The sequence below is a fragment of the Vicia villosa genome, unplaced genomic scaffold (genome assembly GCF_029867415.1).
Source record: "Vicia villosa cultivar HV-30 ecotype Madison, WI unplaced genomic scaffold, Vvil1.0 ctg.002729F_1_1, whole genome shotgun sequence".
Taxonomy (NCBI): domain Eukaryota; kingdom Viridiplantae; phylum Streptophyta; class Magnoliopsida; order Fabales; family Fabaceae; genus Vicia; species Vicia villosa.
This window is the reverse complement of record NW_026706014.1, coordinates 202801-274889: the sequence shown is the minus strand read 5'-3', so window position 1 is coordinate 274889 and position 72089 is coordinate 202801. Positions and strand designations below refer to the sequence as shown.

The 72089-nt window shown below is 35.8% G+C and overlaps 2 protein-coding genes across 2 annotated transcripts; one reads left to right on the top strand and one right to left on the bottom strand.

Annotated features, from left to right (window-relative positions):
• Positions 1 to 23768: 23768 nt before the first annotated feature.
• Positions 23769 to 32203, bottom strand: LOC131639667 (disease resistance protein RPM1-like). The gene is made up of 3 exons (XM_058910146.1): positions 30451 to 32203; positions 24381 to 25535; positions 23769 to 24090 (listed from the first exon to the last, which is right to left on the bottom strand). The coding sequence occupies exons 1-2, from the start codon at positions 32141 to 32143 to the stop codon at positions 24388 to 24390; spliced, it is 2841 nt and encodes a 946-aa protein (XP_058766129.1). The 5' UTR covers positions 32144 to 32203; the 3' UTR covers positions 23769 to 24090; positions 24381 to 24387.
• Positions 32204 to 47428: 15225 nt separating this feature from the next.
• On the top strand, positions 47429 to 51335 carry LOC131639660 (protein POOR HOMOLOGOUS SYNAPSIS 1-like). Its single transcript, XM_058910140.1, has 8 exons — positions 47429 to 47767; positions 48020 to 48136; positions 49048 to 49113; positions 49231 to 49358; positions 49781 to 49980; positions 50069 to 50115; positions 50294 to 50321; positions 50715 to 51335. The coding sequence occupies exons 1-8, from the start codon at positions 47501 to 47503 to the stop codon at positions 50771 to 50773; spliced, it is 912 nt and encodes a 303-aa protein (XP_058766123.1). The 5' UTR covers positions 47429 to 47500; the 3' UTR covers positions 50774 to 51335.
• Positions 51336 to 72089: the final 20754 nt, after the last annotated feature.

The following is a 72089-nucleotide window of genomic DNA, read 5'->3' as shown; positions in this document are numbered from 1 at the left end:
TCATACATAACACACAAGTTTCTCATTTATTTTGAGAAACTCATCATACATACATCATAACATTGCATAAAAATTAACCTTACCTTTTTCAGAATACAGGTACAGACAAATGAATGAAATTCCCAACTTTCTAAGATCTAATTCATTTACCACGAACGGTAATGACACGATCATTTTCAAGATCTAATTCAGTTACTACGAACGGTACTGACACGATCAACGCTCAGAGATCTAATTCTATCATCACGAACGGTGTAGACACGATCAATGACCAACCAAGTCTAATTCAGTTACTACGAACGGTGCTGACACGACAGAAGATCTAATTCGGTTACTACGAACAGTACTGACACGATCAAATCTCAGAGATCTAATTCCATCATCACGAACGGTGTGGACACGATCAATTAATTCTATAGTCTAATTCAGTTACTACGAACGGTGCTGACACGACAAGAGAATCTAATTCTATCATCACGAACGATGTAGACACGATTATCTCTCCAAGATCCAATTCAGATACTACGAACGGTACTGACACGATCAAATCTCAGAGATCTAATTCCATCATCACGAACGGTGTGGACACGATCAATTGCTTCTACAGTCTAATTCAGTTACTACGAACGGTGCTGAAACGACAAGAGAATCTAATTCTATCATCACGAACGAGGTAGACACGATTATCTCTCCAAAGATCTAATTCATTTACTACGAACAGTAATGACACGATCAACACTCAAACAATTACTTCTCAAACACTTCAGTCTCGACATCTGGATGGCATCTTCAAGCCCATCTCCAAACACCTGGATGGCATCTTCAAGCCCATCTCCGACAAAAGTCCCCGCTTTAACTAGGGCAAATTTCTTGGTATTCTAGTGTTCAATCATCTTCCACCTTCAGATACCGACTGGCATACAAACCACTCTACATCTTCAGGTTTAAGATAACTGAACAGGGGCAGCTGTCATACCCCAAAATTTGCCCATCATATTTCAAAATATTTTGACTCATATGATCTTCAAATGCCTAAAGATATACAAGAAGAAAGCACGCAGTCTTTCCTCCTAAACAATGAGGACCAAAACTATGGTTTCATTCTTTCCAAGAAAAATCAAATTCTGATACCTCAAGTGGACTTCATGGTCTCTCATATGCCTCATAGTATCCTCAGGCCAAGATACAAGCTCTGATTGCTCAATCAACAGCTCAAATGGTCAATAATCGACTAGTTGACCTAAAAGTCAAAACATGGTCAAACCACAGTCAAAACTTCTGATTTTTGGTCGACATCCTCATTATGAAGTATCATTCATCATTTGATCATGATTCATCAAGGAAATTTCAAAAATCCACAAAAGGAAAAAGTTTCTAAATTAGGGTTTTTTGGACTAAAAGTCAACTAAACTTTGACCAGCCATAACTTTCACATGGAACATCAGAAATTTCCCATCCAAATCTCAATTTGAAGGAAATTGAATTCTCTACAACTTTGTCTCTCACATGCCAAGGCTAAAAATGCTTCATTTAAGAGAAATAAGCCAATGCATTACAGGTCCTCCGAAAAGGTCAACGAAAACACCTTTTGGGTCAAAGCTCATAACTTGAGCATGGAATATTTAATCGAGATGAAACCAAAAGCATCATTTAGAGGACATTCTAAGCCTTCTAAAAATCTCAAAAAAACCTTCCATACAATAAAAAAACGAATGAGTTATGGTTTTCACAAGTTGGTCAATTTTGAGGAAATGCACTTAATGCAAAATGGAGAATTTTGATATTTTTGGGCCCAATTATTTGACTCCAAACTTAATCCATGGACCATCCACGACCCATAGGCCATTTAGATTATTTTTAGTATTTATCATTTATTTTATTTTGAATTTAATCATTTAAATTCAATTTAAAATTGAATAAAATACTAGAAATAGTCAAAGATTTTATTTGGTTCCAAAATTGATGCAATATACCATAAAAAGTCAAGGCCAATCAAGGGAATTTCGTTCAAGGGATAATTGGAAACATTTGATACCAACTTAGAAAATTTCCATACAAAACTCAATCAAAAAATATCTCATACAAAGCCCAAAAATTTGAAGAGATAATAACCCTAATAATATCTCTATATATAGGCGAAGAGACTCAGCATAAGGGTTGGTCGCTGGTTGCCTCAAGGATTCCTCTCCAAGTCACCAAAAATTCAAGAAAAGCTAAGGATCGTGTTTGGAGTTCCAGCTAATATCACGACTTCTCAATCATCCAAATTCGTTTATCAGGTATTAAAGGGCGAATATAGGTCATTAACAAAGCCCTACCTCATTTGAAACGCGCACAGCATGTTCATACACTTCCATGTGCTTTTAATTTTCGTTCACTATGTTTTAACGATTTTTGATTGAACTTAACTGCACATATGAGTTCCTGGCATTATTTAGATGGCATCTGGACCATTAAAAAGAATCTTTAGCGCAGGAATAAGGATCCACCATGATTAGGGCAACCGAGGTTTTGCCCTTCGAAACGCATGATGCAACGTTTATTTGCCAAAAATAACACTTGATTTGGATTCAGAAGGGTCAAATTAGGGGGGTAGGGTCATTCTATGCTGTTTATTTGCCTTGCTTCGCAGGTTCCAAGATCATAGGATCGACAATGGAGAATTGCAATTAAATCCGCAGGAAAATCCATGGAGGATTCCGCAGCCAAATCCGCAGGGGCGGATGAAGAAGATGATGAATAGAAGCTTGGACTCCTTGACCACGCGTGGGAGAATGTGATTCGCCAGTCAACTAACCCAGCCACTCTCTCCTTTGTTCATTGGTTCGCGCATACTCATGTGGGCCCAGCGCTGGTTTGGTCTGACTTTTCCTTTTTAATTATTGCATATTATTTACATTGGGTGTATATATTACAAGATGACAAAGCAGTTGAGATGGCTAGTGCAAGAAGCATGGGTGCGTGCAAACCTGGGTTCGAACCCAGATGATGGCAATTATTTTCTTTGCATTTTCTTACTCGTTGATTCGGTGTTGCACGCTCCACTATGACCACCGTACACCTTCATTCCCAACCATCCATATCAAAGGCATCAAAGATCCAACGCCCAGAGATTGCAAGCTCATCATAGTCCTTCAGGGAGCAACCACACCAGATTACCAGCTAAGTTCTTTATTGATTTTTAATGCTTCTTTTATTTAGGTTTGGTTTATTTTCTTTTAATCTCTTTTTATCATTTTATTTGTTGAAACAAATTATTTTTACCTAATAATTTTTATAATGACTTATTTTATCAAAATTGATTTTAATTATAATATTAAAAATAATTGTTTTTTGACTAATGATTATTTTAGGGTAACTGAATTTATTTTATGTTTTAAACCCTAATTTTGTCGGGATCACTATGGTAGGTGTTATCCATTAATGTATTTTTTAACTCTTACGAACTCTTTAGGTCACAATAAGTTTTCTTAAATAAACTTTTAGGTTCAGGGTTTGTCAACCTTTTATGGTTCATAGATCATCCATACACTGAAAAACATTTTTCTATACTTACTTTTCAGGGTTAATCTTCAGATACCTTCCGACCACGCGCCCACCATCAAAAAAGCTAAGTTCCGACTCCTTTTCTTAAATTTAATTTTTATTAATTATTACATTTGCCTTATAGGTTCAACTAGGTTTTACTTTCAAATGTTAGAGAATTTCACCTACACTCACCCCTATTATTTTCATTTTAAATGGTCAGGGTCAATGCTTCTTAAAAACTTCAAGGCAAACCTCTGCCCATCAACCTTCATCAATCGAAGCTAAAGGTTTGTCGAGTCGCCAAAGCCACGAGTCTGGTAACTCTAAACCTTACTTTTTATTACTTGTGTCAAACCCCATTGGGGATCCGCTGATTTCATTGTCCCCTTCCCTTTTATTACTTTATAACTGCGTGGTTAGTAATTTAGGGAGTGCAACTCTGAATCAATTAGAATCACTAATTACAAGATAAATATTATCTGAACATAACCACGTGAATGTTGCACACACGCACCCTTTTGGGGTAACCTCTCTGTTGCCTTGTTGCCTGTTGCCTTTGTGTTTTTGCAGAATAAGCCATGTCCCTCGAATTTGAGGATACCTCAGCCATGCTGCCTCGATAAAAGGTCATGAGACCCTAAAATGATGCTGCCTTCGATACACAAATATGACCTCGACCCTCGAAAGTTGCCTACGGAAAAAGGCTGGGGTATCTTCTGGCTGCCTACGAAAAGGCTTATTCTGATCCTTACCTTAGACTACCTGCCCTTCTATGGCATGGGACAGTCTTATGGCAAAGGATATTTCGATGACCCTTCAATCTCCAAACGAAAGGCTTCCTGCCCTCTTATGGCAAGGATAGACCCTTTCATTCTGAAAGGCTAAAAAGAGACCTATCATCTGAGTTTAAGGTAATTGCCCCTAATTGCCTTGCAATGCTTATCTTTAATATTCTTTCTCACAATTCTTCGAAAACTGGCTACGCTCATTTACGAGCTAAAGTCCACTTTTTTCTTTCACCTACTTTTTTCTAAAAACAAACGAGCAAGCAAAGCAATTAAGAGCCCATGGAAAACCATAGATGCAAAGGGTGCCTTACACCTTCCCTTTGCATAAATTACCCCCCGAACTTAGATTTCTTTAAAAAGGTTTTTTTCTGTTTCTTTTAGCCTTTCTAAATTTGTTTGGATAAAATAAAAGTCGGTGGCGACTCTTGCTTAACCGCGACATTTCGATCGATAAAAAGTCAGTTCACCGTATTACAGAAGGCTTTCTACTGATGACTAAAAAAGAAGTAGACGCGAATAATGATAATATGTGGTATCTTGACTCAGGGGCAAGTAACCATATGTGTGGTCACAAACAACTATTTAAAGAAATGCAAAAGATTGAAGATGGTCATGTGTCTTTCGGAGATGCATCAAAAGTGAAGGTCGAAGGCAAAGGTACAATTTGTTACTTGCAGAAGGATGACTTCACTGGGTCAATCCAAGATGTGTACTATGTACCAGATCTCAAGACAAATATTTTGAGTTTGGGGAAACTCACGGAAAAGGGTTATTCAATATTCATGAAAGATCAGATATTACACTTGAAGGACAAGCTAGGGCATCTGGTTGCTCAAGTCGAAAAGGGGAAAAATCGAATGTACAAACTGAACTTGAGAAGCGTTCGAGGAAAATGTTTGTTAGTCAATGTCGAAGACAAAGCGTCGCTGTGGCATCTACGTTTTGGTCATCTACATCATGCTGGTCTGAGAAGGTTAGCAAAGAGGAACATGGTGCACGGGATACCAGACATGGACTATGAAGGAAATTTTTGTGAAGAGTGTGTGCTTAGCAAACAAACGAGAACCTCATTTCAAAAGAAGGCAGAATATCAATCTAAACATATTCTCGAACTAATTCATACCGACATATGTGGGCCAATCACTCCGGAATCTTTCAGTGGCAAAAGGTATTTCATTTCATTTAACGACGATTTCTCACGAAAGACCTGGGTTTATTTCTTGAAAGAAAAATCTGAAGCATCGAGGTGTTCAAAAAGTTTAAAGTAATGGTGGAGAAGGCAACTGACACACACATCAAAGATGTTCGATCTGATAGAGGTGGTGAGTATACTTCGACAGCCTTTATGAAGTACTGTGAAGAGCAGGGCGTAAGGAGATTTCTAACTGCACCATATTCACCTCAACAAAACGGTGTGGCTGAAAGGAAGAATCGAACAGTTCTCGACATGGTTCGATCAATGCTTAAGAGCAAGAACATGTCAAAGGAATTTTGGGCAGAAGCTGTACAATGTGCCATTTATGTTCAGAATCGATGTCCACATTTGAAGTTAGAAGATCAAACACCACAAGAAGCATGGAGAGGACAAAAGCCAACAGTTTCTCATTTCAAAGTATTTGGTAGTGTGGCTTATGCACACGTACCGGATCAACGAAGAACAAAGCTTGAAGACAAAAGTCATAAATACATATTCATTGGATATGATGAGAAGAAAAAATGGTACAGGCTGTTTGATCCCATAAGCAAGAAGGTGATAGTGAGTAGAGATGTTTGAGTAAACGAAATGAGCAAGTGGGACTGGAATAATTCGATAGAAGTTATCGTCGAAGTTGGAGAAACATCAGTCGCTGTACCAATAAGCAATTCAACAGAACTTGAAGATTCTGACAATGAAGATGAACCTCTACAATCTAAAATGCGAAGTCTTCAAGATTTGTATGATATGACAGAAGAAGTACACCTTGTATGTCTTTTGGCAGATACTGAAAACATTAGCCTCGAAGAGGCGATGCGAGACGAAAAAAGGAAAACTGCCATGAACGAAGAGATCAAGACCATTGAACGCAAAAACACATGGGAACTAGAAGAATCACCAAAAGGAAGTCAACCCATCAGTGTGAAGTGGGTGTTCAAGAAAAAGATGAATGCTCAAGGCAAAATAGAACGGTATAAAGCGCAGCTTGTTGCGAAGGGATACAAACAGAAAGCTGGAATTGATTATGACAAAGTATTTGCTCCTGTTGCAAGAATGGAGACAATTCGATTACTTATCTCACAAGCTGCTCAATTCAAATGGCCGATATTTCAAATGGATGTCAAGACAACATTTCTAAATGGTGTGCTCGAAGAAGAAGTTTACATCGAACAACCACCCGAATACATGAAAGTTGGAAAAGAAGAAAAAGTGCTAAAGTTGAAAAAGGCGCTTTATGGGTTAAAGCAAGCACCACGAGCATGGAATACACGCATCGACACATACTTCAAAGAGAACAGTTTCAAGCAATGTCCTTACGAACATGCTCTGTATGTAAAGAAGAATGGAGGTAACTTGTTACTCGTTGCTCTCTATGTTGATGATTTAATTTTCTTGAGTAACAACAGTCAGATGATAGAAGAATTCAAGGGCACAATGACACGTGAATTCGAGATGACAGACTTAGGTCTGATGAGATTCTTTCTTGGTCTGGAGGTTCGACAAGAAGAAACAGGAATTTTCATTTCACAGGAGAAATATGCAAAAGAAATCTTGAAAAAATATAAGATGGAAAACTGTAATCCGATTTCGACGCCAATGGAACCAGGTGCAAAGTTATCGAAATTTGATGGAGGAGAACGCATCGAAGCAAGCAAATATCGAAGTTTGGTAGGAAGTCTTCGATATCTCACATGTACAAGGCCAGATCTTTCGCTTAGTGTCGGAATTGTAAGTCGTTTCATGGAGGAACCAGTATATACACATTGGAAGGCATTGAAAAGAATCCTTCGATACATCTAAGGCACTGTGTCACTTGGAATGTTTTATTCAAGAGCAGAAGATTACAAGTTGATTGGTTATTCCGACAACGATTGGTGCGGAGATGTAGACGATCGAAAAAGCACCTCAGGATATGTGTTCTTTATGGGAAATACCGCTTTTACATGGATTTCAAAAAAACAACCGATTGTAACACTCTCGACATGTGAAGCTGAATACATAGCAGCATCTTGGTGCGTTTGTCATACAATATGGCTTAGAAGATTGTTGAGCAAAATGGAGCTAAAGCAGGTAGGTGCAACAATAATTCAAGTGGATAACAAGTCAGCAATTAAGTTAGCAAAGAATCCAGTGAATCATGAAAGGAGCAAACACATCGACGTTCGCTTCCACTTCATTCGAGAACATGTGAAGGAAGGAAGTGTCAAATTGAGGCATGTAGCAAGCAAGGATCAAGCAGCAGATATTTTTACAAAACCATTATCGAAAGAAATTTTCGACAGAGGCAAGAAGTTGATAGGTATGATGGATAGAAGAAACATTTAAGTTTACAGGGGAGTTTTGTTGAATAAACTTTAATGTTATTAAGTGTGTTTTTATTGATAAGTTAGTGGAAAAATAAAGAGTCTCTTGTACTTGAAAGGCTAAGAGTTCTTGTAGTGGAAAAGCCAAGAGATAGTGGCATATTAAGAGTATTTATTTGCTTTAATTTCCTAGTATAGCAGAAGTCTTTTAGGTCTGTATAAAGACTTGTTTGTATTTTTATTTTCAAAAAGAAAGTAAAAAGTGCAGTTTTAAAGTAAGATATCCACCAGTGGAAGTATAGTGTAAAAAGTGTTCTGTGCAGTTTTAAAGCAAGTCTTCCACCAGTGGAAGTATAGTGTTAAAAGTGTCCAAAATTGTTACAACTGCAGAATAGAAGTAGCAGTCAGTTTTTTACACAATACTCATCGAAATTGAAAAATGTGCTTCATGTTTTCAAACTTTCCAATAACTTAACTCCGAAGCTTATTCAGGACTAGTACTCTAATCTTTTTTCCTTCACATTGTGGTTCAGAACCCAGCCATAGAGAGAACATGGAAAATGGAGGGTTGCACTACATATTCAAGTCACTCGATGAATTGAATCCATATTTTCCTTGACAGCATCCTTTGTATTGCCGTTAAACGTAAAGGTTTTGTTGTTTTGTGGAATCCTTCTATTAGAAAATTCAAGGAATCTCCTCCTTTTGAACGCTGTGAAATCCTTAACAAGGTTTATGACACCTACGGCTTCGGCTATGATCGAGTTTCTCATAATTACAAGGTGGTTGTTCTTTACTACTCCGAAACTAACTTGCTTAACACAACTAAGGTAAAAGTTTATACTTGGAAAACCATTCAGACATTTCCTTTTGGTGCTGTCTTTGATGAGCCATCCAGAGCACATGTAAGAGGTACACTTAATTGGATTGCCTATACTGAAGGGCGTCACAAAGGTCCCCTCTTCATTCTTTCTTTTGATTTGGGAAACGACTCTTATCAGAAGCTTTTGCCTCCTCATTATGCAGAGATCTGTCAGCTTTACTTGAGATTGTCTGTCTTGAGAGATCTGTCAGCTTTACTTGACATTGTCTGTCTTGGACTAAATTGTTCTCCGTTTCATACATGCAACATCCTACTAAGTGTTATATCTTTTCCAGGGTATTGTATATTTTTGAGGATGATCGACTGCTGCTCGAAACTCTAGAGGATTGGAAAAGGAAGTTGGTTGTTTATGATCCAAACAATGATTCATTGCAATAGGTAGCTTGGGCAGCAACACATCCTTTCAATTTTAGTGACCTAGTCAGGAAGCTAATTGAAACTGAAGCATCTATGATTCGCAAACAAATGATAGACATTTGAAGTTGGATTCAGGTGAAGATGACAATGTGGTGATAGGATTTTTTGTGAATATTTTGCTTCTGAGTCTAATGTGTTTCAAGTGTGTCTAAGGAGGATTCTCGAGGTTGAGTCACAAAAAATTGTTGTGGGTTCTACGGTTTCTCGAGAGTCAGGCGTGTTTTCTAATCTCGGTAATTATGTTTATGGAGATTTTGAAGTTATATCTTTTACATCTTTCCATGATTCCATGAATTGACTGAAGGATAGAAAAACACTTAGAAAGGGGGGGGGGGGTTTGAATAAGTGTAGCTTTAAAAACTTGACCGATAAAAATAAATTGCACAGTTATTTTTATCCTGGTTCGTTGTTAACTAAACTACTCCAGTCCACCCCCGCAGAGATGATTTACCTCAACTGAGGATTTAATCCACTAATCGCACGGATTACAATGGTTCTCCACTTAGTCAGCAACTAAGTCTTCCAGAGTCTTCTGATCACACACTGATCACTCCAGGAACAACTGCTTAGATACCCTCTAAGACTTTCTAGAGTCTTCTGATCCACACGATCACTCTAGTTACAACCTGCTTAGATAACCTCTAAGACTTCCTAGAGTATTCTGATCCACACGATCACTCTAATTCCTTACAACTTAATGTAATCAATTCTAAGAGTATTACAATTGCTTCTTAAAAGCTATAATCACAAACTGTGATATTTCTCTTAACGTTTAAGCTTAATCTCACTAATATATTACAACAGCAATGTAGTGAGCTTTGATGAAGATGAAGATTCTGAGCTTTGAATAGAACAGAGTTTCAGCAAGTTAATATGAGTTGTTTTGTTCAGAATCGTTAACCTTGCTTCTCATCAGAACTTCATATTTATAGGCGTTGGAGAAGATGACCGTTGAGTGCATTTAATGCTTTGCGTGTTCCGTACAGCATCGCATTTAATGTTATACGCTTTTGTCAACTACCTCGAGCCTTGTTCACGCTGTGTCTACTGACGTTGCCTTTAATAGCTTTTAACGTTCCTTTTTACAGTCAGCGTAGCCTGCCACATGTACTTCCTTCTGATCTGATGTTTGTGAATACAACGTTTGAATATCATCAGAGTCAAACAGCTTGGTGCAAAGCATCTTCTGATCTTCTGACCTTGAAGTGCTTCTGAGCGTGATACCATCAGAACTTCAGTGCTTCTGATCTCATGTTCTTCTGATGCTTCCATAGACCCATGTTCTGATTCTGCTTCGACCATCTTCTGATGTCTTGCCAGACCATGTTCTGATGTTGCATGCTGAACCCTTTGAGACAAAGCTTCTGAGCGCTGAATTATGCATACTCTTTATATATTTCCTGAAAAGGAAATTGCATTGGATTAGAGTACCATATTATCTTAAGCAAAATTCATATTATTGTTATCATCAAAACTAAGATAATTGATCAGAACAAATCTTGTTCTAACAATCTCCCCCTTTTTGATGATGACAAAAACATATATAAATGATATGAATTTGCGATCAGAAAGAGCAGACGGCAAAAGACAAATTACACAGCTATAGCATAAGCATGTGAATATGTCTCCCCCTGAGATTAACAATCTCCCCCTGAGATAAATAATCTCCCCCTGAAATAAATACTCGAAGAACTTTAATAAAAGACTTCCCTGATTATTTCGGTAGAGACGATCACATAAGCTTTTGTCTTCAGAGAATTCATAGCTTCTGACTTCTGCTTCCATTGGACGGCTTCAGAACTTGAATTTCTTTAGATCCCTAGAACACTCATAGCTTCTGATTCCTGCTTCCATTTAGGACAGCTTCAGAACTTGAATTTCTTTGATCATCAGAACACTCATAGCTTCTGATTCCTGCTTCCATTTAGGACAGCTTCAGAACTTGAATTTCTTTGATCATCAGAACACTCATAGCTTCTGATTCCTGCTTCCATTTAGGACAGCTTCAGAACTTGAATTTCTTTGATCATCAGAACATTCACAACTTCTGATTTCTGCTTCCATCTAGGACAGCTTCAGAACTTGAGTTTTCTGGATCTTTAGAACATTTACAGCTTCTGATTTCTGCTTCCCTCGGATAGCTTCAGAGCTTTGAATTTCTACCAACATCACTTCATGCTAGATTTGTATCAGAACATTGTTGAATGTACCAGAGCATCATCAGAGCATCTCTACATCCTGAAATGTTACAGAACAAAACTAAACGACAAAAGTCAGCATGAACGAGTCAGAACATAAAATGTATATTAGAACACATGATATGTATCAGAGCCATATAGGCTAAAATAATGTATCAGAGCAAATAGAATTTTGTCAGAGCAAATAGACAAATATGGATCAAATTCTATTATCAGTGCTTCTGATTCTGAAGCTTGACAGCACTCAGCTTGCTTCAGTTTCCATAAGCTTATTCTTTTTACAGAATAACGCTTCTTATGGTTTTGCTTCTTGTGTGCTTTGAAGATTCTCTTCATTTCTTTATACCTGCAAAACACTTAAACCATATAGAACTTGCAGTTCTTGTTAGTGAATGTGTGGGAGCTTTACCCAGCAACTGATAGATTAATCAAATCATTTATCATTTATCTTCTCCCCCTTTTTGTCATAACATCAAAAAGAATATTTCAAAAGATTTTGACAAAAGATAAGATACGCACAGTTACCTATGGTCGGCGTCCCTTCAACTGCACGCGCGCTTATTCATGAACAGTAAAGACAGGTTTACCATCCGAGATAAAATGTTACAGCTGTTTTGCTTTAAAAGAGGTTCTGAATCAACTTAGACAATGAAACGTTAGTAATAACCGAATCATAATTTCTAAAAGATTTCAATCAGAACTTCTGATTAAAAAATAATCCACTTTCATTTCAGAAGATACTTATACATAAGAACTTCTCATCTTCTCATTCTGGGCATAAATCCATACTGATGTTCTTCAGAATGAACTTAAACCTATCTTCAGCCAGGGGTTTTGTAAAGATATCAGCCCATTGATGGTCTGTATCCACAAAGTTTAAAGATAGAACACCCTTCTGAACATAGTCCCTTATGAAATGATGTTTAATCTCAATATGTTTAGCTTTTGAATGAAGAATAGGATTCTTAGATAAACATATAGCAGAAGTATTATCACAGAATATAGGAATGTTACTCTCATATATCTGATAATCTTCTAGCTGACTCTTCATCCAGAGCATCTGTGTACTGCAACCAGCAGCAGCGACATATTCTGCTTCTGTTGTTGATAGAGCAATAGTTGCTTGCTTCTTGCTATACCAGGAGATCAAATGACTTCCAAGAAATTGGCAACTTCCTGAAGTACTCTTTCTTTCAATTCTGTCTCCAGCATAGTCAGCATCGCAGAATCCTACTAAGTTGTATTCTTTAGATTTTCTGTAAACTAAGCCAACATTAGTAGTACCTTTCAGATACCTTAGAATTCTCTTAACAGCAGTTAAATGAGATTCTCTAGGATCTGATTGGAATCTAGCACACAAACAAACACTGAACAGAATGTCAGGTCTAGAAGCAGTCAAATATAGAAGAGATCCAATCATACCTCTGTATAACTTCTGATCTACCTTCTTACTTACCTCATCCTTACCTAGGATGCATGTTGGATGCATAGGAGTTTTGGCTTCTTTGCAGTCTAGAAGATTAAACTTCTTCAGAAGTTCCTTCACATACTTGGTTTGGTGAACATACGTTCCTTCTGATGTTTGATTTATTTGTATTCCAAGGAAATACTTGAGTTCTCCCATCATGCTCATTTCAAACTCAGCCTGCATAGACTCAGCGAACTCCTTTCCAAGTGTAGCATTAGATGTTCCAAAAATAATATCATCTACATATATTTGACAAATTAAAATATCCCTTTTAAAGGTTTTACAGAAGAGAGTAGTGTCCACTTTTCCTCTAGTGAAACCATTATCCAGAAGGAAAGAACTTAAGCGTTCATACCAAGCTCTGGGAGCTTGTTTCAATCCGTACAACGATTTCTTTAGTTTAAAAACATGATTAGGAGACATAGAGTCTTCAAAACCAGGAGGTTGATGGACATAAACTTCTTCATCTATATAACCATTTAAGAAGGCACTCTTAACATCCATCTGATAGAGAGTGATGTTATGTTGAGTGGCAAATGAAATTAATAGACGAATAGATTCTAACCTGGCCACTGGTGCAAAGGTTTCTGTATAGTCAATCCCTTCTTGCTGACTGTAACCCTGAGCCACCAGTCTGGCTTTGTTCCTTACCACTTCACCTTTCTCACTGAGCTTGTTTCTGAAGACCCATTTTGTACCGATTATATTGAATCCATCTGGTCTAGGAACAAGATCCCAAACATCATTCCTTGTAAACTGATTCAGTTCTTCTTGCATAGCAATTATCCAGTCTGGATCTTCTAGAGCATGATCAACAGAAGTTGGCTCGATCAAAGATACAAGACCTAATTGACAGTCTGCATTGTTCTTAAGGAATGCTCTTGTTCTGATTGGATCATCCTTCTTTCCAAGAATGACATCTTCTGAATGACCAGAGATGAGTCTGGATGATCTTCTGACAGATGGTTCTTCAGAAATGCTTAGATTCTCCAGAGAAGCTGATACTTGATCTTCAGATTCTTTGCTTCTGAGAAGCTCTGCTTCTGATGCGTTGCTTCTTGGCTCAACAACTTCTGATACATCAATATCACAATCTGCAAAATTATCAAACTGCTTTGGTTTTTCAGAACCAAGCTTATCATCAAACCTGATATTGATTGATTCTTCTACAATCAATGTTTCAGTATTGTATACTCTGTAGCCTTTTGAGCGTTCAGAATATCCAAGAAGGAAACATTTTTGTGCTTTGGAATCAAACTTACCAAGATGATCTTTAGTGTTCAGAATAAAGCATACACATCCAAAAGGATGGAAATATGAAATGTTGGGCTTTATATTCTTCCACAATTCATAAGGAGTCTTATTTAGAATAGGTCTGATAGAGATTCTATTCTGAATATAACATGCAGTGTTTATTGCTTCTGCCCAGAAATGCTTAGCCATATTGGTTTCATTGATCATGGTTCTGGCCATTTCTTGCAGAGTCCTATTGTTTCGTTCTACAACTCCATTTTGCTGTGGAGTTCTAGGACAAGAGAAATCATGGGCAATACCATTTTCTTTGAAGAACTCTTCAAAGAATCTGTTCTCAAATTCACCACCATGATCACTTCTAACCTTTATGATTTTACACTCTTTTTCAGATTGAATCTGAATGCAGAAATCAAAGAACACTGAATGAGACTCATCCTTGTGTTTCAAGAATTTTACCCATGTCCAGCGGCTATAATCATCTACGATGACTAATCCATATTTCTTCCCTCTGACAGATGCTGTTTTGACTGGGCCAAACAGATCAATGTGCAAGAGTTCTAATGGCCTTGAGGTAGAAACAACATTCTTGGACTTGAATGCAGGTTTGGAGAACTTGCCCTTCTGAAATGCTTCACAAAGAGCATCTGATTTGAATTTCAGATTAGGGAGTCCTCTGACAAGATCCAGTTTGTTAATCTGAGAAATCTTTCTCAAACTAGCATGACCTAATCTTCTGTGCCAGACCCACTGCTCTTCAGAAACAGACATAAGACAAGTCACCTTCTGACTCATAAGATCTTGCAGATCTGTCTTATAAATGTTGTTCTTCCTCTTGCCTGTAAATAGGATTGAGCCATCCTTCTGATTTACAGCCTTGCAAGACTTTTGATTAAAGATTATATCATAACCATTGTCACTCAATTGACTGATAGATAAGAGGTTATGTGTTAATCCTTCTACAAGAAGTACATTAGAAATGGAAGGAGAGTTACCAGACTTTATAGTTCCAGAGCCAATTATCTTGCCCTTCTGATCTCCTCCAAACTTGACTTCTCCTCCAGACTTAAGCACCAGGTCTTGGAACATAGACCTTCTTCCTGTCATGTGTCGTGAGCATCCAGAGTCCAGGTACCACGACATGTTGTGCTTTGTCCTTTTTGCAGCCAAGGATATCTGCAATAGGAATAATCTTATCCTTAGGTACCCACATTTTCTTGGGTCCTTTCTTGTTAGATTTTCTCAAGTTCTGATTGAACTTGGATTTAACATTGTAAGCAATAGGAGGAACAGCATGATAATTCTTAATGTGAGTTTCATGATATTTCCTAGGTTGTGTCACATGCTTCTTAGTGTGTGTAATGTGAAAACTTTGAGCATGTGAAGTGTGCCTAATATCATGGGAGTGGCCATACTTGAACTGATCATACAATGGCTTCTATGTGATTTTCATTTCATCAACAGGTTCAAGTTTGTATGGGGTTTCACCCTCAAAACCAATGCCGACTCTTTTGTTTCCAGACACAGCATATATCATAGAAGCTAGCTGACTTCTGCCAATACTTCTAGATAAGAACTTCCTGAAACTTAAATCATATTCTTTCAGAATATGGTTTAGACTAGGAGTGGATTTTTCTGAATTGGAAGGAGATCCAACATTATTGGATAATTTTAAAACTTTTTCTTTTAATTCAGAATTTTCCAACTCAAGCTTCTTCGTTTCAAATTCAAATAGCTTTTTCAGCTTTTTGTATTTGAGACTAATCTGAGACTTGAATTCCAGAAGTTCTGTTAGACTGGAAACTAACTCATCTCTAGTAAGTTCAGAAAATACCTCTTCAGAATCTGATTCTGATGTAGATTCTGATCCGTCATCTTCTGTCGCCATCAGCGCACAGTTAGCCTGCTCATCTTCAGAGTCTGAATCATCTTCTGACTCATCCCAGGTTGCCATAAGACCTTTCTTCTTATGAAACTTCTTCTTGGGATTTTCCTTCTGAAGTTTTGGACATTCATTCTTGAAGTGTCCAGGCTCATTGCATTCATAGCACATGACCTTCTTCTTGTCAAATCTTCTGTCATCAGAAGATTCTCCACGTTCAAATTTCTTTGAACTTCTGACGCCTCTGAACTTCCTTTGCTTGTTCTTCCAGAGTTGATTTAGCCTTCTGGAGATCAAGGACAGTTCATCTTCTTCTTTAGATTCTGATTCTTCAGGATCTTCTTCTCTAGCCTGAAAAGCGTTAGTGCATTTCTTGATATTGGATTTTAATGCAATAGACTTACCTTTCTTTTGAGGCTCGTTTGCATCCAGTTCAATTTCATGACTCCTCAGGGCACTGATTAGCTCTTCCAAAGAGACTTCATTTAGATTCTTCGCAATCTTAAATGCAGTCACCATAGGACCCCATCTTCTGGGTAAGCTTCTGATGATCTTCTTTACGTGATCAGCCTTGGTGTATCCCTTGTCAAGAACTCTCAATCCAGCAGTAAGAGTTTGAAATCTTGAAAACATCTTTTCAATGTCTTCATCATCCTCCATCTTGAAGGCTTCATACTTCTGGATTAAAGCGAGAGCTTTAGTCTCCTTGACTTGAGCATTTCCTTCATGAGTCATTTTCAAGGACTCATATATGTCATAGGCCGTTTCCCTGTTAGATATCTTCTCATACTCAGCATGAGAGATAGCATTCAGCAAAACAGTTCTGCATTTATGATGATTCCTGAAAAGCTTCTTCTGATCATCGCTCATTTCTTGCCTTGTCAGCTTTACGCCACTGGCATTTACCGGATGTTTGTAACCATCCATCAGAAGATCCCATAGATCACCATCTAGACCAAGAAAGTAACTTTCCAGTTTATCTTTCCAGTATTCAAAGTTTTCACCATCAAATACCGGCGGTCTAGTATAACCATTGTTACCGTTGTGTTGCTCAGCAGAGCCAGATGTAGATGTAGACTTTGCAGTTTCATCAACCATCTTTTACTGAAGCGTTTTTCTCTTCCTGAATCTTTTCTAAACACGGTTAAGTGCTTGCACCTTAGAACCGGCGCTCTGATGCCAATTGAAGGATAGAAAAACACTTAGAAAGGGGGGGTTTGAATAAGTGTAGCTTTAAAAACTTGACCGATAAAAATAAATTGCACAGTTATTTTTATCCTGGTTCGTTGTTAACTAAACTACTCCAGTCCACCCCCGCAGAGATGATTTACCTCAACTGAGGATTTAATCCACTAATCGCACGGATTACAATGGTTCTCCACTTAGTCAGCAACTAAGTCTTCCAGAGTCTTCTGATCACACACTGATCACTCCAGGAACAACTGCTTAGATACCCTCTAAGACTTTCTAGAGTCTTCTGATCCACACGATCACTCTAGTTACAACCTGCTTAGATAACCTCTAAGACTTCCTAGAGTATTCTGATCCACACGATCACTCTAGTTCCTTACAACTTAATGTAATCAATTCTAAGAGTATTACAATTGCTTCTTAAAAGCTATAATCACAAACTGTGATATTTCTCTTAACGTTTAAGCTTAATCTCACTAATATATTACAACAGCAATGTAGTGAGCTTTGATGAAGATGAAGATTCTGAGCTTTGAATAGAACAGAGTTTCAGCAAGTTAATATGAGTTGTTTTGTTCAGAATCGTTAACCTTGCTTCTCATCAGAACTTCATATTTATAGGCGTTGGAGAAGATGACCGTTGAGTGCATTTAATGCTTTGCGTGTTCCGTACAGCATCGCATTTAATGTTATACGCTTTTGTCAACTACCTCGAGCCTTGTTCACGCTGTGTCTACTGACGTTGCCTTTAATAGCTTTTAACGTTCCTTTTGTCAGTCAGCGTAGCCTGCCACATGTACTTCCTTCTGATCTGATGTTTGTGAATACAACGTTTGAATATCATCAGAGTCAAACAGCTTGGTGCAAAGCATCATCTGATCTTCTGACCTTGAAGTGCTTCTGAGCGTGATACCATCAGAACTTCAGTGCTTCTGATCTCATGTTCTTCTGATGCTTCCATAGACCCATGTTCTGATTCTGCTTCGACCATCTTCTGATGTCTTGCCAGACCATGTTCTGATGTTGCATGCTGAACCCTTTGAGACAAAGCTTCTGAGCGCTGAATTATGCATACTCTTTATATATTTCCTGAAAAGGAAATTGCATTGGATTAGAGTACCATATTATCTTAAGCAAAATTCATATTATTGTTATCATCAAAACTAAGATAATTGATCAGAACAAATCTTGTTCTAACATTGACAACTTAATATTCTGAATCTCAGATGCTATCTGATGACGGGGAATCACAGTTTTGATTAGACTTGCAATATTGCAGACTAAAGATCCGCATCGAGGAGTATTATCCTTATGGATCAGCCAAAGATACTCATCAATGACATCTTCAATTCGAAATGACGCTTCTCTCAAATGCTTTACTCATGTTCTTATTCCATCATTAACGCCTGCTTCATCGGCATCCCTTCAGTCTGCATCTTTGAGGAAGACTTGAATGCTTTCGAGTTCATCTTTGATGTCTGAAAAATCTGTGTGTACACCTCTCAGAAGATTTGTTTCTTCTTAAAGGAATTGGAAAACTTCCCCCTAGGCAAACAGTACCGCAGTTTCTGCCATTTAACTCATCTCATATTGCTAGCATGAGAGTCTGGTGTCAGCATGAGAGTCTTGGACATCCCCCCGTTTAGCTGGTGAGATATGGTGTGGACCTCCGTTTTTTATCCCGGGCCATACCTCTGTTCTGGAGAGATACGTGAACTGACTCTTTTTTATCGCTTAATGCTTTCGCATTTTTGAAAATTCACAGAGTCGCCACCGACCTTTTATTTTATCCAATTAAGGAAAGGTTTATAAAAGAAACAGAAAAAAGACCTTTAAGAAATTCTGGGTAAGGGGGTAGGTTATACAAAGGGAAGGTGTTAGCACCCTTTGTATCCATGGTTATCCATGGGCTCTTAAGTTTGCTTAGCTCACTTGTTTTTCGATCACTTTTCAATTGCTTTAGAATGCTCATATGTGGTTTTAAATACTTTTGTAAATTGAATTTTGTAATGATCCGTGTGTGGATGTATACAAAATGCTTGTTTATCTTTCGAAAGATGTTTTGAAAAGAACGTTAACTTTGTAATAATCCGTGTTTGGATGTATACAAAGTATTGTCTTTTTTGAAAGTTTTGTTTTGAAAAACAACAGTGTATGAGAATTTTGTTTGTTTTAATTTGAGCAAGCAAACTAGGAGGTCTACCTTGAGTTGTAAGGTCTTTATCCTATTTCCTTTAAAAATCTATCCTTTCACCGGATATAAACAAAAGGTTCGATTTTGTACTCGAAACAGTAGAATTTTGACTTTGATTTTGAAAAGAATGAGAAGGGATTACCTTAAAAGGTGCAAGTGTGATTGTGATTGGATTCAGATATTTTATCTTTGAAGTTAGTGATCTAACGGTTCAATTTTATCTTTGACATACACGCAGTTTATATTTGCTGGAAATTAAAATGCGGAAATGTAAAGTGCGGAAAGTAAATCTACGCTATTACATCGATTGTGCAGGAAATGTAAACTAGCCTATTTACATGAATTTGACATCCTATACATTTATCTAGGAATTTAAATTGCAAGAAAACTAAAAGGCATGTTTTTTGGATTTTTTATGATTGATTTTAATTATAATTAATGCATGATTAATTAAATTAAAATGAAGAAAAAAGATGAAAATAGATTTAAACCTAGAAATTGAGTTTAAAATATGTACAAAATATTTGTCAATTAATTTTAAAACAAAACTAATTTTTTTGGGATTTTTGAAATTGATATGAAATTGATTAAGCTAATTAATACATAATTATACAAATAATTATACAAATAACTAAAACTTAAAGAGAAAATTATTCAAAATATGTAAAAAATTAGTTTATAATATATAAACAATATTTAACATGAAGAACAATTTTTTTTATGATTTTTTGATTGGTTAGAATAATTAAAAAGCAAATATATAAATATATACTAATTAATTATGCAAAATATTGAAATTTTGAAGAAAAATAAAATATTTTTATTTCAGAAAATAATATATTATTTTAGAAGTCTAAAAATATTTTTTGTGCATTTTTTGGATTTTTGAAACTATTTTTAATTAATTTTGCAAAGAAAATTAAAATAAAATAGAAAATAAAAGGATACTAATCAGATGTGGTTGATTGGAGAGTCCATGGTATGGACTGGCGTGTCAGGTGCGTTGGATGAGCTGGCTAGTGGATCTTGTGGCTCAGATTGGAAGTCACATGGTAGTCTTGCATTGACTGGTCACATGGGATCATAAAGACTTTCAATGAGTTAGTCTGGTCCCACCATGTATGCGTGGACGAATAGAAACAAGGGAGAGAGCGCTGAAGATTGACCAGCCAACCAGGGATGCACGCGTGGAAGTCAACAGGTCTCAATCACTGTTCATCATCTTCTTCACAGCTATGGCAACGGTTTTTTTCAAGGCTTTGGCAACGCTTTTGGTTCCAGATTTCCTTCTTCATTAAACCTGCATAAACACGAAAATAAATGGTTGCAAACAACCCAGATAGCCTAATTAAGACCCTCTGAATTCATTAGTGGCATTAGTTTTTGCTAAAAGTCCATGGAAGATGTAACTCGAAGCTTCTCAAGTTTAAACACCCAACAATGGTGGAAGGTGTTAGAGGCGTGAAACCTTGCATGATCTACATTGAATCTACTCTAAATGATGTCAGGAACTTAAATCAAAGATTAGATTAAGTTGTTTCATGTGAAAATTTGGAAAACGAAAGTTATGAAGTTATGAGCATGAAGATTATGATACACGTGTTTAGAGTATTAAGGGACTTGTTTAGTGCACCAATCTTACTCTATATGACCTCAAAGGATGATTTGAATGATTGTTTTGTATTGATATTGATTGGAAATATGAAAATGAAAATTACAAAGTTTGGAAATTTTTGTGAGAATTATGATGTTTCTATGCTATGCTTGGGCTATGATTTCGTTGCTCCTTGATTGTTGGAGTATGCTAGCCTATTTATAAGCCATGGAGTGCTTAAAAACTAAGCTAAGAAGCCTTAATTGTCTTTGTTGGAATCTTGACTTTTCAAGCTTAAAATTTAAGCCACCATTGCTTGATCTCCACACCTCTTGCCTTAGGCTTTTCTTGCTGCATAATTAAGTCACATGTGGAGGCTTTAGCTTAGAAAATAAGCTATGCTTTATCCTTCCCTTTTTTCCTTTTTAATTTAATCTTAAATGATAAAATTAAATCAAAAAATGGAGAAAAATGTTATGGGCTTGGTCTTGGTCGTGGGAGGCCCATAATAACATGGAAATGATGTTTGAACCATGAAAACTTGGCCCCATTTGGAAAAAATACATTTTTGAGCAATGTTGGTTTTATGCATTTTCCAAAATTTAGCCAACTTCAACAAGGTGTAAATCCCTCAATTTTTGTCATATGAAGGAGATCTTGCACTTTTTGGAAACCTCAAAGAGTCCTATAACCAATGCCTTTGGTCTCATGTCAAAATGATTTTTGATGCTCCTTGTGTGTCCTTTTGAAAAAAGTGTCTTTTTGTTGACTTTGAAAATGACCTGTAATGTCTTTGATCATATTTTTCAAATGGTGAATGCAATGACCATGGGATTAATTGCATTTGAAAGATAATTGAATTTCCTTCAAAATGAGCTTTGGTTTGAATTTTTTGGATGAAGGATGAGAGAGTTATGACCAGTCAAAGTTGAGTTGACTTTTCAGGTAAAAACCCTAATTTTGAATCTTAGGGTTTTGTTGATTTTTGATCTTTCCTTGATGAATTATGATCATCCAATGATCAAATGATGAATCCTTTGACAAAATATGGACTTTGACAAAAAATTTCATTTTTGACTGTCTGTTGACTTTTTTGGTCAAACGGGTCGTCTGTTGACTGTTTGAGCTGCTGACGGTGCGTCTGAGTGAATTGAAGTTTGAAAATTTGTATGATGGTACTTTGAGATATATGGATGTGCATGAAATCCATTTGAGGTCTCAAAAGCTTGTTTCTCCTGTAAAAACAAGAAAACCCTAGTCAGGGACTGTTTGTGTAGGAGACAGTTAAGCGTACCTGATTTTTGTGCAGTGTTGAGTCTCTGCTAATCGCGTGATATTCAGAAGACTTCTAGAACAAAAATCTTGGAATTTTGAATTGTGAAAGATTGATTTGATTGATGGTACAAAACACTGAGAATTGTACTGCCAGCAGTTTGGCTGTCAACTGACTGTCCAGGTATTGATGTAGCAGTTAGAGTGAAAAATCAACAGTCAAAGTTAATTTTCTTTTTTTTTGTTGTTTTTGCTTTTGTTTTATGTGAAAAATGAAAGTTTATTTACATGACTTGTTAAAAAAACACAGACATAATAAATAACTAATATTTACTGTATGCGGGCAAAATTACCGATGATAACCCTGAAAATCATTTAATGCACAGAAAAATGCATATTTGACTGGCAGAAAACACATAAAATATTATCTGAGTAATTAAGCAATATTATGACAAATAGTACAATATTTAATACTGACAGTACAAATATTACATACTATATTGAACAGTACGACGAATAAACGGTACATTTAAGAAATAAGAAATACGGCAAATTTTAAGAATGACGATTGATAACCCATGCTACAAATAGTAACATGTAGATGATTGGGAGCATAAGCATCCCAGGTCCACAGTGTTCCGGGCTATGTAGACAGAAGAAAGACATGATCACCGTAGCAATGGTGATGACCATAAGAAAACACGTTTCCCACCGCTTCGCCATTTTGTCGGGAAAGAAGAAAGGATGGATTATGAAGTAGAAATTTGACAGATGAATTAGAATTTGATGTGAGATTTTTATGAAAAAATGAGAGGTATTTATAGAGTGGAAAGAAGGATAGAGACGTTGGGGAATGATGTGATTCCGTACAAAAGGAAATTTTGAGTGGAAGTAAGATTTGAAAGAAAGTGGAGATAGTGTTGGGAAAAAGAGAGATTTGATTTTTGAAAAAGAGATTTGAAAAGATTTTTGAAAATAATGGAATATAGTACAAAAATTAGTGGGAAACAAAAGATAATAATAATCTACTTGTTACCAGTACAGTCTGAGTTTCCTGATTCTGCGCCTGCAAAAAGATTTAACTCTGTACCAATTGTGTCAGTACTATTTATCTGTAAATAAATAAATAGCATGTGTGAAGTAATAAACAGCATTTGGCGTTTGCGTAAGAATAAATTCAACTGCAAGCCAAATTACTGTATAAGAAAAATTCTAAAAACTAAGTATTTCATATATCAGGATCTTTGTTGAAATAAAAATCCATGATTATATGAGACTTTTAATTTTCAGATTGGAGTTTTCTTGAAAAATGATGCGGGCAAATTTTGGGGTATAACATATGGTAAAATGTTTATGCAAAAATTTAAACTATTTATGCATATATTAAAATTTGTGTTTCTAGTATAATTCACATATCTTTGCACACAACCACGAGGAGTTGAGGACTAATCCCTCGAGTCAAGGGCGACAAAACTGTCATCTCAATCTGTCTTACTTTTACAACTAGATAATGATATAGCAAAACTGTCTTCTCAACGTGTCTTACTTTCACAACTAGATAATGATATAGCATCGATCTTGATTAGCCAAATAGTTGCATTCATTAAAACGAAGTAGTTTGATTATTACAATGATTGAAGAAAAGCTCCCACCAATCTTAAACACCACATATCAATCTTGATTACAAGCTTTTGAATCAAAGCTTTCCACAACCAAATCATACAACACAACAAATAACATAATTTAAAAAGAAAGCTCTCACCAATTTTAGACACTACATATTTAAGTCACTCGATGAACTAAATCCATATTTTCCTTGACAGTTGCAGGATGAGAAGGAAATATTTTTTTTTAGTTTAAGCACCACAGATGGAATGCTGAACAAAGTACGCCATCTTTGAGCTTTATCATGGAGAATCCGAATTTCTGTTCACATTGGCATAGGAAACAATCGGGTTAGGTACCTCAAAGAGTTGCCAAATTAATTAAACAAATTCAGTGAAGCATCACTGTAAAATTGAATGCTAGTGAGAATGCTTTTGAATGGCATCAAATGAAAAAATTCAAAATTATAATCAACTGAATTTTTGAAAAATTTTCATGTGTTAATTGTAAAAAGTGTGTAAAAAAATGTATACGAGAAATAATAGCGAAGAGGTCAGGAATTGTAAATATAAATAACAGAAGCATTATTTATATGATCAGAGGAAAGATACCTTCTTCTCAGGCCTCCTTGGAAGACGAGTTTATAGTGTGAATCTCATAATCATAGTATTTTGGGCCAAACCATTGACGAATGAATACAAGAGGAACATGACTGATAATCCAGTGGTCGTGTCCTTCGTCTGGATCAATGCTCTTAACAAATTCATTTGGCATATCAACTAAGTCAATGACTTTGAGTTTATCCAAGAGTATGATACCCGATGGTACCTCCTTCAATTGGGGGATCTTTTCCATTTTAAGATGTTCAAGAGAGAGCAAAGCTCCTTTCTCTATAAGTATAGAATTTACTCTATTCAAGTGACTTAGAATCAGTTCTCTCAATTTTTGAAATCCTCCAGATGAAAAATGCAAAATTTCACCATCATAGGCATTCTCCCACAAAGAGAGCTTCAGCAGATTTGGCAAGTTCTTCAGTGACTGCATTGGATCATCTTTCAAATTGGATAAACCAAGCCTTATCTTAACAAGACACTCAAGTTTCGGAATCCAATCAGGCAACTTCTCCAGTCTAGCTTTCAAATGAAGCCGCCGAAGTTTGGGAGGGGATGACACAAAGTTCAAGTCAATAATTTCATCCTCTGCTATTGCTGTGATATTAAGTGATTCAAGGCGTTGCATCTCTACTACGGCAGCACTTAAGGCATTCCCATGTTCTCTTTTTACACGCCTTAAACCCAACTTTCTTAACTGTCTTAACATTTTCATCTCTTCAATGAGATCTACTCCCCCTTGATCTACCTCCACATAACAAATATTTTGTAGGGAAGTCAAGTTCTTAATACCTTTTTTCATCAGCACGCCAGTTGTAAAGCCCAAAACAGAATATTTCTTTTCATAGTTACGATGAAAAACAAGAAGATGCCGTAACTTTTTCAGCTTGTTTATTTCACTTGGCAATTCGCGCACAAGTGTTTCTCTTAAATCCAATGTCTCCAAGTTCTGTAGCTCACCAACAGATTTAGGGAGAACCTGTACTTTTGTATTCTTTAGGTTTATGTATTTCAAGTGAAAAATATTCCCCAAATTTTTAGGAATATGATTCAATGATGTACCTTGCATGTCAAGTACCTTCAAAATCCTAGACCTTGAACACAATTTACCCATGAAAGGCTCCCACACTCCATCTTTTTCGAAAACATGTATAGTGTTAAAATTAATGTGTTGTAACCACCACTATGAGTAAGCATTATGAAAGAAGTGCAAAAGAGTTGTAACCATCATAATATAATTACTGTCTTTATTTAGAGTTATGTTAGAATTGTATCATTAAGATTGAGAGAACCAAAGAGTCCTCATCTTAATTATCATCTTATTATCTTCTAAAGTCAGTTTTGATTCAAGCCTATATAAAGGCTTTGTAATGTTAAGAAATATACATCAGTTGGTGGTGAATTCAGTAAAATAGCATATTTAAAGCATATCTTCCACCAGTGGAAGTATAGTGCAAAAAGTGTCAAAAACCAGTTTTCCTCTGCAGAATTCTGTAACACTATAATTTATAACATACCACCTCTAGAATACCACCAACAGAGTGGTATCAGAGCTGCAGATCCTTGCAGCCCCAACAAAAACAACAAAAGTTATGGCTTTTACAAACAACCCTTCCGCAACTTACAGCAATGTCAAAGTTCCTCTATTTGAAGGAGAGAACTATGATTTTTGGGCTGTTAAAATGGAGACTCTATTCACATCTTTGGATATTCTAGAGTATGTCAAAAACGGATATGAAGAACCGGCACCAACGGAGGCTGAAAAATCAAAAGAAAAAGCTGAAGAATCAAGCCAACGGCTTGAAGAGTTGAAGAAGAAGAAGATCACAGATGCTGGAGTTCTCGGAATGATTCAAAGAGGAGTCTCTCTATCCATTTTCCCAAGGATTATGAGAGCTAACACATCGAAAGAAGCCTGGAGTATCCTACAACAAGAGTTCGAAGGAGACTCAAAGGTGCGAACGGTGAAGCTTCAATCTCTTAAGAGAGATTACGAAAATGAAAGGATGAAGGAGAACGAGAGCCTGAATGAGTACTTCAACAGACTCTCCGAGTTGGTGAATCAGATGAAGTCGCATGGTGATACGATAGAAGATCGGAGAATTGTTGACAAAATTCTGATTAGTTTGACAGCAAGATTTGACCCAATGGTGGGTGTGATAGAAGAAACCAAGGATCTATCAACCTTAACTGTTCAAGGGTTGATGGGGTCTTTGAGATCCTACGAGCAAAGGATGTTACGACATTCTGAAAAATCAATTGAGAGTGCCTTTCAATCTAAACTCAACATTCAGTCCAACAATGGTGAAAATAAGCCCCAAATACAAACTAGAGGTGAGTCTTCTAGAGGTGGCAGATTTGGAAGAGGCAGAGGCAGAGGTCGAAACCAACGTGGCAGATCTGGAAGAGGCGCAAATGGCGGAAGATGGAATGAAGCATCAAACAAATGGTGCAGAATTTGTAACAACGACACTCATAACGAGAAGGACTGTTGGAACAAAGGCAAACCGCAATGTCACAATTGCAAGAGATTCGGGCACCTTCAAAAGGATTGTCGTCTTACAAATCAGCAACATGCTTCGTACGCAGAAGGAGAATCTGATGAAGGAAATTTGTTTTTTGCGTGTCAAAAAGCATTGCATGAAGAAGGTAAAAATGTTTGGTATTTGGACAGCGGCTGTAGCAACCATATGACCGGACAGAAGGAAGCATTTATAAACATTGATTCTTCATTTGCCTCAAAAGTTAAATTGGGCAATGGAGAACATGTCGAAGTGAAAGGGAAAGGAAGCATTGGAGTCACCACAAAGCAAGGAAGCAAAGTCATGCATGACACGCTTTATGTGCCAGAATTAGACGAAAATTTGCTTAGCATTGGACAACTTTTGGAGCACGGCTATTCTCTAAACTTTGAGAATAGAGAGTGCAGAATTTTTGACTCAGAAAGAAGAAGTGTTGCCGTTGTGAAGATGACTAGCAACAGGAGCTTTCCACTATCTTTCAACTATGAGAAAAATGTAAGCTTGATGGCCAGAGAAGAGAATGACTCGTGTTTATGGCACAGGAGACTTGGGCATTTAAATTACGAAAGTCTCAAGTTACTCTATCAAAAGAAGATGGTGTATGGGCTACCAAGAATCGAAGAAAAATCTGGTGTGTGTGAAGGATGTGTCCTAGGCAAACACCACCGGCAACCATTCCCAAAAGAAAGTGCATGGAGAGCCAAACAAGTGTTGGAACTTGTACACACAGATGTGTGTGGTCCTATGAATACTTTGTCTCATGGCAAAAACAGGTACTTTATCTTGTTTATTGACGACTTTACCCGCATGACTTGGGTATATTTCATGAGACAAAAATCTGAAGCGTTTGTAATCTTTAAGAAGTTTAAAGCATTAGTTGAAAAACAAAGTGGCCGATTTATAAAAATGCTGAGAAGTGATCGAGGGAAGGAGTACACCTCAAATGAATTTCACAAATTTTGTGAAGATGAAGGTGTTGAAAGACAGCTCACTGTTGGCTATACACCTCAGCAAAATGGTGTATCTGAAAGAAAGAACCAAACTGTGATGGAGATGGCGAAATCTATGCTACTTGAGAAAGGTTTACCTAAAACCTTTTGGCCCGAGGCCGTTAACACTGCTGTGTATTTGATGAACAGGTGTCCAACAAAGGCAGTGTGGAAAAAGACTCCATTTGAAGCTTGGAGTGGAAGAACACCGTCGGTGAACCATCTTAAAATTTTTGGATGTGTTTGTTATGCTCAAATTCCAAAACAAAAGAGGACAAAGCTGGAAGAAACAAGTGAAAGATGTGTTTTTATTGGCTATAGTTCCATGTCAAAGGGCTATAGACTTTACAACTTGAAGACAAACAAGGTGATCATTAGCCGGGATGTTGTATTTGATGAGAATGCTTCTTGGAATTGGGAAGAAGACAGAATGAAGGAGAAAACAGTCCCTGCAATCATATTACAACAACAAAATTCAGCAGCTGAGAATGAGCAACCGGCTCCATGTACACCAAGTTCCTCATCCTCTCCAAGTTCACCAAGTTCAAGTTCATCATCTCCCAGCTCAACTCCAATAAAATTGAAGGATTTGAGTGATATTTATGCAAGATGTAACTATTGTGTTGTGGAACCAGACAATTTTGATGAAGCAATCAAAGAAGATGTTTGGAGGAATGCGATGCAAGAAGAGATAAATGCCATTGAGAAAAACAAAACATGGCAGCTAGTTGAGAAGCCAAATGACAAAGAAGCTATTGGAGTAAAGTGGGTGTACAAATTAAAGCATAATCCAGATGGGTCAATTCAAAGAGCCAAGGCTAGATTGGTAGTAAAAGGCTATGCACAACAGCCTGGAATTGACTATAGTGAAACTTTTGCCCCAGTTGCAAGATTGGATACTGTACGAACAGTTATTGCATTAGCAGCTCAAAAAGGGTGGAACTTGTACCAACTTGATGTGAAGTCAGCTTTCCTGAATGGAGAATTAAAAGAAGAGGTATATGTGCAGCAACCTCAAGGCTTTGTGACTAAAGGCCAAGAAGAAAAAGTTTACAAGTTGAAGAAAGCTCTCTATGGGTTGAAACAAGCCCCTAGAGCATGGTATAGTGAAATTGACAGCTACTTCATTCAACAAGGATTTCAAAGAAGTCCAAGTGAGCATACCTTGTATGTGAAACATCAAGGTAAAGATGATATCCTTCTTGTTGCCCTTTATGTTGATGATTTGGTGTATACGGGTAACAACAAGGAAATGGTTGAAAATTTTAAAATAGAAATGATGAAAAAATATGAGATGAGTGATCTTGGCTTGCTGCATCATTTTCTTGGTATTGAGGTTTACCAAGATGAATATGGAGTTTTTATTTGTCAAAGGAGATATGCTGAAAATATTTTGAAAAAGTTTGGCATGAAAGACTGCAAACCTGTTGACATTCCTTTAGTGGTGAATGAAAAATTAAAGAAGGAAGATGGTGGAAGATTAGTAGATGCAAGCATGTATAGAAGTTTGGTTGGAAGTTTGTTTTATCTAACAGCTACACGACCTGATTTAATGTTTGCTGCTAGTTTACTCTCAAGGTTCATGAGTAAACCAAGTCATTTACATCTTGGAGCAGCAAAACGAGTTCTAAGGTATGTCATGGGAACCATGGAGCATGGAATCAGGTTTGAAAAGAGTTTTAAACTCAAAATTAAAGGCTATTGTGACAGTGATTGGGCTGGAAGTGTTGATGACATGAAAAGCACTTCTGGTTATGTGTTCATCCTGGGTTCAGGAGTAATTTCTTGGTGTTCGAAGAAACAAGACACTGTAGCGCAATCTTCAGCTGAAGCAGAATATATGGCAGCTGGTTTGGCTACACAACAATCATTGTGGTTGAGAAGAATTCTTGAAGATATCGGAGAAAAGCAAGAAGAAAGTCTGCTGCTCCACTGTGACAATAAATCAGCAATAGCCATGGCGAAGAATCCTGTTTTCCACAGTCGAACAAGACATATTAATATAAAGCACCACTTCATTCGAAGTGTGATCGAAGATGGTGATGTGCAGTTAGTGTTCTGCAATTCAGAAGAGCAGCTTGCAGACATTTTTACTAAAGCACTACCAAGAGGGAGATTTCAGCAACTTAGAGAAGCAATGGGAGTTAAAGAGCAACACATTAAGGGGGAGTGTTAAAATTAATGTGTTGTAACCACCACTATGAGTAAGCATTATGAAAGAAGTGCAAAAGAGTTGTAACCATCATAATATAATTACTGTCTTTATTTAGAGTTATGTTAGAATTGTATCATTAAGATTGAGAGAACCAAAGAGTCCTCATCTTAATTATCATCTTATTATCTTCTAAAGTCAGTTTTGATTCAAGCCTATATAAAGGCTTTGTAATGTTAAGAAATATACATCAGTTGGTGGTGAATTCAGTAAAATAGCATATTTAAAGCATATCTTCCACCAGTGGAAGTATAGTGCAAAAAGTGTCAAAAACCAGTTTTCCTCTGCAGAATTCTGTAACACTATAATTTATAACATACCACCTCTAGAATACCACCAACATATAGCACGAAAATGTGAATTGCGAGTTCTCTTCAACACATGGTTAGAACCAGTGGTTATAGATAGGCGTCTAGTTTTTCCAACCGCAATTGACTCACTGTCTTCGTGCACACAATGACAGAAACTTAAATCCTTCATTTTTCTAATGATCACTTCCCGCAGTAAATCATGGACACGGCATGTTTTGACTTTTCCTTCAAAGCCAACATTTGAGACCTGAACCAGACTTCTGTGAATCAATTCAGACAAGTACTCCTCTGCAACTAGCTCTGGAGTCCTTCTCTCTTCCGATTTAACAAACCCTTCAGCTATCCATTGTCGAGTTAATCTCGTATGATAAATAGCACAGTCCTCCGGATATAAACCAAAATACAAAATGCATGGTTTCAAGTAGTATGGCAGACCATCATAACTCAGCGACAAAATCTTTGTTAGACTTGTTAAATGGGCATTACGTCCCAATTCAAGGCTCAGATTTTGACTGAACTTTTGCCATTCAATCGTTGTTTTAGATTTTGTTGACAGTAGGCCCCCAATGGCTACAATTGCCAGAGGTAGCTGCTTGCATTTTTGAACAATTTCGTTTGACAAAGCCTCAAGCTCTGATGGACAGTGCCCACGAAGTTCAAATCTAAATACTTTCTTGCAGAAGAGTTCCCATGCTTTATTTGGAGGCAAAAGTTGCAAGTTGTGAACATAGACTATAAAGGATTTCTTAAAAAAATCTGCAACTTGCATCATTCTAGTGGTGATTATGACCCTACTACTTTTGTTGTTGTTCGGCATGGCAAGTTCAACCTGGTCGGAAAAATTTTCTTGCCAAACATCATCAAAGAATATCAAATACCTCTTATGTTGCAGGTATTGTCTGATTTCTGTTATCAGTGACTTGTCATCCATTTTGTGTAACATCTGTGGAAGAGGGTCTTCTGTTCCCTTACAAAATTGCTCCATCATGTTTATCAACAAACCTCTCACAGTGTATGATTGAGAAACTGTGACGCAAGCACGACAATCAAAGTGTGCCGTTACCTTTTGGCTGTCAAAAACTAGTTTGGCAAGAGTGGTTTTTCCTAGACCTCCCATTCCTACCACTGAAATCACTGTGCGGTCAGCTGCACCATCCAATAACCAGCCAGACAATTCTTCTTTTGGGCCTTCAGTTCCTACAATTTCTGTTTCTTCAATGAAAAGGGAAGACAGTCGAGGATCACGACCTCTTCCATTGTCCGTCCCTCTAGTGCTGTTGCTGCTGCTTGATGGTCCTGGTTCATGTGAAATTTGAAAGTTATACCTCTCACTTCTTTCCTTGATCCCACGAATTGACATCATAATTTCCTGTATCTCGGACGCTACCTGATGTCGGGGAATCAAAGTTTTTATTAAGCCTGTAGTCTTGTAGACTAAAGCTCCACATCGAGGAGGGTTGACTTCACGCATTAGCCAAAGGTATTCATCAACGACATCTTCAATGCGAAATGATGCTTCTCTCAGCTGCTTCACCCATGTTCTGATTGCTTCGTTGTTGTCTGCTTCATCCGCAGCTCTTCTATCTGCATCTTTGAGGAAGACTTGAATGCTTTCTAGTTCATCTTTGATGTCAGAGAAGTTTTTGTGCAAACCTCTCTGAAGATTTGTTTCTTCCTTAAGAAGTTGGAACACCTGCTCCAACGCAAATGATACTGCAGTTTCTGCCATTTCACTTGCATTTGCTGCTAGCCGCTACCTTGCAATTATGCTGTTGGGATCATTTGTAAATATCATCCTATAGCTAGTAAGATGTTTTTCTCTTAACTGAGAATGGTGTCATGGAAAATCAATCTCCAAAAGTCAAAGGATTGAAACATCATTATAATTTGTTCACACCTTGAATGATGTAATGAAACTTGATTATTTTATCAAGTTGATGATGCAGGCAGACCATGATTTTCATTAGAAAATATTTACTATTCCCTAATTCCAAAGCTAGTCAACTTGTTCGGTGTTCCTTTTTTTTTATCTTTTATTTTTGTTTATAAATGATGCACGACTCAATAGCAAAAACCTAATATTAGACTCTGATATCAAGTTAGAGTTTTTTTTTTCTAATTCAACCCTACGAAATCGGTTTATACGATGAAGATTGCTCCCACTTATAAGGAAATGTTGACGCTTTATATTTACTCCATTATGTTTAATCCATAAAGAATAAATAATTCCTCAATTTAGCTCTTGAAATATTGCCCTCTCTATTCAAATAAGTACTCTCTAAAATATATAAAATCTGTCACTTAGTTTGAAAATTGAGGATTTCTTCATTGATAGAAAATATGGGTTTGACGATCAGAGAATGTGTCCTAAAATTACTTGTTTTTTTGTGTCCAACTTGCATGTAAGTTGTCATCTATAGTGTGTGTCCTATAATTACTTGTTTTTTTCTTGTCTAAATTGCATTAAAGTTGTCATCTATAGTGAAATTAATTAATGTAAAAAAAGAAGTAGAATCCCATTAATTAGAATCTTCACTTCTATAATATGATGTCTTTCTATAATTATCAACTCAAATGTCTTACTAGGATGTTGTTATAATTTGTGTTACTAATTAAATTTAATGATATGTGGATATTTTAATTATTACATAATTTAATTAAATTTTATTTTGCCATTAAGATATTGCTGACAAAAATAAAATGTATGTTCATCATGAATCTTAGTCAAAACAGTCAAAACACCATTTTGTTCTTAATTTATATTACTAATTTTAATATATAAACTAGTCAGAGACCCGTGCTTCCGCACGGGTGATTTTTTTTTCTGGTGTAATATTTTTGTAATGATATGAATAATATAAATAAAATGAATTATAAGCATTATGCATAATTAAAAGGAATTGTTTTACTTGAATAGAGTTAGAGTTTTATTGATTGCTCTGTTATACTCCCAATTCTTTGAAAACCGAATATCCATAGGAATCGTTTTGAAATTTGAAAATAAATACTTTAGTTTTCAAATAAAAGTTATTATTGTTTAAAATAAAATAGGCATTGTATTGAAAGTGGCCCTTAAGATTAAACATTATTATCGTATTCATGTGCTAATTTTGTGTTTAATAAAGGACCATATAAAAAAGGACATGTGAGTTGGAGAAAAAATAAAATTTTAACAAATACAAATGTAAAATTTTAAATATAAATGAAAAATATGAAATAATTTACTTAATTGTAAATTTAACAATAATTATATAGAAAACAATGATCCACAAAACAATGTTTAAGATAGGTTAAGAACACAATAGCAAAATTGGGTCAGGTAATTTAATAATTGACGGTCCAACAACAATTAAAAGAAAATGTTATGGATCACTATGGTTTAATTATGAATGAAAAATGATCATATAAATTCAATTATATTAAATAATCATATAAAAAAATGTTAGACGCTGGCCTTAGGATCTAGAGGGGGGGTGAATAGATCTTACACAGTTTTACGGAATTAATTGAACTTTAAGCGGAAGTGATTCTGAATCGACTCGCGTCTATTCCGAACCACTATTGAAACGATTGTATATGTGTTAAAACCACTAACCAGCTTGAGATAAACGATAAGAGAATACACTATAGAATCAATACGTCGCTCTATTGAAAATCAATTAACTTCTTATATGATGAACGACGTTTGCAATGCAGTAATAGTGAAAGAAGCAAAAACACAAACACTTGGTGATAATGATCAAATTGATGGTAGTTCAATGTGTGATGGATTGTGATGTTTATATAAGACCTTAATTCACAATCTTAACACTCGAATCGTTGATCGATTTGCTATTATAACCAAATATGAACAGAACGTAAATGAAAAGGAAAAAGCGACAAGAACACGATATTTGTTTAGGCAGTTCGTCGATCGTCCTCGCTACGACTACGTCTGCCCCCAATTCCAAACTGAAATTGGGAAATCTTTCATTAATGTTGAAAGCAGTTTATACAAAGAAGATAACAAAGCGATAAACCATAAACCAATTATGTCGATCCTTTGAATCTTCTTCCCCCTTAATCTTGAGTCAGATCAAGGTTATCCAAGAGCTTCACTTAATCCCTTTTCTGCAGTGTCTTGAATTGCCTTGAACCCTTGTTCTTCAATCTTCACACTCAGATGGATCCTCAATGAAACCTCTTGATAAAAACCCCCAAGAAACACCTATCTTGGAGGACAAAACCCGCAGATTTTATTCACCAAAAACCCCACAAATCTTCACCCACTAGGAATCTTCAATTCCGTTCCATGGACGTTATCGAACTCGATCACTAACCCTCAACGCAAGAATGATTATGTGTAATTGTGTTGGAGATGACGAAGAACGAAGATGAGAAGCCTTTGTGTATCTTTCAGTCTTTGGTGTTGTTCTCAATAATTGAACCTTGGACAATATATATGAGAGCTAATCAGTTGGAGCAGAGAAAAACAGAATTTTTGGCATTCTTGATCAGTTAGGTCGACCTCTTGTAGTGCTTAGGTCGACCTAGCAGAGGTGCATAAGCTTGAATGGTATTTGCTCCCAGTTAGGTCGACCTGTTTGGGAAGTAGGTCGACCAGAATTCTCTTCAAGTGCGTTTTTGGGGCAAATCTTCAGTTTAGGTCGACCTAGTTGATGTGTGAGTCGACCTAGCAGAAGTATGTAGAATTTTCTCCATTTTAGGTCGACCTGGGTTGACAGTAGGTCGACCTAACAGCTGCTTTTCTGCATTCTTCTTGTTTTGCTTGTGTTGAGTCGACCTATATGCATAATAGGTCGACCTGTTCTGACATGAGTGATCAATGCTTGCTTTTCTTTGAGTTTTCTGCTTCCACCTTGTTGCTTTGCTTCCACCTTGTTGCTTGTATGCTTATTGAGTTTGCCATGAATCAAAAACATCTTTGTGATTGTAATCTTGTATTCACATACTCCCCCTTTTTGATGATGGCAAACCAGTAGTCGAAGCTTTGGTAGTAAGTGATAAAGACTCAACAAAACTCCCCCGTACATTCAGCATCTATCTCTCAACAAGGCAATCTCTCAACAAAGCTCCCCCGTACACTCGTACACTCAGCATCTATCTCCCCCTTTGACAACATCAAAAAGAGATACAACGAAAATAGAAGAGTAACGAGAGAAACATATATAAAATAATAAACCAGGAAACACTAGCATTCATAGTGTAATAGATAAAATGTAGACAGTGAAACCATAAGATCCAAACATGTTTAACAGAACACTTTAGCATTACAATAATCCAAGAAATTAACAAACCAAAACGAGTGTGACAACATATAGAAATTTAACATAATGATGATGAGATGAAATGCAATGATATGATAATATGATGGAGACGACATTCTAACGCCTGCCCCTTCTTCCTCTTCCTCTCTGAAATGTGTGAGGGCGATCTTCTTCAACTTGTTCCAACAAATCCAGCACAGATAGGTTGAGAGTGTTGAAGCTTTGGCTTATGTTTGCATGACGATTCAGAGCAGTTTCTTCAAACTGATTTTGTCTTAGGGTCGAGTTCGACGCAAATGTCTCAAAATCGTTCTTGTGGTCTTGAACCAAGCTGTATAGCGATTGATATTGACGTTGTTGTTCATCATATCGATCTTGTTGGAGCTGTTGCATGGTTTGGAACTGGAGCTGTTGTGTTTCAAAATGTTGTTGTTGTTGAAGTTGCATACTTTCAAGCATGGAGATGATGTTGGACTGATCCGGCGGAGGTGGAGCAGTGTATCCCCAAGGAATTTCTTCCTCTTGAGGAGGTACATATTGTCAATTTGAGTCCGCGTCATGAGCTACATCTTCCATGGTGTGATCCTCATCATTTGCTATTTCTTGATCATTTCCTTCTTCTTCATTCCCTGCAATGTGACCAAATTCAGTAGGATTATCATAGTTGTAGATGATCTTTCCGGTTCCCTTTTGAATGAGATAGTAGGTTTTCTTATTTGGATCCCAATGGTATCCCATGAGGGTTAAAGTTGTTTGGGAGAAGTCTTGATTCTGTTTCATGTGAATGTAGGACAGTCCATCGAGTTTCATCCCGAAATGGTTCACGATTGTTTGAATGATTGAGCCATAGCATAGAGCAGTAGTCTTCTGCTTTACCTCTTCAAACTTGGCAGTTAGAAAGTGTGGCCAGTGCACACGTGTCCTGTTTTGAATCAGGTACATTAACACAACCTCATTTCGTTCAATTCTTGAGAATCCGCCTGCTCGTGGTCGAATGACTCTTGATATAATCCAGTTGAGGAGCCTAGGATCTCTTTTTAGGTGACCGGCGGTGATGGATTCATTTTGCTTGTCAAAGACGATAGGGTCTTTGAGAATAGATTTCATGTAGGCGACATGATCATAGTTGGCCGGAAAGTCACCGTCTTCTATACGAACTTCATCTCCTAAGAGTGTAAGACCAAAGATACTTATCCAGGCTCGTTTGTCAACAATATGGGATCTCGACCCCATATTAAACCTAAAATTACAACCTTCCTCTCTTGTGAACCCTACATAGAAGGCCCTAACAGTGTTTTCACAATACGGTGTGGCACACTCCAAAAGGGGGGAAACATTTTGATGCTGAACAAGACTGACAACATCAGGAATGTGCATGTGCTTAGCAACATGTTGATTATAGATATATTGCTTGACTACCTTCCTTTTCATTTGCCATTTTTCAAAATTTTCTTTGCAATCAGGATGAACAAGGGCTACAGCACTTACCGGTTGAGAGGATGATCCAGATGCGATTTCCTTTCCCTTTCTTGATTTTGGAGGCATTCTTGCTGATGATTTGTGTGAGAGGGATGATTTTTGACAACCTTTGGGTTTGAGGAATTAGGGTTGGCTGTACACAATGATGTAAGAATGAGTGGGAAAGAAAAGAGGAATGATTATGAATGAATGGGGATGGGTCGGGTCGACCAACAGACCCAATTTTGGGAATTATTACAGCTGTGGGTCGACCTAAATGAGGATTGGGTCGACCTAACATAAGTAGTGAGAAAAAGAAACAATTTAGGTCGACCTAAAATGTGGGTAGGTCGACGTAACTGAGCAATTTTTGTTTCTGCTGAAAATATTCTTCTGTAGGTCGACTCAGATGCAATGTAGGTCGACCTAAGTTGCTTCAAATGATTGAAATGCCTTAGGGATGTTACTATATGATGCATTTATGCTTAGTTACTTGCATGTATGCCCAAAACATGATATGTTATGAATGGAGATGATAGACACATATATGTAATTGAGATATATAGATAAACATATATGAAGTCACTATAAGCATGTTAATTGATAGCATATTATAGTATCAATAAAAAATTTTGGAAGTGAACAATAAACATGTTACCGCTTTCTCAATATGTAGGTGTTTTGTCATCATTGTGTGGAATCCTCTTGTCAGTGTGCCATACTCCTAGATTTGATGATGAATTGTCTTAATGGAATGTTTCATGTCTTGGTTTCTTGACTTTGCGAAAAACTCATCTAGTATCGATTGCTTGAAGATCTCCCGGATGAGGGACAGGGTCCCAAACATTATTCTGCTTAGAATAGGTTTAAATTTCCTTACAATGCAATTTGTTAATTGCTCATCAAGTAATGCGTCCTTTGTGTTTTTCGGATTAACTTGTATTTGTGATGTATCTTATACATTAGTGATGGCCAGGTCACCTACATTTCCTTTGCCAAGTATGGTTCTTCAATTTGTCTTTATAGATGACATACCAAGAGTGATATGTCTTCCTTTATGTGTCTTGAGCACCAGCTGTCAAGGAACCACCACCTTTCGGCGATGTCAAGACACTTTTCCTGCAAAATTAATTTAGAATGGAAGGTCCCCAATCTTCATTGGGTCCTAGGTGGTGAGTACAGAAGTTGTTGCACTTAGGCAACCATTGAAATACTCCTTTAGGAACTAAAGTTCTCCTTAAATTTGCATTTTTCAATGGTATGTCCCTTTTTGCAACAATAATGACAGGTAATATGATGAGAATATGCTGTTTTGCTAGTTGATACTTTTGGTACAAAAGTGTATTTACTATATAAAGGAGTATACGATCTTTTGAACTTATTTGGATCAACGGCAAAAGTCACTTTTGGTTGTAGAGCCTTGTCTAACTTGGCTTTTAGATCTCTTACTTCTTTTTTCCAAATGTGACATGTCTCACAACCAAACCATGATGTAGGATCTATTTCAACTTTATCCTTTTGAATGTCTAGCATAGATTGTTTTAAAGCTTCCATATCCTTTTCGGTTTTCTCAACTTTTGATTCAAGATATGAAAAGATTTTCTTATTTGAGGCCAAAAGTTTGAAAGCTTTAATTGCATCTCTATGTAATTCTTCAAAAGCAAGTTTTAGTTGAGAATGAGATACCTTATCTACGAGTTCAGGTTTAAGATGACTTACAGCTTTCTTTTTCTTGTGTTGAGGAGCCATGAAACATAGGTTTGCTGATTCTTCTTCATCGCTTGATGAGCTTTCACTAGATGAATCACTTTCCCATGCTATGTAGGCTCTTTTAGATTTGTTATAACCTTTGCTTTGGTTCTTCTCTTTTTCTTTCTTAAGGTATGGACAATCCGGTTTGTAGTGACCGGCTTTCCCACAATTGAAGCAAAGGCCTTTGATTTTTCCTTTATTGTCGTCATCTTGTTTGAACTTGTTTGATTGCTTTCTATAGTTGATCAAGCCTTTGTCAGAATGTTTTGCTCCATTTTTCTTTAGATATTTGTTGTATCTTCGCACAAACAGTCCCATTTCCTCATCATCGGAGTCTTCGTCATCACTTGTATCACTATCCTTTAGCTCTTGTCTTGAGGTCTTGGAGCTTGAAGCTTTTAGAGCTATTGACTTCTTCTCTACCTCTTTCTCCATGTTCTTTTCTTTCTTTGCCCTTTTCTCATGCATGTCAAGGCATTTAAGGTGTTGTTCATGTTCCTCTAGTTTACCAAAGAGAATGGTAATGTCTAAGGTGTTTAGATCATTTGCTTCCTTTATTGCTGTAACCTTGGGTTGCCATTCCCTGTTCAAGCATCTTAAGATTTTGTTAGTAGCAACTGCATTGGAAACAGGTCTATCAAGAGAATTTAACCGATTTTTCAGGTGAACGAATCTCTTCTGCATGTTTTCGATGGATTCACCATCTTCCATGTGGAAGAGTTCGAACTCTTGAGTTAACGTATTGATCCTAGCTAGTTTGACATCATCCGTTCCCTCGTGGGCAACTTGCAATGTGTCCCACATAGCTTTAGCGGATCTACAATGGGAAACGCGATAGTATTCATCAACTCCTAGAGCTGAGATTAGAATGTTTCTCGCTTTCCAATCGTATGCATATCTCTTTTCATCTTCAGCATCCCAAGTATTTTCTGGTTTTGGAACAACTGCACCAGCTGCATTTGTCATGGTGATCTGAAAGGGACCATTGACAATAGCTGTCCAGATGTTCCTATCAATTGCATTGATGTGGACACACATACAATCCTTCCAATAGCCATAGTTTTCACCGTTGAAAACTGTAGCTCTATTGTGAGCCCCTTTAGGTCCGGAAGCCATCTTTCCAATAAGTGTTTCACGTAGCACGGAATAAACCAGAGCTCTTGATGCCACTTGTTAGACGCTGGCCTTAGGATCTATAGGGGGGTGAATAGATCTTACACAGTTTTACGGAATTAATTGAACTTTAAGCAGAAGTGATTCTGAATCGACTCGCGTCTATTCCGAACCACTATTGAAACGATTGTATATGTGTTAAAACCACTAACCAGCTTGAGATAAACGATAAGAGAATAAACTATAGAATCAATGCGTCGCTCTATTGAAAATCAATTAACTTCTTATATGATGAACGACGTTTGCAATGCAGTAATAGTGAAAGAAGCAAAAACACAAACACTTGGTGATAATGATCAAATTGATGGTAGTTCAATGTGTGATGGATTGTGATGTTTATATAAGACCTTAATTCACAATCTTAACACTCGAATCGTTGATCAATTTGCTATTATAACCAAATATGAACAGAACGTAAATGAAAAGGAAAAAGCGACAAGAACACGATATTTGTTTAGGCAGTTCGTCGATCGTCCTCGCTACGACTACGTCTGCCCCCAATTCCAAACTGAAATTGGGAAATCTTTCATTAATGTTGAAAGCAGTTTATACAAAGAAGATAACAAAGCGATAAACCATAAACCAATTATGTCGATCCTTTGAATCTTCTTCCCCCTTAATCTTGAGTCAGATCAAGGTTATCCAAGAGCTTCACTTAATCCCTTTTCTGCAGTGTCTTGAATTGCCTTGAACCCTTGTTCTTCAATCTTCACACTCAGATGGATCCTCAATGAAACCTCTTGATAAAAACCCCCAAGAAACACCTATCTTGGAGGACAAAACCCGTAGATTTTATTCACCAAAAACCCCACAAATCTTCACCCACTAGGAATCTTCAATTCCGTTCCATGGACGTTATCGAACTCGATCACTAACCCTCAACGCAAGAATGATTATGTGTAATTGTGTTGGAGATGACGAAGAACGAAGATGATAAGCCTTTGTGTATCTTTCAGTCTTTGGTGTTGTTCTCAATAATTGAACCTTGGACAATATATATGAGAGCTAATCAGTTGGAGCAGAGAAAAACAGAATTTTTGGCATTCTTGATCAGTTAGGCCGACCTCTTGTAGTGCTTAGGTCGACCTAGCAGAGGTGCATAAGCTTGAATGGTATTTGCTCCCAGTTAGGTCGACCTGTTTGGGAAGTAGGTCGACCAGAATTCTCTTCAAGTGCGTTTTTGGGGCAAATCTTCAGTTTAGGTCGACCTAGTTGATGTGTGAGTCGACCTAGCAGAAGTATGTAGAATTTTCTCCATTTTAGGTCGACCTGGGTTGACAGTAGGTCGACCTAACTGCTGCTTTTCTGCATTCTTCTTGTTTTGCTTGTGTTGAGTCGACCTATATGCATAATAGGTCGACCTGTTCTGACATGAGTGATCAATGCTTGCTTTTCTTTGAGTTTTCTGCTTCCACCTTGTTGCTTTGCTTCCACCTTGTTGCTTGTATGCTTATTGAGTTTGCCATGAATCAAAAACATCTTTGTGATTGTAATCTTGTATTCACAAAAAATACTATAAGATGGAGATAATAAAAATGAAATATTAACATTTAAAAATAAAAATTATCTCTCAATTAATAGTAATTGTTGATTAAAATAAAATAGCTACTATGTTGATAATGACCCGTGAAATAAAAAAAATAATTTGATGCGATATAAAATATATTTAAAAACAAATATAAAATAAACAATAATCATGGAAATTTAATTGTATTAAATAATGATAAAAAATCGTGAGATGGAAAAAAAAATAAAAATAAAGATATTATCTCTCAAATAAAGACAATGATTGATTAAAATAAAATAGGCATTATGTTGATAGTGACCCGTGAGATAATAAATAAATAAATAGAGAAAAAAATTAAAATGAAAGTAAGAAAGTGTGAAAAAATGTGAGAGAAATTTGAAATTTTAATTAAGATAGAGAAAATGTGTAATGATCGATTAAAAAAAATTAAATATTGAGTTGATAGTGGCCCGTGAAATAATTAAATATTTTTGGGAATAATAATTAAATGATCGATTATTAATATTTTTTGCGATAATAGATAAATGTAGAAAAATTAAAATGAAAGTATGGAAAAATGAAATGTGAAAGAAATTTGAAATTTTTAGTAAGATTAAAATTTAAAAATATATTATTAATATTTTTTGTGATAATAAATAAATTAAGAAAAATTTAAATGAAAGTAAGAAAGTGTGGGAAAATGAAATGTAAAAGAAATTTAAATATGACTTCCATCATCCATGGCTTATATGTGATGTCATCATTCATGCAATAAAGTTGTAGGGAGAATGTTATTTAATTCGGACAAATGAAAAGCTAACACTTGGGGCATTCATTCAATAAAGTTGAAAGAGTGAATACTTAATTTGTTAGTTACAAAAATGACCTTTTATTAGTGCAAATAAATTTTGGTGAAAGGGTAATTTAGACAATTTGGTCAATCTATTATTAATGAATAGATAGTAGATAGTAGATAGATAGTAGATAGTAGATAGTAGATGACTTTATAATGTAGTTTATGAGTTGTCAATTAATTTTTGCATAAGTTATTTTTTTTAGTCCATTTTTTTAGGGCAAATTCTTTGATACCCTTGAATTTTGATTGGGTACTGGTACCTTTAGTGTTAATTAATTTTAAATTTTAATTCTTTTAAAATAAAATAATATTAAAAGATAATTTGGTATTGAATATCTTCATTTGATTGGAGGAAGGTACCGGCACCCAATTAAATTCAAGGGTACCGGAGTGTTCAACTTTTTTTAGATGCTTTTTTTAGTCCATTAAAATATACATGATTATGATGTATAAATACTTAATCTAAGCATAATTACGAGGTTTGTAAGCATTTACATTCTCTTATTATATATTAACCATCAATATAACCTTATTTAGTATTTTTTTTTACTGCGTTGCATTTGGTAGAATCACGTTAGATATCCACATTGCCGTGAAAGCTACATATAGTAGCTTCTTTATTTTTACGTTTACAATGCATTGGGACGCGAGAATGCCAACACAAACATACACTTAATCAATAGTAGTTCTTAGTCTAAAATCAAATAAAGTGTAGTATTCCATAACCTTTAAGAAATATATTTCAAGTCATCCAAGTTCTTGAGTTGAAAAGTGTGATGAAGGACCAGCGTAATGTTATCAAGTTCAATTAGTGAGTTACATGTAATAATGTAGTCATCAACATAAATTAATAAATTAGAAGTAAAGTGAATGATTATGAGGTTTTCTTGAGAACAATGAGCGATTATAATTGACTTATGAAGTAAATATGTGAACCTTTCATACCACTTTTTGATGGCTTGTTTGAGGGCATACAAATATTTAATGAATTTGCTTACTTGGTTGGGTTTAGAAGGAGTAATGTCTAATGGAACAGTCACATACACACATCTTCTTGCACTTTAACATGTAGTAAAATATTCGTTTGCGATGGCTAATTATTGGTTAATGGTTTTCCCTTTGCCTAAAGTGGTTATCAGGAAAATTAACTCTATTTGTAGATCCTTTATTTGGACTGGTAAGGATTCAGTTAGCAGGAAAAGTCTCGTTGCATGGACAATTGTGTGTAAGCCTGTTAAACAAAGAGGTTTAGGCCTCATTGATTTAGAGACTTGGAACAAGTGCTCTCTGCTTAAACTTCTATGGAATCTCTGTAATAAACGTGATAGTTTCTAGGTTAAATGGGTTAAATTTTACTACTTAAAGGATAGAGACATTAGAGAGGCTAAGGTTAAAGCTAACAGTATCTAGATCATGAGGAAAATCCTGGAGCATCGGGATTATATAGATATGGTATCGATCAGTTATACTCAACCTACAATACTCAACAATATCATCAAGCATCGCTCACACCCTAAGTCATTTCTAACCCAAAGTAGAGAGAACTACTATATCATCTCGACGATGATCTCTCAGCCCCCTAAACAACACAACAGGCAACCGTATTGCTCGCGTCGACGATCTCTCAATAAACACAAACAACACAGAGGCATTAAGGTTTGATACCCACAGCGAATATTAGCCCCAAAACTATCTCTAGAGTCTAGAACTAATAGATATCCATCCCTAATCAAGATTTGTGAGGTATATGTCTATAACAACCCAAATCCAAACATAAAGCAAAAAGATTAAGAAAGGCATCAATAATGATTTGTAAAGCAAACTTTATACAACACCATGATCAACAAATATACATGAGTTCAAAGTAAAATCATATACAAAACACAACCAAAGAGAAATACACAAAGAAGAAGAGAAATGAACCGACAATCTCCCAGTTTGTCAGCTCCGATTGATGGTCAATCCACCTCCGATCATCCAAATGCAAGCTCCATAGTTGTTTTCTAAGCTAATCTATCTAAAAAATGTTTGGTGATGGAGTGAGAGCAAAAAATACCCAAACCATAACCTAAAAAAAATGTGTTTTTGGCCCTTAAAATGTGTTTCTGTCAGGACCGCTTCGCCCAGCGACTAAATGGACCGCTTCGCCCAGCGACTAAATGGTTCGCCCGGTGACTCAATACAGCAACTTTTTCACATTTTTAGGTCGTTCTGGCTCGCCCGGCGAATTACACCAGAAACAGCAGAAAATTCTGCACTATTTCGGTCATAACTTGAGAACCGTAACTCTTATTTGAGCCCAGTTCGAAGCGTTGGAAAGCTTATTCAATGCTCTATCTAACTACGAATAAATATCAATGCTTGAATACCTACAAATGTTAGATGAAAACAATTAAACTCAATGATATTTACACGATAATACAATACATACACTATAGCGTAAACTATACCGAATACACACTAAAGTTGAGGTTTATTGACGAAAAACAAATGAATTAAGCCGATGAGTGCTAATTATTCACACCCAAATTTACAATAATTTAGCACTCATCAGCCAAACATATTATAAATTTCAATCATGCTGAGTAAATAATATAGAGACAGTAAAATTAGCATGGCATACAATAATATCAAAAGCATATAAATAGAAACCTGGTATTGAATTGAAAAATATGGAAACTTCAATTAATAACTCTTCAATGCAAATACAGGGTCTTCTTCAATTACAACTCGAATCCTAAATAGTAATTCCTAATTCTATAGTGTAATAGCTCCTCAATGTGAGAAACTATTATTTTGGATGATGAATAAAAAGGGCTACGAATATAGTGCATAAGGGAAAAATAACAATGCTTGAACAGAAGAAAAAATCAGAACAAAAATATCAAAAGTTGGAAATCAAATTGACGAAGGTGAGAGAACTCTCAAGTTGCAACTGCCACTTCTTATATATGCCTTTGTTAGTGACCTAGGTCATCCTGGAATTTAGGAAGCACTAGAGTCGTGTGCTGACTTCTTCCAAACAAACTCTCTCTGTTTCTGCTAATGGGCGTGGGCTTCTAGAATTAACCTTATTTCATTATGTGTCATTCGCAACACAGTTGTGCCGAGGGGCACAACTTAACCTTGTGTGTCGGTCGGGGCACCACTGTTACGGTCGTAACAGACCTCTTTTCTGCATAATTTCACAGACACTTCTGCATTTTAGCAGAAGTGTATGTTTTTGGGTTAATTCTTCTTCAGTCCACTGCATAGCTTCATTTTGGCTTGAAAAGTCATATGTTCCTAAAAACACAACAAAATACCAACGTGAAGCAACATAATCGGTAAAAACGGGGAAATAATCCATGTAAATTAAGCCTAAAATGTGATACATTTTTTATGAGATCAACCTATTCTAAGATGGATGTGCTGTTCGCGAAAAGAGGTGAAAATGGAGTTTAGTGTTGAGATCAGGACAGATGTTCAGGGAAGGCTGTATGAAATTTATGAAGGCAGAAACTAGCAAAGATAACGCTCATCTGGTTACAATATTTGACCGTCACAACAACACTTTCAGTGTCAAAGAGACAATTGACCATGATGAGGGGGTGTCAAGACAAGAATATCGGGTTCTACTACCAAATAGTGCGACTACAGAAAGTTTCAAGTCTTTCGTATGCCTTGCCCCCATGTCATTGCGACATGTTCACGTGTTCATAAAGATGCGTTATCACTCCTATCACCTGTTTACAGGGTCGAAAACTTGCTCGGTGTATACAACGATGGCTTTCAAGTGGTAGCAAATGAGGAATATTGGCCTGTATATGAAGGAGATGTAGTTTGGCACAACGACATACGAGAAGGAAGAAAAAAGGTCGTCCCAAAAGCACACATATTACAACTGAAACAGACACGACTGACAAAATGGAAAGAAAGTATAGTATATGTCGTCAGGTTGGACACACTAAAACACATTGTCCCAATCGTGGAACAAGCTCCACGACATAATCATTGTTTTCACTATATGTAATATATTTGTATCAGTTAATAAAATTCTATTTTAAATTCTACTTTAATTTTATATTCAATTCAACATTCTATTCATTAAAACAAAGACATTCACGCATAAAACGACAAAAACAAAAACATGGTAATCAAATAAAACGACTACACACATCAACAGATCTACGAGATTACAACCATCAAGACAATATCCACTGAACCATGCATCATCAAAATGACATCATTGTCGGTTTTAACATATTTCCAGGAACAAGTTTCTCCCTTTTGGTTGGACACCTTCACCAGCCTATCAATTCTTCTAATATGTCCACCTTCAATAACGTCTCCATCTAACCAACAGATTAAATTCCTTTGAAAATGCTCAAACGTTTTCGTGTTCCAAAGTCGGATCTTTATCGGAGACTTTGTCGCTGAAAAAATAACTTGAGCATCCATTTTGGAAATCGGAAACACTGGAAGAATGCTTGAAGACATATTTAAGAATGAATTGAGAAGATGAGTGGTAAAATGGTGCAGATGAATCATGTATTTATAAAAGTATCCAAAGCAACACATGAGCCACCTCTCATGGCGCATGCACTATACCAGATGAGTGCATGCGCCACCTCCCATGACGCCACTACACTATATGTGCCACCTGATATGATGCATGCATGCAAATTTAAGTGTATGTTAGCGCATACACTTCGAGGATTTTTTTTTTGAAATCTGATTAATTGGGTAATTAATTTAGAAATTCGGTAATTTTGCCGAAAAATCTGAGTTATTGATGAATTTTTTGTCTTAAAAATGATACATTCAGCATTTTAAAATTGATAATTTTTTTATATAAAATTATTTATTTATTGTTTTTATTTCTTAATTAAAGTCTCCTTGTTTGTTAACGTGACTTGGTGTTTATTTTTTTTTTCAGAAATAGGGAATGGGAATGGCTTTGTAAATTGTATCGGTCACCGTAAGTGACCCGTAGAGAATTTCCCCATAACCATAAATTACATAACGTGGTTTATTTTCTTTTGTTTGGTCCAATTTTTCGAGAGAGAAAAGAAAGGGAGAGAATTCAAAAAAATGGCGGGAACAGTAGCTGTGAGAACAACAAACTCTTCAACACTGAACGCCGAGTGGGAGATTTTCTTCGCACGCTTCATCCCTTTCCCTCATTTCACCACTCCTTCATCTTCCTCCTCCGATCTTCACCCTCTCCCTCATCGCCTCCGTAACCGTCCTCCTCGCGGCACCTGGATCGCCTCCTCCACCTCCGCTTTCCTCAGATTCTCCCCCGATCTATCTTTATCCGATGTCATCCTCACCGTCTCCTTCAACGGCAAACTCTTCGTAACTCCTAATTTCTCTATTACGTTTCAGATTTGTTCAATACGGAACTGTTATTGTAATTTGTAACTTGAACGGAACTGTTATTGCTGTTACTTAATCGATGCATGTGTTTTTGATTTTCGATAGTGAAGAAGCTTGTTTCGGTCATTTTCGGAGATTTTTTGTTTTTGTGATTTGGATCGCTGGTGATTTTGTTGGAGAGAATGATTTGTGGAATTTGAATTGTGAAATTTGTTGTGTGATGTTTTGCAGGAAGAGCACTACGTTTCGAAGCTGAATTTCTCCTGGCCTCAAGTATCGTGTGATCCTGGATTTCCTGCAAGGGGAATTAAAACCGTGCTGGTTAATTACAGAGATTCCCGAGGCGAGGTAAGATTTGCGTAAGGTGTTGTTAATTCATATACCTCTTTAGCACCAACACGTCTGTGTCTGGGTCAGTATCCGTGTCTGAAACCGATACTGACACTTCTTATTACGTTTAATTTATTATTTTTTAAAATTATTATTATCGATGTCGATGTGTCAGTGTCGGTGTCATGTTTCCGGTGTCCGTGCTTCATAGTTACACCCACATTGATTTTCACCTATTGAATAATTAGATAAGTTCCTAATTATTTTCCCGATAATACGTATTTATTAGTTAAATTAGTTATGAATGTGCATTTGATGGTCATGCTGTGATGTTAGGCTGAGATCTTGAACTGCGGTTTGTGTTACGCTCTCGAGCTTGATATGGCAGTAACATATGAGTAAATGTAGGCGATGCAGCTGTAATTATGGTTGTCATTGCAAAGATTTTTAAAACCTGTTATGGCTGCAATTGAGGATCATAGTTTAAAACTAAGATGAGAGGACTAATTTAAACAAAGGAGTCCTATTGCTCTGTAGCAACTTTAGATTTTGAAGGTTCAGTTTAACTATATTTATTAGATTTTCATGTGACTTATGAACTTAATTGATTGAATTTGTTTGATAGAGCACTTCTTTCATGGTCGATTGTATAGCAATATGCTAGTTAATTTCCTTTTTAAATTCATTTGGTCATGTGTTGATTTTGGAGACAATTTGTTGATAACTAACTTAATGCCTTTCCGGTGTAACTTGTAACATCATTAACAAACTGAAAATACAGTGTTGATTCTCGCCTTTGTTAATGTAACTCTGTGTGATTGTAATAATAGGACTAATTTATTGAGTTAACAACAAATCTAGTCCCACATATACACTACCTTATTCTGACAGAGTACTATAATTGTGATGCTACCTTTCCTATTTGGCAGATTCAAAAGTTTGCTATACGGTTTCCATCAATCTATGAAGTACAATCATTCATCACTGCTTTGAAGGTAACAGTTGCTTATCATAATATAATCAATTGCCACAAAAATATTTAGAACCAGTGGTTGCACTTATAAAACTATTTTATTCCATTGTCGATTCTTGATTTTTTTGCTCCTTCCCAGGTGATCCTAAAAGATGACAAGGGCCCTCAACCTTTAAATATTGACTTTGGTTCGGAAATTTCGTCTCAGTCAGAATTTATGTCAACAAACAAACACTCTTACAGGTATAAAAGAGCTTTGTGCCATAGGTAAGCGATGGGAGGATGTGACTTCGAGATACTGAGCTTTGATGAATCGTTAGTTATCATTCTGTTTCTCTGTTTAATGCATAACCATTCACTGATCTGTTTTCAACTTTCATATACATCCTTTGTTATTTTCTTTTCTGTTTTCTCCTTACTTTTATGTGGAGTAGACATAAGTTCTCATCACCAGATCTGACTCCTCTAAAGTGAGTAATATTAATCATTTACAGACAAATCAATCGTTGATACTATTTGCATATCGATAATAAATCAGAGTGTGTTGAAATATCAATTTGTTCACTTCAACAGCAACTCACTTCAGTGGGGGAGCCACATCTCTCATTACTTATATTGAAGTATCAGTTGACTTAATTATAACGGAGATTGGACGCATATACTGAGCCTTACCGTGTTTGTACTTGTAGAGCTTCTGAGGAACTGAGTTTTGTGACTCCGGCTGACACTTTCATTCCACAACTGCCAATATGTATGAATAATGAAAGAGAGCAACCTTCAGTAATCCAAACAAAGGAAACAGCTTCTGGTCACAACTTTGAAAGCATCCTTCCAGCCTTGCCACCCAGTTTTGCCACATTCTTGATGGATTGCTCTGGGGTCAACCATAGTAAGGGAGTTTTTTTGTTTTAACATAATATCTGTTCCGATTTCTACCAAATCTTATTTCATCTAAATTAAACAATACTATCTTGCAGCTCAATCAACTACTACCAAGGAGAATGATCTCAAGTCCCAAATTGCGGTACATATTTTGGATTTCTCATTTTGGTTAGATGTTACTACCTGATGCTTAAAACACTTTAATCACATTGATCTGGTGCTCATTATGGTATAAGATTTCTCTAAGTTGTGAATATTTTGGAAGTACATCTTCTTTAGTGATTATTTGTTACTCCTAATATTGTTTTCCTTTGATGCAGAGATATATGGAAGATTCTTCCTTCCAAGGTAGCAATCCCTCTCACTTATTGCTTCTTTCGTTGGTTAAATATGATTTGCCCTTTTATTGTCAGTTATTGTCTTTTTTTTTTCACTTCGGTCCTAGAGTAAAACTCGAATTGAAAGTTCTAAATTCTGAAAACTTCTTAATCTTCTTAAGCTTGAACTTTTTTTTCTGAAAACTCTGTAGCTTGAACTTGAATATTAAGGTTTTTATGCTTCCCATGTTTTCAATGTATCTTATACGAGTGAAAGTTTTTAGTCATGCTCCTCACGCATACTGATTATTAGATAGATGCATTGCTTGCTTGTGCCACATCCATTTTTTTGTTAATATTTGTATCGCAATGGTCTACTAAATTTTGTACCCAAAATACTTATGTACCATTTTCACGTTGTTAGATATGTTGATAAAGGTGGAGAAAGTCATCGGCGAAATTGGGGGTGATATGTCACTCTAGGAGTCCAGGGCATTGAAAATGACACACCAATCAGCTAGGCATCTCTTCGTGCTTACTGAACCATGGTGACCATAAATTTTGAGTGGCTTTATATTGATTCTTCCATTCTCTCTTAATAACACACTGTTCAATCCATGGCAAAACTTCGTTTTTGCTTCTTTTATTGTTCCAGCACATTACAATGCCAAGTGAAAAAAGGGTTACCTGAATATGGTATATCAGTGTCTAGCTAATAATGACAGATCAAATGTTTCTGCTTACAAAATCTTTTTGTTAATACAAAGATATCAGAATTTTTTCAATTCAATCCGGTAGAAATTTTCTAGCATTTATTCCTCACCCAATTACTAACAAAAAAATCAAGAAGCCACTATAATGATCTAGATCGAAGATGTAGTCAAAGAATCAATGCAAGAGAAGAAGAAAGAGAAGTCATCTAACATTGACATTGTTGAATTCACCCCACTTCGACGAATTCAACCATGCAACAAGAGGATGAAGATGGAGTCCTATGAATATATTTCAAGGTCCATTTCAAATGGGAAGAAGACCCAAGAAAGAATCTGAGTCTCGCCTAAAAGAAATTAGTTGAGAAAAGATGAATCTTTCTAAATGGTCAATTGTTGATATGCCAAACATCAATCTTGATGTCACCCGCAAATTATCTAATAAAAGGCATATATCATAAAAAAAAAAAAGTCTTCATAACCTTGTTAAATAAGGATTTGTTTTCAAAGTAAACTACAATTCTAATTTTTTTTAAATGTTCCCCATTCCCAATATACATAAACTAATTGATAGCTCTTACAATTTTACTCCTTTCATTAAGTATTTTGTCGGATAGGGATTAAGTGACTTTAGTGAAATAAAGTCACGGTGAATTTATAATATTTTAGTGTTTTATAAATAAAAAATATATAATAGTAATCGTTAAGATGAAAGAAAATAATATAGAAGAGAGATAGAAAGAAAGCACCCCGCTGCGGGTTCACCCCGCTGCGGGTTCACCCCGCTGCGGGTTCACCCCGCTGCGGGTTCACCCCGCTGCGGGTTCACCCCGCTGCGGGTTCACCCCGCTGCGGGTTCACCCCGCTGCGGGTTCACCCCGCTGCGGGTTCACCCCGCTGCGGGTTCACCCCGCTGCGGGTTCACCCCGCTGCGGGTTCACCCCGCTGCGGGTTCACCCCGCTGCGGGTTCACCCCGCTGCGGGTTCACCCCGCTGCGGGTTCACCCCGCTGCGGGTTCACCCCGCTGCGGGTTCACCCCGCTGCGGGTTCACCCCGCTGCGGGTTCACCCCGCTGCGGGTTCACCCCGCTGCGGGTTCACCCCGCTGCGGGTTCACCCCGCTGCGGGTTCACCCCGCTGCGGGTTCACCCCGCTGCGGGTTCACCCCGCTGCGGGTTCACCCCGCTGCGGGTTCACCCCGCTGCGGGTTCACCCCGCTGCGGGTTCACCCCGCTGCGGGTTCACCCCGCTGCGGGTATTATGATAGTAAAATAAAGTTATTATAGTACTATATTATTACGTATTTAGTAATTTTAAATTACTGATATTATTATTATTATTATTATTATTAATATTAATTTTATAAGAAAAGAAGGTTATATTGTGACCAAAAATTAAAAAAACAATGCCACATTACAATTATTTAAATTAGTTTTCCTAGGAAATTAAAATTTTAATTAAAGAAGAAAGGAAGATACAAATCCATTACAATGCATATATAACAACAAATAAGCCTCACATACTAAACCAAACTAGAAAAGACAAAAGAGATTAGTAACCTAAAAGCATAGACAGGGCATTTTGGGTATAAGCTAAACTTCCTTCGGCAAAGAAAGTACTCCCTCCGTTCCACATTTGAAATAAAATGATGGTCCAAAATAAATGATCAATTTCAATTTCTAATGTATTTTTTCTAATTTTACCCCTTAATTAATAAAGATTTTACCATTTTCAATATATGATAAGGGTACTATAGTAAAAACAATATTATTTCTCTTACTTTTATGCACTTTTATTAAACCGTGTGAAATAGTGTGCTGAGTCACTCATTACGGAACGGAGGGAGTAGTAAAAAATCGATGCTATGGTTGTTAGAAATCAAAATAAAAGCAAGCTAGATGAGGCACCAAATCCACCAGAAGATTCATAAAAAAAACCAGCAAAACAATCCATGTACCTAAGCAGTGATGACATCACTTTACTTGAAAAAGAAAATCAGACAACACATAATCTAAAAGTTCAAACCGTTTAGTTACTGTTTCGAATCTAGCCATATTAATAAGTACAATACAACAGCAAATAGAGACAACAGAAACAACTTATTAGATTATAACAGAAACATCAAAAGAACAACCTCAAATAAATAACTGAGACAATAAACAAGGAATGAATTTGGAGATTATCATGATCAATGGATTTTGTAAAATGAGACAAAAAAGAGAACTCCTCTCGTGTGTGTCTCGTTTTACATAACCCATTGATCAGACCCAATCACTTGTTCCATTCACTCACCTTCAATTACATTCTCACGCATCGAATTAACATGAAAAATTGAATCTGAAGCACTGTTCTTCTGGTATAGATCGAGAGATCTGGTATTGTTGTTGTTGGTGCAACTCAGATTCAGAGACCTGATTCAGTTGTGTTGATAGGTTTTTAGTTTTCAAGCGGCGATAACTCAAGAGAGAACGTTGGTGCAATTTATAGCTATGATGTATTTTTAATCATAATTTTCAACCGCTCGATTAATCCAACAGTTTAGATTTCGGATGCCGACATGACACTGCTATTAGAAAACTACAATTAGATTTCTTTAAATATGAATTGATTTATTTTCTAAATTTAAAACAAGGAAATATATATATATATATATATATATATATATATATATATATATATATATATATATATATATATATATATATATATATATATATATATATATATATATATATATATATATATATATATATTATATTAGTGATTGTACTAGTGATTTTATCTGTGCACGGAAAATAAGTTATTTTTATAAAGGGTTAATGTAAAATAAAAATATATGATACAATAAGTAATTAATTGAGTAAATTAAGATTTTATATGAGTCATGATCATATTGCATTGCATAAGGAAAGAATAAAATAAAAATAAGATTATTGTTTTATAATGGTAAAAGATAAAGAAAAAACCATAATGTCAATCACAAAATGAATAGGAAATATGACCGTTTAAATTTTACAATAATACCATTATCAATGTTCAATAATTGAGTGTCTGAGACCTGATATTTATGTTGATGAGTTGAATCTGAAATATAAAAAAAATTATGCAAAATAAAATAAAAAATAACGCATATAATGTAATATTATTTATAAAATAAAAAATAACGCATATAATGTAATATTAGTTTGTAAATTTCTAATGAATTTAAAAACGTTAAAGAAAAAATCGTGTGTTTAAAAGTGTATCTTAACTTTAAATATTTACACTGTTACCCGATGTTTGATGAAGTTCAATAGGTTTAGAATTTTGTATAAAAAATACTTCATATAACATAAATTAATGAATTAATAAGAACAAAAATTGAAATAGTATGATTGATTCCGATAAGAATGACTAAAACAAAATTTAAGATAACTATATAAGGATTAAGGATATACTCATGGCATTGGATCGTATAGTATGAATTTTCATTAGCAAAAATATCATATGAATATAAAATTTATATACTATACATTTACATTTTTCTATCTTTCTTATAAATATTTAATATATAATAAAATAAATTAAATAAAAAGAATGACAAATTTGTTTTTTACATAAGAAAGTTGATTTATATACATCATAATTATCTTACGTTTTTTGTTAAAACAAATATTATAATAATTTTTAGTATAAATGTTATACCATTTTAGAGGATTCACACACCATAGAATCTCCATGTTACTTTTTAAATCTTTTTCCTTTAAGTTTATTTTTTAAATATATTTTATTATAAATAATAATATATAATATATAATAATATTAATATTTAATAATAATAAATATTAGTAATAATATGTAATAATACCTGATTTATGGATAAAAGTAATAATATACTTTAAAGTAATAATATTAAAAGTAATAATATACTTTAATAATAATAGTAATAATAATATTAATAATAATGTGTCAAATTAATTATTAAATAATACATTATAAAATAATATATAAATGTATTATTTTTTATTTATAGTAAATATACTTTAAATATCAAATTTTTGGTAAAATATACTCTAACTATAATATTGAAAAATATGTTGCTATTAAAATTTCAAAAGCACAATTACGACATTATGTTGAAGTAAATCTTGTTTTTCTATTTATAAAACATTTATTAGTAAGACGTCTAATTATTTTTTAATATTATTAAAAATATCATACTTATATATTACATGTAATTATTGATTTTATTTTATTTTATTTATTTGATCTTATATAATATTTGTTAAATGTGCATTTTATTTATTAAATATATTATCAAATAAAATATTGAATTACATATAAATGACACAACCATTTTTAATGATGTATTGAGGTAAGCGGGTACCTAATAATGTTAATGTTATAGTAGATATCTAATAATGTTATAGCAGATGGAAAAAAATAATTTAAGCATATTTATAAACTAATTAATTATGTTATAATTTTAAAGTTTTATGTCTTTAGAAAATTAATTAAAATAAATAAGATAATTATAAAATGTAGGCAATCAATATACATTTTAAAATTTCCAGATTGTGTAAAAATGTAGGGAATGAGTGCAATTATTATAAGTAAATTTTGTTACCATGGAATGAAAATAATTGTTACATATTTGTTACATTATTTTATTATTGATTACTTTATTATTGGTTACTTTATTATTGGTACGTGATATTATTGATAAATTTTAAAAATTTAATGATTAAACCATAATATCAATAACTTTTATTTGTTACCCTCTTATTTAAGGAAATAATGCACATATTTGAATTACAGACAAATAATATAGGTAAAAAAAACTCTAAAATTTAATGGTTATTATAACCTATTTTATTAGTTTGTTACAACAAATCAGATCAAAATATTATAACACTTATCAATGTATGAGAAAACATAACTTTTCTACACTAAAAAATAAACATACCAAGATATTTAGATACATATAGACAATGACAACTAGGAGATTTATTAGAGAGAAATTGTTTTAAGGTTAGGAGGTTAGGTGATAGAAAGAAAATTAAAGTGACCAATTTTCAATAAAATAAGGATAATTAAAAGACCATTAAAGTGGTATATTTCTTCCTCAAGAAAATATATCTTTAGCATCTAAAACATATAAGAATTGAAATGATTAGGACTTTTGAATGTTACATTGAAAAGATGCTGAAAATTAAATAATTAAACATGCACCATTAATGATAAAATTTGAAAAAAAATATATCAAAATTATAGAGATATTTAATAATGGAAAATAACGATTATGGAGATAAAAAGACAAATCAAATCCTCTTCTCTTTCTTATTAAAAAAATGCAGTGACTTCACAAATAAAAAGGATTCTTCTTCCTCTATTTAATAATTAAAAAAATAAAAGTTACTACACAAATACATACTTTCACTTTTCAAATTTGAAACAATCAAAAGGAAAGAATCTCTATTCGATAATTGAAGAAAGGAAAATGAAAAGCTATCGACGACGGATCTGGTGAGCAAAGGAGGTGCAAGGGAAAAGGACGACAGTGGTGGTCGTGACGTTTATGTTGTGAGTTGTGACGTTTTGAAACTTCATTTGGGTTGCTTATTTATTTAAAACCATTGGAATGTAGAGAGTTACATGGGAAACACAATAAGTGGAATACATTGAGTACGATCAAATGTATGTTGAACACAATAAGTTGGAGGATACTGAAAAGTTGCATTGGGGGTTGAAACTTGAATTATTGAGAAACCGATGTTAGAATGTGAAGCAACGTGCAAGTTGATGATTATCAAGCGTTGAACTTTGAATTCCCAGATGAAGACATTATGCTAGTTACTGACTACAAACAACCAGGACCAGAGGAAGGACCCGAGCCAGGATCCCGATGGACTATGGTTTTTGATGGAGCCTCTAATGCGCTTGGCAATGGCATCGGAGCTGTGATCATTTCTCCCACAGGAGGACATACACCATTCACTGCCAGATTATGCTTCAACTGCACTAACAATATAGCCGAGTATGAAGCATGTATTCTGGGTCTTAAAGCTGCAATCGATCTAAGAATCAAGTTCCTGGAGGTCTACGGGGACTCGGCCCTTGTAATTTATCAAGTCAAAGAGGAATGGGACACGAAGCACCCGAATCTAATTCCATACAAAGAGTATGTGCTGAGTTTGATTCCTTATTTTGAAGAAATCACTTTTGAACATATCTCGCGCGAAGAAAATCAACTAGCTGATGCCTTAGCTACCATGTCATCTATGTTCAAAGTCAGGTGGGATAATGAGGCGCCAATGATCACCATTTACAGAATGGATGAACCAGCCTATTGCAATGAGATTGATACCAAATGAGTGGAAGAAAAACCATGGTTCCATGAAGTAAAAAGATATCTCGAAGTCCAAGAATACCCTGAAGGGGCATCCATTAACGATAGAAAGTTTCTAAGAAGATTTGCCGCCAAATTCTTTCTAAGTAATGGAATCCTGTACAAACGCAACCATGACTCGACTTTACTTCGTTGTGTAAACAAGAAGGAAGCAGAACAGATTATGGAAGACATACACGATGGTGCCTTTGGTACTCATTCAAGTGGACATACAATGGCTAAAAATATTCTGAGAGCAGGTTATTACTGGTCTACCATGGAGACAGACTGCCATCGTCACTCCAGAACTTGTCACAAATGCCAGATATATGCCGACAAAGTACATGTACCTCCAGTTCCGTTAAACGTCCTGACGGCTCCTTGGCCTTTTGCAATGTGGGGTATTGATATCATTGGAGAAATCAAGCCTACTGCCTCCAACGGACATCGTTTTATCCTAGTCGCTATTGACTACTTCACAAAGTGGGTAGAAGCAGCCTCGTTTGCTTCAGTTACCAAGAATGTTGTGGCCCGGTTTATCAAGCATAATCTCATTTGTCGGTATGGCATCCCTGAAAGGATCATCACAGACAATGGCACAAATTTAAACAACAGAATGATTACTGAACTCTGCACGCAATTCCAGATCAAACATCATAATTCCTCTCCATATCGACCAAAGATGAATGGCGCGGTGGAAGCTGCCAACAAGAACATCAAGAAGATCATACAAAAGATGACAGTAACCTACAAAGACTGGCATGAGATGTTACCTTTTGCTCTTCATGGTTATCGCACGTCAGCGTGTACTTCAACAGGAGCAACTCCATTTTCCTTAGTCTATTGTATGGAGGCAGTTCTTCCAATTGAAATTCAGATTCCTTCCCTAAGGATTATGAAAGAAGCTGATCTAGATGAAGACGATTGGATTCAGACTCGTTTGGACCAGATAAACTTGATTAATGAGAAGAGGCTCGCAGCTATTTGTCATGGTCAGTTGTACCAGAAGCGTATGATCAAAAGCTTTCAACAAGAAAGTCAAAAGTCAGGCGTATCAAACCGGTGATTTGGTTGTCAAACGCATCATTTTACCACAAGGTGACCCCAGGGGCAAATGGACTCCCACTTATGAGGGACCGTTTGTAATCAAGAAAGTATTCTCCGGCGGAGCCATGTTGCTTACCACTATGGATGGCGAAGATTTCCCACATCCTATAAATGCGGACATAGTCAAAAAGTATTTCGCTTAAAGAAAAGCTCGCTAAGTTGAAAACCTAAAAGGGCGACTTAGGCAAAAAATGAGCGTCTCGGTGGATTGAAAACCTGAAAGGGCGATCCAGGCAAAAATTAGAGACTAAATAAATAATAATTATCCCGATAGGCTGAAAACCTGAAAAGGCATCCTAGGCAAAAGTTAGGGAATAAAGTGTACGACTATGTCCCGTTTGGCTACCCACTCACCTTCAAGGTTCAACACATCAAAGGCACTAATCAGTCCAATCATTTTCTTCCCGCAAGTGAGGGATGAGATACTCAAAGACAGATTGGCAATAGCAGAGTTGAAACTTGACTGGATTGTTTTCACATAGCTATTTCTCTTTATAAGTACTTTTCAAAGTTTTATGACAATTTCTTACTACTAGGATTTTGTCTCCTTGTACTAATCCGCCTATTATGGCTCTCTTTCAAAATCAATACAGCTCATGCTCAAAATCAGTGTTTTCATTTTTTCTGTTTTGAACGCGTAAACGTCCCAATGATAATTTTGAATGAACATATGCATTTGAATATGATTGATGTTTATAAGAAAAACAGGAATAGCATTCAGATAATGTCCCAATCATCTGGACATCATCCCGAAACCAGCTTCAGAAGAAAAGTTCCCCAACAGAGATGCATTTCTCAGCAATTTCCTCAAATGAGATTTTTCTCTCCAACAAAGTGATTCGAGAAATCTTATTCCCCAGCAGGGCTGTTCAAGATCACTATCCCCAGAAGGTGTGATCATCCACACCAAGGTTTGATCAAATAGTGCATCGGAGGATTACGCATCTTTCTCATTCCCATTCAAAGGGCATCAAAATCAGAATTTTTAAATTACCTTCATCCCCAAGCAGTAGTCAAAGATCCCTCAACAGAGTACCCTGGTCCGCAAGGAAGTTCCCCAGCCGAGTATACTTGAACAAAAATCATCAACAATCACAATGCCTTCGTTTCCAAAATAGCAAGCAGGGATTTATTTTCCCAACCAGAAGTTTGATACGCTCTAAACTGCATAAGTCATGTCCATGCATCATACATCATATGCATATTCATACATAGCATATAATGTTTCATGACAAACACATAGATAATATGCACGGTTCTCATTTAGTTTGAGAATCTCAACATATACATTACATGCATCATGACATTGCATGTCACTAACTTGATTTTTTTAGGTGGACGAATATCCTCAGAAAAGTTGTTCTCAATCACATGCAGTGTTCCCTTGGATTCTATTCAGACGAACATTCCTCTCAGATATAATCAAATCAAAGATTCATTCTGAAGAGATCTCTCTTTTCGAATCACCTATCAACTCAAAACAAGCAACACAGATCTAAGTCGATACCTTGGACGGTTCCTTCATGATCTACCTTCAGATCTAAGTCGATACCTTGGATGGTTCCTTCATGATCTACCTTTAGATCTAAGTCGATACCTTAGACGATTCCTTAAAGCAGTCAATCTTCAAGATCCAAAGCGGATACCTCAGACGGTTCCACAACGATCAACCTTCAAAGATCTAAAGCTGATACCTCAGACGGTTTTACGTAGATCAACTTTCAAAATCTAAAGCGGAAAAACTTTGGACAGTTCCGTAACGATCAGCCTCCAAGATTTAAAGCGGTAACCTCGGACGGATCCGTAACGGTCAACGAAGAGGTTTTCAAATCCTTCATCAAGATATAATCAATGGATTCATTCTGATGAACAAACCATCAACACATTCGCTAGATGGCATCTGAAAGCCCATCTCAGGTAATGTTTCGATCTGCCAACAACATTTCTCAGACAACATTAAAATGCAATTTTCAACATCACTTCCGGTGGAGGTAAGTGAAAATTTTCAGGGCATCTAAATATTCAGTCATCTTCTACCTTCAGATTCCAATCAGGTTTAAGAAGATTGGATAGGGGCAACTGTTATACCCCAAAATTTGCCCGCATCTTTTTCAGAAAGAAGGCAACAGACTTCTGTCTAAAAATTGGGAGTTTCATATAATCTTGGATTTTATTTCATAAATATCCTGATTTTATGAATACTTGGTTTTTAGAATTTTTCTTATGCGGTATTTTGGTTCGCTGTTGAATTTATTCTTACACAAACGCCAATTACTGTTTATCACTTCACACACGCTGTTTATTTGAGATTTATTTGCAGATAAATAGTACTGACGCAATTGGTACAGAATTAAATTTTTGCAGGCGCAGAGTCCGGGGATTCAGACTGTACTGGTAACGAGTAAATTATTATTAGTTTTTGTTTCCCACTAATTTTTGTACTATATTCTATTATTTTCAAAATCTTTTCCTTTCTTTTCAAATCTCTTTCTTTCAAAATCAAATCCTAACTTTATTCTATACATCTCTCTTTTCAAACCCTACCATACACTTTCTTTCAAATCCTACTACCACTCAAATTTTCCTTTTTTGTACGGAATCACTTCATTCCCCAACGTCTCTATCCTTCTTTTCACTCTATAAATGCCTCTCATATTTCCCATAAATTCTCACATCAAATTTCAACTCATCTCTCAAATTTCTACCTCATATTTATTTTCTCTTCTTCCCCGGCAAAAATGGCGAAGTGGATGGATACGTGTTTTCTTATGGTCATCACCGTCTTGGTGGTGATCATGGCCTTTTTCTGTCTGCATAGTCCTGAAAAATGCGGACCTGGGTTGTTTACACTCCCAATCATCTATATGTTGTTATTTATAGCATGGGTTTTTAATCGTCATTTTTAAAGTTTGTCGTATCTTTTGTTTTCAAATAATGTACCGTTTATTTGTCGTACTGTTCATTATATTATGTAATATTTGTACTGTCAGTATTAAATGTCGTACTATCTGTCGTACTGTAGTTTAATTATCCAGATAATATTATGTGTGTTTTCTGCCAGTTAAATATATATTTTTCTGCGCATTAAATATTTTTCAAGGTTATTATCGGTAATTTCGTTCGCGTACAGTATATTTTATTTATTTATTATGTTTGTGTTTTTCTAACAACTCATGTAAATAAATTTTCACCATTAACATAACAAAAAACAAAAAGAAAAAAATTAACTTTAACTGTTGAATTTTCACTTTAACTATTACGTTAATACCCGGACAGCCAGTTGACAGTCAAACCCGCTGACAGTGCAATTCTCCGTGTTTTGTACCATCAATCAAATCAATCTTTTGCATTTCAAAATTCCAAGATTTTTGTTCTAGAAGTCTTCTGATAATCACATGATTAGCAGAGACTCAGCACTGCACAAAAATCAGGTACGCTTAACTGTCTCCTACACAAACAGTCCCTAACTAGGGTTTTTGTTTTTTTTCAGGAGAACAAGTTTTTTGAGACCTCAAATGGATTTCATGGACCTCCATATGTCTCAAAGTACTACCATACAAATTTTCAAACTTCAATTCGCTCAGACGCACAGTCAGCAACTCAAACAGTCAACAGACGACCAGTTTGACCGAAAAGTCAACAGACAGTCAAAAATGAAATTTTTTGTCAAAAGATTCATCATTTGATCATTGGTTGATCATAATTCATCAAGAAAAGATCAAAAATCAACAAAACCCTAAGTTTCAAAATTAGGGTTTTCTCCTAAAAAGTCAACTGAACTTTGACCGGCCATAACTCTCTCCTCGTTCATTCAAAAAATTCCAACCAAAGCTTGTTTTGAAGTAAATTCAATTATCTTTCAAATGCAATTGATCCCATGGTCATAGGATTCACCATTTGAAAAATATGAGCTCAGACATTACAGGTCATTTTCAAAGTCAACAAAAAGTGGTTTTTTGTCAAAGGCCATAACATCAAGATAACTTCTCCAAATAAAAAAAAGTTTCCAAAGTAGCTTGTAGAGGACATCTTGAGGTTTCTAAAAAGTACAAGAACTCCTTCATATGATCAAAATTGAGGGATTTATGCCTTGTTGAAGTTGGCTATATTTTGGGAAAACGCATGAAACCAACATTGATCAAAAATGTTTTTTTTCCAAAAGGGGCCAAGTTTTCATGATCCAAACATGATTCTAATAATGTTAAGGGCCTCCCACGACCAACCTAAGGCCCATAACATTTTTATTTCTTTTTTGGTTTAATTTTATTACATTTAAAGTTAAATTGAAAAAGAAATGGTGAAGGATAATGATACCATGCTTTGTTCTTAAGCTAAAGCCATCAAAGTTGATCAATACTCTGCAGCATGAAGGTAGAAAGCAGGCCTAGAGCAAGAGAAGTGAAGAAAATCAAGCCATGGTCAAAAATTCAAAGATTTTTAATATTAAAAAATCAAAAGTTCAACAAAGCAATCAATGCTTCTTAGCTTCAATTTGCAACACTTCTTTGCTTATAAATGAAGTAGGTTGCTTCATCAACACAGGACACACGAAAATCTACCAAGAGAATAGCTAAGAAATTCATAAAATTGTCAAAAAATATCAAATACTTGTAATTTTCGTTTTCATATTTCCAGCCACTATCAATACAAAATAATCATTCTATCACTCTTGTATAACATCATAGGTAAGGATTGAACTATAGCATGTGATAGAAACAACCTCAAACACATGCATAATCATCTTCCTACTTATCACCATGTAGCTTTCGTTTTCCTATGTGTACTTAACTATAGTACAAACTAATCATTTGAATGGACTCATGGCATGATATAGAGTAGATTTGAGTGATTACATGCAAGCTCTAACGTGGTTTTGAGGCTCTACCATTTTTGAGCTTCAAAGATGTAAAGGTTTCGTTCTCCATGATGCGAGCTCCAAATGACAAAACTAACACCGCTATCATGTTTAGAAGGGTCAAATTAGGTGATCTGGGTGGCCCTTGTTTTTTTTTATTTTCATTTTGTAGGTCGTTCAAAAGATTGAAGATTTGAAGCAAAATCCGCAGGAAAATCCGCAAGTAAATCTGCAGCAAAATCCGCAGGTAAAAGGAAGAAGATGATGAATAGTAAGTTTGAAATCTTGACCAGCACGCGTGGCACTTCCTCTTCATCCTATTCGCTGGCCAGCAAGCGTGGACCCTACCTGGAACTTTTAAATGCTGAATGATCCAATGATTCTCTCTTTCCATGTGCATCATGTGACCTACAATCTGAGCCACTGGATTAATCTGACAACACATCCAACGCACCAAAACACACAACCACACCATGGACACTCAGTTCTCTACCACACAGGATCACAGATTTAAATATTTTCTATTTTTATTTGATTTAACTTCTAAAATTATTTAAAAATAGTTTTAAAAATCAAAAAAATATAATAAAAATATTTTTAGGTATATAAAATAATATATTATTTTTGGATACAAAAATATTTTATTTTTCTTAATAATTAAAATATTTTGTTCAATTAATTAGTATATATTTATATATTTTCTTTTTAATTATTTCAATCTATTAAAAAATCAGAAAAAAAAATGTTCTTTTTAGTAAATTTAGTTTATATATTATAGACTAATTTTGTACACAATTAGAATATTTTTCTCATTAAGTTTAACTTATGTGTATAATTATTTATATAATCATATGTTAATTAGCTTAATAAATTTCTAAAACAACTTCAAAAAATCAAAAAAATTAGTTTTTATTTTAAAATTAATTAATAAGAAATATGAACATATTTTAGACTTAATTTTTAGGTTTAAATTTTATTTCTACCTTTTTTCTCATTTAATTAAATTAATTATGCATTAATTCTAATTAAAATCAACCATCTAAAAAATCCAAAAATACTTCCTTTTATCTTATTGCAATTTAAATTCCTAGATAAAGTGTATAGGTTGTCAAAATCATGTAAATAGCGTAGTTTACATTTCCCGCACAATCGATGTAATAGCGTAGATTTATTTTCTGCATTTTACATTCCTGCACTTTAAATTCTGTACATATAAAACTGCGTGTATGTCAAAGATAATAACTGAAGCGTTAGGTCACTAACTTCAAAGATAAAAATATCTGAATCAAAACACAATCACACTTGCACCTCTTAGGGTAATCCCTCTGTTACTCTTTTCAAAAATCAAATTCTACTATTTCAAATGCAAATCTAAACTTTTGTTTACATCCGGTCAAAAGAGAATTTTCTAAAAGAAATGGGAAAGGACCCTATAAACTTAGGGTATATCTCCTAATTGCTTGCTCAAATCAAAACAACAAATGTCTCACATATTCATTGCTTTTCAAAACAAAACTTTCAAAAAAGACAACATTTTGTATATATCCAAACAAGGATCATTACGAAATTAAAGATCTTTTTTTCAAAACATCTTTTCGAAAGATAAAACACTTTGTATACATCCGCACAAGGATCATTACAAAGTTAATTTACAAAGGTATTTTAAAACCACATACAAGCATTTCAAGGCAAGACAAATGATTCAAACAAGTGAGCTAAGCAATTAAGAGCCCATGGATAACCATGGATACAAAGGGGTGCTTGATAACACGATTTTATATCGTATATTTAGCTTACAATCCATAGATATTTATAGCATTTTCCGTTTATTATTTTAATTTATTACAATATTACGCGTGTTTTTGCTTTGTTTCAGGTTTTACACTCTTACTATGCCGAATTGTGAAAAAGAGAAGAAATGGAGCCAAAACGACCCTTTTCTATGCCTAAAAGACGTAAATTGGGTGCTGAAGTAAAAAGGGAGTGCAATTAAAGGCCAAGTGTGCTGAAAGAGGCCCAAAGACTCAATGAAGCAATCCAGCCCGTGAAGGAGAACAGCCCAAGCCACACAAGTAAGCAGAGACGCACGTCTCTGCCACCTCAGCAAAAGGGAGACTGTCATACCCCAAAATTTGCCCATGCTATTTTTCATACACAAAACCAAATCAAAAGACAAAGCTCCAAAATACAGCCTCCCACACAGAAGTTCTAAACTAGGGTTTGAATAATTCAGAGGAAAATCATTGAATCAATGGCTCAAGGTGGTTCCATAGGGTCACTAACATCCCAAAGTATCTCCATATAAAGTTTCAAGTCAAACAGAGCAAATTTAGTCCCTCAAATCCTGATTAGGTCAACAGTCGACTATCAAGGGCAAAACAGTCATTTCAAGTCAAAATACAGTCAAAGTTCAAGATACTTGGTCAACAACATCCTCATAACCCTAAAATCATCATTTGATCAAGGGTTGATCATGATCATGCAAGGAAAGATCAGAGAAGTCAAAAGTCAAGAGTTACTATTTTAGGCATGAACTGAAAAAGTCAACCAAACTTTGAAAATTCACCAAATATTCATACTTCATCAGAAAAATTCCCAACAAAGCTCATTTTGAAGAGAATTCATTCCTCTATCCAATGGTCCAAGAATCAAAGCTCACAGGTCAATGGTTTAAGAATTATGGCCTCATACATTACAGGTCCTTTTCAAAGGTCAACAAAAAGACACTTTTTTTTAAAAAAAGCTCATAAAATGAGAATGAAAAATGATTTCGATATGAGACCAAAGACATTGGTTAGAGGACTCTCTAAGGTTTCCAAAAAGTCCAAGAACATTTCCATACCTCAAGAATTGAGGGAGATACACCTTGTCAAAGTTGGGTTATTTTGTGAGGGAAATGTGAAGAGAAAAGTCCCAAAATCTAAAATCTTCCAAATGGGCCTATGTTCTACTAATCCAATCTTCACTTTGAGTCCATGCACGCCCCAAAACAAGTTACCTTTTATTTTTATTTGTTTTATTATTTATTTTTTATGATTTTATCAATAAAATTAAGTATATAAAACAATAAAATTAAAAGGAGATTATATTTGTTTTATTTCCAATCAAATATAATCTCATAAAGGGTAAATAAACAAATGCAAAATCAGTGACAAAGAATGGAGTTGAGAAAGATTGAAATTGGCCCATAATAGAAAGATTTAAATCAAATTTTCCAAACAACAATTATCAAGATTTGATTGGATTTTATTCAGTATGGTTAACCTAAAGTAGTCTCCTATAAGTACCCAAGCATTGCAGATCCCTAGGGTTACGAATTTGGCAGCACAAGAACCCTTGGCCGGAACTTAAAAATTGAAGAAAAATTCAAATCCTAATTCTAAATTATAGGGCGATTCAAGGTCATTCATCCATTGCAATACATTTCTGGATCTTAAGGGAAACTTTTACAACCAATAGCAGGAGCCAGAACCTCAAGAATACGAAGGTATACCCCTCGGTTTGTCACTTTCTATTTCCTTTCGATTCGCCTAATACATGCATCATTCTTGGATTTAAGTTGTGTATTTGTGTTTATCTTGATGTTATGACTGTTTCTGGAGATTTAATCATGTTCTTATGCCGTATAGAGTGATATGCCATAATAGGGTTTCGAAGCTTTTTTTTAGGGCTTTTTGATACAGGTGTTATTTGATCAAATCGAGGCCATAATCAGATTCGTGAGGGTTATACGAGTGTAATGGTACCCTCGCGAACGATTTCTGTAGGCTCTAGGTACTATTCGCTATTTTTGCAGGTGTGGTATATAAGGGCCTTTTACAGCGTTTTTGCCACAAGCGGTGTAAAAGGCGTTTGCAGGTTTCTTCAACGAAGAAGATGACGTCGTGTCATCTCGTGAATGGTTGGTTCAAACCAAGAAAAGGCGCGCGCGCGTTTCTGAGGAGTCCAAGGATCCAGTGCATCAAGACGCATGGCTTACCATGCACGCGCGTTCTCCAGGCCATCTGATCTCTCCAATCTCACATCCAACGTATCAAAGCCCGCAGGCGTACCATGGTCCCTACGCGCGCGTCCACACCGGATTATTCAGCTAAGTTTCCAAATTTTTTTGTTTTTAATTATACAATCCTTTTATTTATATTTATATATGTATGTATTTATTTATTCCTTTCCCTTTTATTTATAAAAAACTATACATAGTTTTCAAAACTTTTTTTTTTCTCTAATAATAATAATGATATTTATTTTCTTTAATATATTTATCCATTTAAATTAGTACATTTATTTATTTATTTATAACAATTAATGTTTATTTATTTAAATTATATTATTATTATATTATTTTCTTAATATTATATTTATTCAAAAATTCATATATATTTTATCTTAATTCATAAAAAATATTTCTTTGCATTCGATTTTATTTTCTTATCTTGATTTAATTAATTAGGTCGCGAGACCAATAATTAATTAAATAATTTCTATTTTCTTATTCATACCCTAATCAGGGTTTACGAACATTCCAATACACTGAATATTTCTTTTGTGCCTTTTCAGGGTTATCAACATGGTTCACTCCGATGACACGCCCGATCAAAATACAAAAGCTAAGTATTTTATTTATTCGATGTCTATTCTGTTTCCTTTTTAATTTTAGGGTTTGTCCTTATATTTCTGAACTGTGCATACATTCACTCCCTCTCTTTCTGCCTTGTCTTTTCAGGGTTACCCCCGAGGTTTCCTCCGACTCTAACCAACCATATCAGATCAAATCCAAATCAAAGCTAAGTATTATTTATCATTCATTATTAATTTATTTATCTTTTATTTTATTAAGGTTAACCTCATTTGCCTCCGAACCGATAATGCACTCACCCCTCTGTTTATTCTTTCTTTTCCAATTTTCAGGGTTTGTCAACTGCCAAAGCTACGAGTATTGGTAACCCTAAACCCTATTCACAAATTATTACTTGTGTTAAACCTTTTGCCTTTTATTTTTATACCCCGCTGGTTTCAATTCCCCTCTCCTCCGCTGGTTACAATTTCCCTTCCCCATTATTATTGTTATATTATTGTGTGGTTAGTAATTCTAGGGAGTGCAAGCCTGTTAATTGAATTAGAATAACTAATTATAAGATAATTTGATTGAATTAACCACGTGATTGTTGCACCCACGCACACTTTTGGGGTAACCTCCCTGTTGCCTTGTTGCCTGTTGCCTTGTGTTTTTTGCAGAATAAGCCATGTCCCTCGAATTCGAGGATACCTCAGCCATGTTGCCTAAATAAAAAGGTCACGACCCTAATGATGCTGCCTTCGATACACAAATGACCTCGACCCTCGGATGTTGCCTACGGAATAAGGCTGAGGTATCTTCTGGTTGCCTAACGAAAATGGCTTATTCTGATCCTTGCCTCAGACTACCTGCCCTTCTATGGCATGGGACAGTCTAATGGCAAAGGATGCTTCGATGACCCTTCAACCTCCAAACGAAAGGCTTCCTGCCCTCTTATGGCAAGGATAGACCCTTTCATTCTGAAAGGCAAAAAGAGACCTATCATCTGAGTTTAAGGTAATTGCCCCTAATTGCCTTGCAATGCTCAAACCTTTTATTATATTCTTTCTCATAATTTTTCAAAAGGGCAACGCTCATTTACGAGCTAAAGTCCCTATCTCTTTCATCTACATTTTCTAAACAAACGAGCAAGCAAAGCAATTAAGAGCCCATGGAAAACCATGGATGCAAAGGGTGCCTTACACCTTCCCTTTGCATAAATTACCCCCCGAACTCAGATTTCTTTAAAAGGTTTTTTTCTGTTTCTTTTAGCCTTTCCGATTTAGTTTGGATAAAATAAAAGTCGGTGGCGACTCATGCTTAACCGCAACATTTTTCGATCTATAAAAATTCAGTTCACCGTATTACAGAACTGGCGACTCTGCTGGGGATATTTCGATTAAGAGGGGTTACCTTAAAAGTTTAGGATTCACTTAAATGTTTTCTATTGCTTGTTTTGCTTGCTTTACTTTTGCAGGGCTGTTTTGGGTATTCTGTTGTGTGAAAGATCCTAACCCGGATCTGAGTACCTTAGGTATGTGGCATGAGACCAGGGAGGCTGTACGACATGTATCGTTACGGTTGAACTGGTGGCCACCGTTAGTGCGACGCTTTGGTTTGTCCTGATGGCCCTTGAATCTGATCGAGGAGACATTTGGCTACCGCGTGGTGTCATGAGCACTAATTCGCCTTTAGAACCTTAGTCGAACTTGACTTTGACTTATAAGAAGTAGCGAGATGGCTGGCTTCGGATTCCTGACTGAAGCCGGTTGATACTCGATGCTACACTCATTGAGATTGGACTCAAGGGATGCTTTTGGCTGGCCGATTGAGTGTTATGTTGAGACAATGCCCACGAGAAAGATCAGGGATATGAGCACCATAGAACCTGGTTACTTTTTAGGACAGGTTGAACCAACTAAACGAAAGGAAGAAGGGTATATACCTATGAACTTCATGCAAGCCTACCCTTAAGGCAATTGTGTGACTTGTTTGTGTTTGTTATCTACTTGGCATCATAACATCATAACATCATAACATCATGACATATCATAACCACTAACAAATTTCAAGGACCGAGAAATTTATATTTACACTGTTTTGTAGGACATGGCTTTTTCTACCAGAGATTATGTACGACTCAACTTTGTAGGGATACCTTCTGAGCTTAAGGAGCTCGCCTTGGAAGTCCCTGGAGACTCTAAGTTTGCTGAAAGACATGGTTATCTTCTTCGACTGGTCACCTCTCAATTTGAAGAAGATATGATGAGAGTCTTATGCCAATTCTTTGATCCCGAACATCATTGCTTCACTTTTCCGGATTATCAGTTGGTACCTACTTTGGAGGAGTTCTCAAACTTACTTGGTGTACCTATATCTAAGTATCTGCCCTTTACTGGATTGGAAAGCACTCCGAAACTCGAGACTATTGCTGCTGCACTTCACCTAAAGAGATCAGACATCGCCTCCAACTGGGACACCAAGAATGGAGTAGAAGGTCTCTCAGCCAAATTCTTATTCGGAAAAGCTCGACAATTTCTGAAGGCCATGAGCTACCATGCTTTTGAAGATGTTTTGGCTTTATTAATATATAGTTTGGTTTTGTTTCCTAATCCTGATCAATTCATTGATGTGCACGCAATCAAGATTTTTCTGACTCACAACCCCGTGCCTACGCTACTTGGAGATATTCTACATTCCCTTCACTCTCGTGTCATGAAGAAGCGAGGGACTCTTATGTGTTGCACACCCTTGTTGGCCAGGTGGTTTATTTCGCACCTTCCACGCTCAGTAGTCAGAAACGATCAAAAGATGCAATGGTCTCGAAGAATCATGTCACTTTCTCACTCAGATATCCGTTGGCATGTTATGTCTCAAGAGTACGTCACTATCATCGATCATTGTGGGAAATTCCCTAATGTGCCTCTCCTTGGCATTAGAGGAGGAATCACCTACAATCCTTCATTAGCTCTACGACAATTTGGTTATGCTCGAAGGGATGGTCCTCATCACTTGCTCATTGAAGGGGTTGTTTTCAACTATGAAGAAGATGTTCGTAATCAACGCCAAGAGTTCATACGTGCTTGGAGCAAGGTGTACAGGGTGGATAGCAAAAGTTGGGGGCAAAAGAACTCCCTTCCCTCGGAACCTTATCTTAGATGGGTACGCACTCGCGCTCAACGCTTTGTCATGCCATATCCTTATGTTAGACCTGTGATTGTTGAACCTGAATGTGAAGAAAAGGTTCCTTTAGTTGTTCTCCATCCAGACATGCCCACTGATCTAGAAGAACTACAAAAGTCATGGGTCCAATTGAAAGAAGAAAGGGATACTTTTGAGGCTCAATTCCGCGCCAAAGAGAAACAAGTGTTAGAACTCACAAGGCTACTTCAAGCAGAACAGAACGTCAACAACTTCATCAGATCAAAGAGGAAGCGTCCATGGGAAGCTTGAAGAAATTCTAGTTTATTGTTATTATTATTCCTAGTTGTTTACATATTTATTTTTGTATGCCAAAATGGCAAAGAACCATAAACTAAAGTACAATTTAATTATTATTATTATTATTAAGAAAGCTTGTTCTTTCTTTCTTGTTTAAAGTAAATTTAAATTTTAAGGTCCTTGAAAACATTGCATATGCATAATCATATCATTCATAAACATCGCATCACAGGTTTCATAAAAACAAATACCTCATCTTTCCGCTGTTTATTTCAGTAAGAAAGATGGATCTCGAACAATCTATCAAAAATCTTCAGGCTCAGAATAACCAGTTCCAGAAAATAATCTTTCACTTAGCCAAGGGGCAAGAAGAATTAAAGGCACTTCTGTCCGAGAAGGAGAAGGACCAACAAAGGGAGCAAGGTGTGCAAGATAAATGGAAATCCAAACCTAAGCGATCATTCACTCCGTTGCACATGCCGATGTCTCAAGTTCTGCAACAACTGCTCAACCAGAACTTGATAACTCTATTGCCTCCATATTCACTTCCCGCTAATCCCACTCCTGGGTACAAGTACCATGCAAGATGTGCTTATCATTCAAACAGTCCCGGTCACGATACAGAGGATTGTGGACCATTGAAGCACATGATCCAAGACCTCATTGATTGCAAGATCATTGACGTTATTTCACCTGAGAAACCTCATATGGCCAATACGGAGTACAATCGGAAAAGTCGCGATGAACCCAACCAATCTGTGGGG

What these genes read in the sequence shown, in the direction of transcription:
- LOC131639667 (XM_058910146.1), bottom strand. Translation starts at nt 32,143, where the DNA reads ATGGCAGAAACTGCAGTATCATTTGCGTTGGAGCAGGTGTTCCAACTT. An exon ending in TCGCAATTCACATTTTCGTG is followed by an intron (nt 25,536 to 30,450) that starts CTATATGTTGGT and finishes TTAATTTTAACA; the next exon opens with CTATACATGTTTTCGAAAAA.
- LOC131639660 (XM_058910140.1), top strand. Translation starts at nt 47,501, where the DNA reads ATGGCGGGAACAGTAGCTGTGAGAACAACAAACTCTTCAACACTGAAC. An exon ending in CCTTCAACGGCAAACTCTTC is followed by an intron (nt 47,768 to 48,019) that starts GTAACTCCTAAT and finishes GATGTTTTGCAG; the next exon opens with GAAGAGCACTACGTTTCGAA. An exon ending in AAAAGAGCTTTGTGCCATAG is followed by an intron (nt 49,359 to 49,780) that starts GTAAGCGATGGG and finishes TTGTACTTGTAG; the next exon opens with AGCTTCTGAGGAACTGAGTT.